This window comes from Cavia porcellus, unplaced genomic scaffold (assembly GCF_034190915.1).
Source record: "Cavia porcellus strain 051 isolate PalLab524CR breed Dunkin Hartley unplaced genomic scaffold, mCavPor4.1 scaffold_6, whole genome shotgun sequence".
Classification (NCBI taxonomy): domain Eukaryota; kingdom Metazoa; phylum Chordata; class Mammalia; order Rodentia; family Caviidae; genus Cavia; species Cavia porcellus.
Genome location: NW_026947489.1, coordinates 37,518,597 through 37,590,685, shown reverse-complemented (window position 1 = coordinate 37,590,685; position 72,089 = coordinate 37,518,597). Strand labels below are relative to the sequence as shown.

Sequence of the window (72,089 nt, the reverse complement as noted above, 5' to 3'; positions counted from 1 at the left end):
TTCAAAGAATCAACAACTGGGATCTCATATTACTAAAAAGATTTTGCAATTCAGAAGAAATCATCAACAAAGTGAAAAGAAAACTAACAGAATGGGAAAGAATATTAGCCAAAAGTTCCTCAAACAAAAGTCTTATATCCAGAACATATGAAGAATTGAAAAACATCAAGCCCCAAAATTCAAAGACTTTCTCCAAAAATGGGCATCTGAGATGAGCACACAGTTCTCAGATGAAGATATACAAATGGCAAATAAATACTTGAAAAAATGTTCATTGTCACTGCTCATTCAAGAAATTCAAATTAAAACAGACTTGAGATTTCATCTCACTCCAGAAGAAATGGCTGCCATCAAGAAATCAACTGATAACAAATGTTGGGAGGCTGCGGGAGAAAGGAACACTGCTCCACTGTTGGTGGGGGTGTAAGCTCATGCGCCACTATGGAAACAGTATGGAGAATTCTCAGAAGAATAGGATTGAAAGTTCCATTCAACCCAACTATTCCCCTCCTGAGTATTTTCCCAGAAATACTGGAAAGGACATATCACAGTGATATATGCGTACCCATGTTCCTAGCAGCACAAAAATTTGTAATAGCTAAGTCTTGGAAACAACCAAGATGCCCATCAACCACAGAGTGGATGGAAAAGATGTGGTATTTTTATACGATAGAATACTCAGCTATAAAAAGGATGGTCTTGAGGCCTTTATAGGCAAATGGAAACAAATTGCGGCTATCCTCCTTAGTGAAATAAATGAATAATATTTCTAAATATCACATTGTGTCTCTAGTGTAAAAAGTAATAAGAAATATAGGAATAATAAAACCCAAAATGTGTGTCTGCTATTATAAAAAAAGAGAGGAAAAGAAAGTGCTCTAAAGCATATAACTGCATGTTTATTTAAGTGTATAGGATTGATAACCAGATTACTAAGTTTTTGATGGAAAGTTGAACAGAACTGTTTGCAGTCTCACTATCTGAATATCCACTATATATCTTCACTTTTATAACTTGAACAACTATTTATAAGAGGATAATATGTAATTATCAACTAGTGATTTCTTACTGTTTATTTGTTTTTTAAATTATGTATTACTTCTACTCTTTTCTGGTTTTTTTTTTCTTTAAATAAAAAAAGAAAATAAACAATTTCATGCCTTTCTCATTCTTGATCAAAAGATACGATTTTTATTTGAGGCATGTTTTAGAGTTTTTTTTATTCCATTGTTGTCATACTATTTTTCTTCCACATCTTTCATTGTATTTTCTTTCTTTTTTTTTTTTTTTTTTGGTACCAGGGATTGAACTCACAACCTCATGCTTGCAAGGTGATCTCTTGTGCTACCGAGCTAAACCCCCAGCCCTAAGCATATCTTCCATTTTGTCACACTGCCATAATATTTATTGTTAAATTTCCGTACTTGAATTTGTTAGAAAATAAACACCCAAGATTTATTTTCTTTCTTTTGCAGTAACAAAATAATTTTGAGCTCTTTAAAACTATTAATATAAATGTAATTTTCATAAAGTACATTTCATTTTATATTGTAAATTTTTGCATAACTGCTGTCTTATGATATATAATAAAAAATTCTGAAAATCATTTGACATGTTATCTAGTGTTTATAGCTATGTCAGTCAGGGTTTGCTAGAGAAACAGATATAATGTAAGATACACAAATGTATGAGAAGTTACACATTGGTTTACAGTGGCCACCCATAGTCAGAGTTAGAAGAATGGAAAAAACCCTGTCTGCACACTGGAGAGCTGAAGGATCCAGATGAAGACATAGATCTCTGTGTAGTGTCTGGTGCAAATCAGTATCAGGAGGTCAAAGAATGTGCATGGGAATGCTGAAGAGTCTGTGCAAGAATCCTGAATGGTTTCTACCTGAAGGCTGGAATCTGCCCTGGAAGTAAAGGATGACACCCAAGGTGAATGCAAAGACTGGAGCGCCTCCAAAGAAACAGAAGCAGTCCTTCCTTCCTCATTCCTCTTTTGTACCATTCTGGTGATAATCCTCCCAAGGGTAGGTCTTCCACACACACAACTACACTGAGCCAATTTAGCTATTATGTACTCAAACTGATAAAATCCATCATTATAATAACAGAGAAGTATAAATGTACTAGATCACCATTCCATTTTTTTCAAGACAGTATTTTACAATCGAGAGCACTGTTTACTACTTCTTGGCATTGATAAATTTATATTTGCATTGAGTTTTTGTTGGTCTTTACTGTAGGTAGATATGCAGACCTATTAACCATCTTTACAGGAAAGACTAACATTTCTGAATTTATTAGTCCCTAAATTGAGATATACACATACATGTTTGCCACTGATCCTTGATGAAAATATTATCAATATGAACAAATATTCCTACATAGTCTTCCAATTTTCTTTAGTATACTTAATTTTTATGTAATCAGAAAAGTGCAATAAAAATAAAATTCTTCAAAAATAGGCAAACTCCCTCTGAAAAACATTTATAAAGTATGATTGTTGAAATAGGTGAGACTCCATCAGATTCTGTTATCAACCAATATATATTTTACAACTTAGTGTGAAACAAAGCATGACAGACTGATGAGTAAGTTCACTAGGATAGTCCTTACACAGTACAAACAGGCCTTAAATTTAATCCCTGGTACACACACATACACACACACACACACACACACACACACACACACACACACATATGGAGAGAGAGGGAGAGAGAGAGAGAGAGAACCAGGTTTCTTTGTTTAATTGAGGGGCTGCCAAGGGGAACATAAGAAACCAGTTTTCTAAAAGGAAGATAACAGGTTTCTTTTTCTTTTTCTTGTTTTAAAGAGCCTAAAACAGAATAAAACAATCAAAACAAACCAATATAGAGATACAGGACTTTAAAACATTACAAAATCAACAATAGTTAGCATAATACTTCTTGATGTCTTCCAAACAGCTGTAGACAACTTCAGACACAGTAAAAATCAAACAGAAGAGAAACAATAAAAAATGCAATAAAGGATTTCAAAACAAGCCAATAGTAAATCCAAAATTGCTGCCATAATATATCTTGCTATCATTGAAATAGCTACTCTTGGCATCAGATTTGACATAATCAAACAAAACAGAAGACAATAAAACCCAACCCAGAAAAACAATGGAGATGATATAGGGTTTCAAAACAAGACCATAGGGAATCAACAATGGCTGCAACCCTCAGAAGGAGATAAACCCCTAGGTGTCACACTATACCAACTATCCTCTGAAACTGTGATCAGACCACTGGCCATAGACCTGCAATGTTAGTGAAACAACAAAGTACCACAGGCATCCAATTGCATTTTTCATCTCCATCGCTATCATCACAGCCTGTGTTTCACCAGATAAGCCAGTTGTTTTACGATGGGATGTGGAGCTTGATACTTCTTATTTGCCAGCCTGCATGCCAGAAGTGGCTAGGATCTGGCTGCTCCAGTCCAGTGGCAGCCCGAGTATGATGCCGACTGACAGACTGAGCTTGCTTGCTGGTGTGGCCTTGTTCCAAGATCACAGATTTAATGGAAGTTGTACATGGAATATCTTCTGTATATAATATTATTATGGATAACCTTGAGATGAGATTTTTAACACACAACTGCAACGACTACACAGAAGTGCCAAACTGTCTATCTTCAAGTTCAAAAGGGTCTAATCTAATATTTTAGCAGAGTAAAAATTTTGTGCAAGGAATAGGATAGAGTTTTCTAAAAACGTGAATTTCAGCTTCCAAAGTTGTTCTCTCAGTCTCACGGGAGTCCTTTGCTACTATCAGACTGATGGGCTATAGATCATCCTGGAGTCCATGGAGGTCAGATCAGTTACCTAAACACTATAATTCACACTTGAGTAATAGTGTATTTAAATGACACTTCCTCTTCTACTATCTGTTAACCCAGTTAAAACAGTGAATGCTCTACTTGAAATTAGTTTTTACTAATTATGAATAATATAATTCTTGAAGCAGAAGGTGGTGGGATGCTCCCATAATCCTCAAACCTTGAAAATTTGCAGCAGAAAGAGAACAAATACAAGTTCACCCTGGACAGTGTAATAACACAGCAAGACACTGACTCAAAATGATTTTTAATTTAAGAATAGAAAAATATCCAGGGATGAAGCTCAGTATGAAGACCTTGTGTTTAATCGTCACTGCCAAATACTAAACTACTACTACTACTACCACTAGTAATAATATTAATAATAGTAATAGTTGATATATTTTATCACAGGAAAAGTAATGTACATTTTAAAATGTTTCTCTCTATCTTTTCATTAGCAAATTTGAAATGCATTATTTTTTTAATTTCCACACATTCGTTTAGCTAGAATAATAGTTCACATAAAGCATAATTTTTTATTTTTATTCATAATCAGTTATCTCCAGGTGTATATACACTGAAATGCTCAGGAAGCATAAACAAATTTACATACATGTATTAGTGGAAGTAGGCTATTCAAAATTAGTATCAGAAGGGAAGGTATCCAAAAAGGATATTAATGGAAGATGTGTCTGGTATATGATATTTCAGAAGTCAGTATCACTGAAGTCTTGTAGAACAGACATGACTCCAAGAATCAGTGCAAGGCTCCACAGCTGAGATAGCTTTCACTCAATATTTTCAGAATTCTTAAAGCTAGAGATCCTTAGGAAATTTTAATTAGATCAAAATAGTCCTTGCAGAGAGACTTCACAATAGACTTTTTAAATTGAATTAAAAATAAAAAGATTTGGAAAATATTTAAAGAGATTAATTTCCCAAAATAGTCAACTTTAGCCTGAATTTCTTGGACTGTGCATTTAAGGACTCTTTCTGAAATGTAAAACCTTAACAAAGAGTCTCTGCATTGCCACCTTCATCTCCTTATTTCTAAATGTATAGATGACAGGATTCATAAAAGGTGTGATAATGACATCAAAGATAGCTAAAAATTTGTCTATGGGTAATGTAGGGAATGGCCACATGTAAACAATAATGCAGGGGCCAAAGAAGAAAACTACCACAGTGATGTGAGCTGAGAGAGTGGAGAGTGCCTTGGCCAAACCACCTGAGGAGTGTTTCCTAACTGTGACCAAAATGAAGATGTAGGACACAACTAAGATGAAAAAGGTACCCATGGAGATGAAACCACTGTTGGCCATGACCAGGAATTCCAGTTGGTAAGTGTTTATACATGCAAGTTTGATAAACCGAGGAAAATCACAATAGAAGCTGTCCATCTTGTTGGTTCCACAGAAGGGTAAGTTCACAACAAAAGCCAACTGGACTACAGAGTGGATGAGTCCAGTGGTCCAAGAAACAGCCAGGAGACAAAGGCACATCCTCCGGCTCATGATGGTCAGGTAGTGGAGGGGCTTGCAGATGGCAGTGTATCTGTCATAGGCCATGACTATCAGCAGCACCATCTCTGTACCTCCGACAGTATGGATAAAGAACATCTGAGTGACGCACCCCTTCAAGGAGATGACTTTCTGTTTTCTGAAGAGGTCATAAATCATCTTTGGAGTTGCAATGCTGGACACACCTGTATCGATAAAGGAGAGGTTTGCCAGCAAGAAGTACATTGGGGAATGTAAGTGATGATCAGAGATGATTGTGAGCACAATGAGAAGGTTTCCCAGCAAACAGGCTACATAAAATATTGTGAAAAACAGGAAAAGGAGAATCTGAATTTCCCAAGAACTCGTCAGTCCCAGCAAGCAAAATTCAGACACCACAGAGTGATTTCCTTCATCCATCAACTTCCTGTGAAAAGCTCATCCAAAAGCTACAGTTCCTTCAAAGATACAGGAGGCAGAAAAATGTAATTTTTATGTTGAAAGAGACACCATGTTTATAGAGTAATGGCACAAATATCAAAAACTAAAGATCAACATGCCATTTTTAGCGGAGTTTACAGTTGAAGAGTCACCACAATTCCTATCTCTTTAAGATCGTTTACTCATGGAATTTCAAAATTAGTTTGAGCTCTCATATGTAACCAAGAAGGAAAAAATATAAATTAAGGCACCTAAGAATTTAACGAAACACATATCAGGAAGTGACTTACACTTCTGAATTTTACATGAAAAAGTGCCAGAGAATAACATGCTACGATGGAAGAAATTATACACTTCTGTCTTTTATGTATAGCCACTTTCCTACTTTGTGGAGTTTGGTTTTCTGTTTGTTTATTTGTTTTTACTGGCATATCTTAAATTCTTTAAATTTACAGTTATGTCACCTATAAAAAGATAATATTCATTTTACATTTTTTCTGGTTGCAGGTATTATTCATTTTTTATCCTATAATTACTATATAAGCCTTACTATAATATTTTTTGTGCTTACTATCCTTTTTCCAGTTACACCTTTCTCTACTCTTTTTTGAAGTAAGATAGCAACTATTTCTCTGACCAGTGTGTTGTATTCCCTTTCTTACAATTTTGCAGCAGTGATTAAGAGGACCTTTTTTGAATGCTTTTCTCCAATTTTTGCTCTTTCATAGTTTCTAGTTCCTTTTTATCTTTCCATAAATACTATTTGTTTTATATAATGTCTCCTAAATCTAATTTTGTTTTCTTTCATGATCTCTGTCTCATTATAGCTATTTATTCATATTAAGATAATACAATGAATCTAACCTTCTAACTCACATTAATTTGAAAAATGATCATCATCTCTTCAAATCCAGCTCCTGAGTTGTTCAGGTCCTGACAACTGGCCCTCTGTGTTATTTACTTACTTGAGCTGTTAATACACTTTTTCTCTCACGTGGCTGCAACTAAGACAATTCATTCAAGTTTTATGCTACCATAAATGGTATTCTTGATTTCTTTTTTCTTAATATTTTCCTTTAGGATAAAAATACTGAAATTGATAACATGACTTTGACTTTCTGCTAAAAATGATTTCAGCTTCTAAATATTTTTGTTTCTTTTGTTGCAAAATGGTCAGTGAAAAATAATCTATAGTTTACAGATTAGAAAATAAAGACTCAAAGGATTTGTTGTTTCTTGACTACTCTAGATTGCTACACCTCCGCAATTCTCATTCTGCACCTTGTCCACTAGAGAAAATGACATCAAAATTTAGTAATTTTTTCATACCCAAATCTTGTAACCTGAACATCTACTTCTAAAATAACAATATGCAGTATATTAACTAGTTTTAATTTCCTACTATACTTTTTTGAAATTCTGTGCCATTTGTCTTGTTTTGTTTTGTTTTCAAAAAAATTTTAAAAGACATACTTCAAAACTTAGCACTCAACTTCTGCAGTATTGCCAACTTGTAACCTTCACTCTCTATGACACACTTTCTCATGAGAATTTAAGTATTCTCTGTCTCGAAGTCCACTTCATCCTGGTTCCATTTTAAAAAAAAAAAAGAATAAGAGAAAAACAGATGAATCTTCCTTGAGCCCTAGAAATGATTCATATTCAAAACTGAAACCTTCAATCCTGTTTGCAAAGAAACGCACTGAAAATCAGAACTCTCCCTTACCTGAATTGGAATCTATTCTCCTTAGATGGTAGAGCACTTTCCTCCAATTTTTGGAAAACATAAAGTGCTTCAATTTGCAATCCCAGCTTCTTCGGAGGCTAAGGCAGGATGATCTCAAATTCAAGACCATCCTGGGCAACATAGGAAGACACTGTCTCAACTTAAAATTCAAAACTTTAAGCTTTAATAATATGAGAGCTACAATTCTCAAAGAGAAAAGCAGGCATTTGTTTGAGTGATGCTAAGATCAAAATGACACATTAGAATTTGTAAAAACACAAGAACTGAATATATAACTTAGGAATTTACTATGAAAAATTAAACAGAAATATAGAATAGAGATATAGAAAGAAAGAAATAGGAAGGATGAAAATATCATGCCATTTTTTCCTTCTGGAATACCTTCCTGATGAAATTTCAACCCTTCAGTCAAGATCCATCTTTAGTGTCTTCTCCAAAAGAATCATCCTAGATTCCATTAGCAAAACTCATATTTGATTGTTTAATACTCTTTATATTTGCCCCACACATATATATGATACATATCTCAAGTAAGAATTAAACTGTGGGTGAAATTAAAAGGGAAAATACTGAATGACGTTAGAGACAGATCCACTTACAAAATTTAGGCTGGATTAATGACTATCATAAAACACTTGTATGAGTAAAATGAGAATATTTGAGGTGAAAACTTTTCTGGATTCAGAGGAAGGTATGTTCTGGCTGGGGCTATAACCTTCTGCAAAACAAAGAACCTTATGTTATTTTTTTAAAGTAAAAGATTCTAATTAGCAATCGTAAATATTGGCGACCAAATGATAACTCTGACCCTGGGGAAAAGTTAGTCCTTCTTTGATTAAGTTTTCCTGGGAATTATACCTTAGAGTCTACACTGATTTTCATCCAGGGAATAAAAAGGACAAAAAAGAAAGAAAAATGAATTTTTGTTTAACAAATTTAATGGCATCTTACATCAATGCATAGAAATGTTTTCTTCAAAAGGAGTCGATAGAAGTACATAATGAAAAATCCAACATTCCAGAAGACTTGGTAAACAGAGCTAAAAGGAGAGTGACTCTTCTTCTGGAATCAACTAAATATCTCTTAGTCAAACAGGTTCTAAGATAAGGACATTGGAAATGAGTAACCACAAAAGATAAAACTATCTTTCACTCTGACGATTTCTGCAACTTTCTAAATGGTTTGCAATTCCACTAGTTTCCAAATTCAGGATCTCAGACTACAAAAGTTTCCTATCAAAGAGACTGTCAAATTATAGAGTTTATTACTGAAGTAGAAAGAAATTACTGTATCATAAAGTTGTCATAAATGTACCATTTCCAGAAAACTCTTCTTTGACAATATTTAACCTTCTAACACTTTTCTTACACAGTTCTCTGATCTTTTCCTCTGTTTCTATATTGGCCATCATTCTTCAGATGCTAGCGCCTCTTTTTAATTCTTACAAAGAACTAAAATGGATCCCAACCCCAATGTCACTACACACACTCCTATAACCTGATCAGTAAAGGTAAGAAAGCAGTAACAGAACATATGAAGAACACATAGTCAGTACTAAATAAATAGTTGTTTTAGAAAGATGTCTGGAAGTTGGGCATGGTGGCTCATGCCTGTAATCCCAGCACTCAGAGGCTGAGGTAGGAGGATCGTTGTGAGTTCGAGACCAGTGTAGGCTACAAAGTGAGCTCAAGGCCAGCCTGAAGTGCATAAAGAGTCTTTGTCTCAAAAAGACAAAAAAAGAGAAAGGTTTCTGGTTTAATTAGAGTGGTTATTATCAAAAAGACAAAAAGTTTAAAAGCTCACGAGAATATGGAGAAAAGAAAAGCTGACAGAGACATAATTTAGTAGCCATCATAAAACATAGCATAGCAGTTCCTCCAAAAGCTAAAGTAGATCCACTACATAATCTCATTGTCCAACATCTGGATATATAGCCAGAGGTAATTAAGTCAGCATATTAAAGAAAGAGTAGCCATATACCCATGTTTTCTTCTAAACTATTCACAATAGGTAACATTTGGAATCAATGTCCAAATGTTCATCAATAGATGAAATGATACAGAAAATGTGTTACATAAATGTGGTACAGTGGAAAATTACTCAAATATAAAGAAAGAATCTGCTCCCCTATCCCACTGACACCAGAGCCTTGGGCACCTGTGGGAGAGAAGACAGGGCCTGCTCTAGGTCCATCACTGACATTGGCCCCTTGCAAGTGTCACATCACACTATGGCACAGGTGGCAACCAAAATATTGGCCTAATTCAGGATGAGACCAACACCTAGGAGGAGAATTTTTGTCCTGGACTAAATTGTTACTTACCACAGAGATTGGTGAGAGGTAGGCTTGGGAGACAGGCTTGGAGAGGGTGAAATCTAGATAGAAATCTCCTGAAATCACCTGCTAAACTCAAAGTATAACTGGGAAGATCATGAGGTCTGTACTCTGTGATCAGAAACCAGGATTGGTGAGTATAATGTTCAGAGGGAGTGAACCTGAAGGAGATAGAATTTAGTCCAGTGTTGAACATGAAATTTTTCACCATGGCCTACATCCAGCAGAAAATATGAATCTGATTTACTATAGGTCACTATAAGTGTTGCCTAAATCTACACTAGAATTATACTCGTCTTTTCTCATGCTAAGGGTGGTTCATGAGTGATTTTCAGCACTATTGGGGTACAGCTCATACTCGACGCCATTGTTTACACTGACTTTGCTACCATTCCAAAGTGCCGTAGTTGGCCTGTTAGTTAATTTTCTCTGCATGCTGATATCTGAATCATCTGGGGGTAATAAACAATATTGACAGTCATTCCAAAAGAAGCGGGCCATAAACCAAAGATACTGCAAACTCTACCACAGAAAACAAACAAAAAATGAAAAAGAAAGTAACAAAAACAAACTCCCAACTTCCCCAAAGCTGACATAGAAGTCATCAAAGGGGAGGAATTCAAAAGTCACTCAGCAGAAATATCTGAGAGGGTGTCAACGAAGATAAATAGTTCAGTAAGGTGCTTGTGAATTCAAAGAAGACATAACTAGTGGTATGTGTTACAGATGGTCCACGAGCTCCAGTGAGGGCAGAGGCAGCAGCTGCAGAAGGGGCAGTTGTGACCATAGCGACTGAGTCAGATGCAGACAGCAATGGAGGAGTCAGAGCAGTGGACCAAGAGAAGTACCTAACCACCAAAACGGCAGAGGCCCAAAAATGGGCATCTGAGATGAATACACAATTCTCAGATGAAGAAATACAAATGGCAAATACATACATGAAAAAATGTTCATCATCATTACTCATTAGAGAAATGCAAATTAAAATTACACTGAGATTTCATCTCACTCCTGAAAGAATGGCCAGGATCAAGAAAACCACCAACAACAAATTCTGGGGAGTCTGTAGGGAAAAGGAACTCTCCTGCATTGCTGGTGGGAGTATAGACTGGTGCAACCATTGTGGAGGTCAGCCTACAGATTTCTCAAAAAGCTGGGATTGGAAGTCCCATTTATTCCAGGTATTCCACTTCTAGGCATATTCCCAGAAGAACTGAAAGCATCAGACCACAGTGATATATGTGCACCCATGTTTATTGCAGCACAATTTGTAATAGCCAGATCTTGGAAACAGCCTAAGTGTCCATGAACTGAGGAATGGATAAAAAAGTTGTGGTATTTTTATACAATGGAGTACTACTCAGCTATATAGAAGGATATCATTGAGATATTTATAAATAAATGGGTGCAGCTTGAGACCATAGTCATAAGTGAAATAAATCAAACTCACATGTATGAATACCAAATAGTTTCCCTAGTGTAAGAAATTATAGCAATACATAAAAGTATGTGGTAATCATGATTCCCCATTATGTTGCTTTGAAGCCTTATAATGTTTCCATTCATTAATTGGAATGTTTTTATTCTGGGCTGTCTGATTTTGTTGTCTGTAAAAACAGTTATTTTGAAGAAAACAAGACATCATAATAGCTAGTGCTGATTTAATATCATCTTGTTTTGAAATTCCATCAAATTATTGTTCTTCTGTCTACATTGCATTTATCATGTTATATCTTATTGGATTTTATTATATATGATAGTATAAACAAAAATTTTATAGGCAAAGAGATAACATAGAAACCATTGTTCTATTTCTTTCAGCTGGTTTTAAATACCCTGTAATGCTTTCATCCTCTTGAATGGTTTCACACTGTCTTGATATGTTTGATGCTATAGTATACGAAGTTATACTGAAATATTTCAAGGAAAGAGACACTATAGTAACTACTATTAGGTCAGGTTATCTTTTGGTGAAAAACTATGTTGCTTAAACTGTTCTGTTCTGATGTGTGTTATTATGTTGTTATGTCCTCTTTTATCTCAATTTCCCCCTTTTTTAACTTATTTATTTTTTATTATTTTTTAATTAAAGGAAAAAATAAAAAATTAGCAGGATATATTATAGTAACTTTTTTGATTTCCTATTATTTTGATTTGAAGCCCTGTATTGCTCTCACCATCTTGTTTTGACTGATTTTACTCTATTCTGTTCTGTTTGATAGTATCAAGTTTGAGCGTATAGGCCACTACTTTGAAGGCAATAAGGTTCACTATGGTGCCCATTCTGGTGTGACTATTATCTTCTTTTGAAGTCCTATACTGTCTCCAATGTTTTGGTTTTATTGGTTTTGTTCTGTATTGTTTTCTTCAATTTTATTATACCTGATGATATAGGCAATTCTTTTTAAGGTAGCAAGAGTCATTATGGTAACCATTGTTGATTACCTTGTATTCAGTTTTTATATCATGTACTGTGTCCAATGTTTGTTTTGACTGACTCTGCTTTGTTTTGTCACATTTCATTTTATTCTCTTCCAATAAAAAGAAATAAGAACTGTGGGAACAATAAAATGTGCAAATGTTATTGTAAAAAAGAGAGGAAAAGAAAGTGCTCTAAAGGACACAACTGCAAGTGTGTTTAGGTTTATAAGACAGGTGATCATATTACTAAGTTTTTGTTGGATCATTGAACACAACTGTTTGCAGTCTCACTGTTTGAATGTCCACTTTGTATGCTTTAATTTTGTAACTTGAACAACTATTTCTAAGATGACAATATGTAATCTATTAACTAGTGATTTCTTACTGTTTATTTTTTTTAATTCTGTATTACTTGTGCCCTTTTTCTGTTTTTTTTCTCTTTAAATAAAGTTTTTAAAAAATTTAAAGTTTATGTCACTACATTAAGCTCTGCTTGTGAGTTCTTTGAGTGAACTCCACTCATCTGTTTTTAAAATTGGTATTTTAAGGTGGTATGGTCTAATTCTATAATTGTTTGTTCCTGTGAACTGAGGGATATCTCAGTGCTAATGTTGAAATCCCCAGAGTAGAAGTAAGGAGTCCATGCTTGTATAGGTAAGGTCATTGGAAGTCTCTATTTTCTTAGGATTCTCTAAAACAGTGAAAGCACAAAGCATTACTGTACATATCCTGTGGATTCTCCCAAATGGCAGGTAACATGAATCATGTGTGAGAAAGTGTTAATGCTAACATGTATATATTGAAGATTACCAAAGTTGAGAATATGTTTCATGTCCATCTACCAAAAAGAATTAGCACTGAGTCCCCCAAGGATTACCTCTCTCTCCTGGAACCGGAGGAGGAATCCACTGACAGGTAAAAGACAGAACAATTTTTTAAGTTTGGGGTCTGGACAACTGAAATTCACAAGTGAGATCTCACAAATTTTGATGGAACTAAAAGTGGGATTCTAAGGCATATTGGAATTTAGATACAAAATTTATAACGTGATCTGCAGTTTCTTTACCCTCAGTCATAGGGCCTGGGAAGCTGAAATGGGAGTGAACATAAATAATGAAAAGGTTTATGAAATAACATCAAATACCCTTTTGTAGGCAGAGGAAGAGGTTAAGCAATGGGGGGTCTGGGGTGAATTTTATATTTGCATTTTCCATTGGTTGATTCACAGGGGCCACATAAGCCAAACTACAAACATTGTTTACAGTTTATCCCAAGTATGCTCAGCAACACTACCAATTCTGAGCACTGGGCAGACAAACCAGAACTGGAGATTCACTCCTTCTCTTGAGCACTCCAAACAGTTTCCTGTCCTTTTGAAGAGCCATCAATGACTGTAACATGTTTGGCACTGGTATAATGAAAATATAATTAGGAAGGATGCAAGGATGGTGAGCACAGAAGTGTAATATTTTGTCAGAAAGTTTAATAATTATCAAGAACTCCCAAATAACCTGCAAAGGCAATTTGCCAATTGGCTTGTTGTATTGACTGGTGGTGCTGCTCAAGATCAAAAGGAAGAATAAAATTATCAACATCATAGATAAGTAGCTGCAGGCAGTGCGACTGGCTTTGAGAAATAAGCTTAGCAATTATATCCATGTAGGTTTGTAGGTAGTAGATTGACTTGGAAGACAGAGTCACTCTAGGAGTTGTAAGGAATTCTGCACATGTTGACCAATAAGGCCTTTGGGAGAATGAGGATTGGGTAATATTGGAAACAAGACAGAAATATTGAGGCTGACCTGAAACACTTGATGTTCTGCCAGTGCTTGTTGTACCAGATGTATTTCCATCAGAGCTACAGGGGAGAATGTTCAAGGGGAAGACAAATCTGGAAATCCTTGCAAGGTGGAATATAATGCTTTGAGCTGAAAGCAGTGATTCCTAATTTAGAGTGAATCCAATTAACATCTCCTAATAATTTTATAGAACATTTAAGGTTTATAATTTATCTTTTCAAATAGTAAATTTTTGTGGTCTAATTGTCATGTCTGACACTATGCTACCTAAATACTTTGTCTGGAGTGAAATAAAGGCCACTAGATTTAAAGTACTTTTTGCTGTCTCTGAGTAATAACATTAATTCCCTTTATCCAAGGTGGAGAGAAGTATAATATCAACATAATGAATGATATAAGCTTGAGGATATTGGTCTATTGTGCAGCTCCTCTGTACCCATAGTGCTGCGATGAAGCTTTGCCTGTGTTGGCTTCCTGGTGCTGGCTGGTTGTGAGCTGAGTCTTTCTAGTAGAGCCAGAGCTGCCTGGCTCAGCGTGGCACTCACTCTGGAGCTCACTGTGCTGGCTGAAGACCTCTGTCCTCCAAGAGCTGCCTATGACCATTGGGACACACTCATCATGTGTCCTGCCCAGCACTGGTGCTACATGACTGTGGGGTGAGTGCCCACATGACCCAGGACTCTGGGCCTACTCAGGCAGTGTGGGTGACCCAAGTCTTTGAGGTCCACCTTACAGGTCAGATATCTGGGGAGCCAGGAGGTCAAGGCCCAGACATCTGGGCCACGCCTCTGTCATCCCTGCTACAGGGACTCAACAGGCTGCTTGCCCACTCCCCTGGGCCCAGCTCCTCATCCTTACGATGTTAGCAAGGATAATCTGTTGTGCCACCTTTCTGCTTGAACCTGCCAACCCCAGATTTCAGCCTCTGCACCTTGGTAACTATTCTTTGGCAGAGATGCTTCTGCTTTCTGGTTTTGATACATTCTTTCTCTTGCTTCTGAATTTCCTAAAGATGAGTGGTCTCTGCCTTTAGTGCCACTGACTCTTTATGTCTTGCTTTCCATTTGTTAATGCTACCCAGTGTAGAGATCACCACTCTACTGAAACTCCTGATTTTCAATTTCAACTTTTTATTCTAGTCTGCTTGATAAACTCTCTTCGGCCTTCCACATGTTTAACACACCCTTCTTTGGCTTTGGTGACATTATATATTTAAGGTTCTCACAAATCACAGTGCTTCTTCTCTTTGTACTTCTTGCACGAGTGTAATTATTTTCTTTACACCAATTTTAGTCCCTGTCTTTGTTCCACTTAACTTTCATGCCTAACTTCAAAAGCATTGTGCAAAAGCAGACCTGTCAAGTACTCTATGTCTTTGTGTGAGGAGTCAGATAGAACAAAGTGACTCTAGGATAAATTAAATGAACCATGTTCTCTAAATAAATATTTTAAAATTTAAAAAATTTTAAGAAACATGAGAGTATTTCTTTCTGGCTGGGACTAGAGCTTGCCCAGCAAAATACTAACACAAAGTAGGACTATGTATCATTACTTGGGATACCACAGTCCATTGATACCTGATCATGGGTACCAGAAAAATTAATGCTAGGAACAGAAAAGGCAGAATGAGCCTTATCAGCTAACCACAGTGGGATGGTGAGAAAACAATCTTTTAGATCAAGAACTATTAAGGTTATTCATGAGGCACAGCAGTAGGAAAAGGCAGGCCAGTTTGGAGAGTCCCCATAGGCATTAAGCAAATATTTATTGCATGCAAATCATATAATAGTCTCTATTTTCCAAATTTATTAGGAATTACAAAAATAGGGGCTTTCCAGGGTCTAGTTGAGGGCTCAGTTTGTTGTAAGTGGAGTTGCTCCTGAACTAACTCATGTAAGTGTTGGAGCTTCTCCCTAAATGGGGCCACTGATCCACCCATATAGGGGATGTCTGTACACCACTGCAAGGGAAGAGCACTGCTCATGTGGAATGAGCATTAATGGTGCCAACTAAAACTGGTTCTGATGGGCAATTCCAGTCCTAATTCTGGGGTATTCATCTAGGGCTTGGGAATCCCCTGGTGATTTTTTAGGCCAGCTCCTAGTCTGTAGCCCACCTGTTTCATAATGTGCTCTGCAAGTAGAAAAGGCTCATTGAGAGGGCTAATACTCCAATTTTTCAGCAGATCCCTTCCCTATACACTACATGCAACATTAGGATAGATAGATAGATAGATAGATAGATAGATAGATAGATAGATAGATAGATAGATAATAGATGCAACATAAGATTGGAACATCCCAGCCTTTACTTCTGGTCCTACACAAGAACATGGGAAGCACTCTGTAACAACTGTGATCCCTTAAGTAAAATAAATATCTCGATGTGAAGTGTTCCAAATCCTTGCTCCCCTCATTCTTCCTGATTACTTATAACATGTGTCAGGTATGTGGTCAGCAGTAACAAGAGTTGGGCTACATAATCTTCTAGTTCAAACACCCAAATATCTATGGATTTTTTGTAACATCCATAGATGTGCCACACTTTGAATTTCATAGTATAATCTGAATCAATTACTCTGGGGACCATTGTAAACCGAGCCTGCTCTTTCTAGCATTAATCCCATTCTCCCTTCAGGAAGAGGCCTCCATATCTCTGTAGGAATTTTCATAGGTTTGTCCTCTTCAATAAGGAAGACTTTCTGAGAAACAGGAAGACATACCCCTATGCTTCCAGGGGTTCTGAAGGTAAGGGATGTAATGTTCTGGTGGCACCCAATAAGGATTGATGCTGAGTGCCTGAATCATAAATGCCTCTGTTGTTTGATGGGTCTAGAGCTGAGCCTGATTTCCATTTCCTGTCAGATGAGCTGCATCCTTGGAAAATAAAATACACAGAAAAAATTCTACAACTCCTAGATGTTGTATGGGCACCAAAAAAAGTTTCTGTTATACACCACAGGGAACACTAATGGGCTGAAACAACCAAAGTCAGAGAAAATTAAAAAGCAGAGAAAGAAACAAAATGAGCCTCTGTGACAGTCCCATAACCCAAAAGAGAGGTCCTGGCAACACCCCTCATCCCAGAGCCTCCTCTTCCAGAAACTGCAAATTACTCCCCAAATGAGAAGATATGGTTTGTTCAAGAATAAGAAGATTATATTAAGGGAGGATAGCGGAAAGACTCTACTACGAGGCTAGCCATGCCTGAAATGATGGCCCCCAGATTTATAAGACAGTTCCATCAAGGGTCTCCACATGCAAAACACACCGGAGATGTTACTGGACCATCATTTCTGTGTGCTTAGTACCATTTTTGCAGCAATACTGAGTCCAGGAAAGGAACGACATCCATGGAATTCAAGAGGCAGTCAACAGCTTTGTTTACATCAATGGTCTTAGCCAGGATAACTCCAACAAAGCCATGCACTGCTTACTTGTGGAGTAGCACTTTTATATCATGCATAAGCAGGAGGTGTAATGGAGGTACAAAGACAGAACAGCCTGGCATCCCACTAGCCATGCAGGTCCTGGAGGTTCTGAACTCCACATAGCCAGGCATAAGACCCCAGCACTACACTCTGGAGGTGCATCCCCGCTAGCTTCATGGATCCTAGGGATTCTGAGCTCCACATAGCCAGGTACAAAGCCCAAAGCCGCACTTGGCAGTGGGGAGGGTGCTACAGCTACCCTCATGGGTTCTAGACATTCTGAACTCCACACAGCCAGGCACAAGGTCTTGGTGCCACACTCTGGGGTGCATTCCTGCCAGCTGCATGAATCCTTGAGGATCTGAGCTCTGCCCAGCCCAGTATCTCAGTGCAACCCATCAAGAGAATGCCAGGCCAGCCACACAGGTACAGAACCCTTCCCAGTCCAGAGCCCTGGAGTCATCTATCAGGGAGTAACCAGCCTAGCTAATGAGTCCTGGAGATTTCAAGCTCTGCCCATCACAGGGCAAGGCCCCAGCATCATAGTTCAGGATGCACCCCAGCTAGCCATGTTGGTTTCAGAAGACCAGAGCTCTGCTCAGTCCAGCATCCCAATGCAATCCATCCAGAGAGTGGCTGGCCAGTCACACAGGTTCCAGGGGAAAATGACAAAACAAAAGAGCAAGATGCAATCTCAGACCGTTAGCACACCAAGAATAATCCTAGAAAACACTGAAATGGAAAACATCAAAAATCACACAACTGGATTTTTTGAAATGATAGCAACTGAAGTAAAGGAACAACTCCATGAAGCTATAGATGAAATCAGGTCAGAAATAATGTCTTAGGTAAAAAAAGAAATGTCAAAAATTATAAAAGAAATGTCAAGTACATATAAAGAAGATATAGATTTTTTTAAAAGAGGCACATAACAAAATGGTAAAAACCTTGAATGAACAATGTAAAACAGAATTAGAGTGCATGAAACAGATTCAAAGTGATATTCAGCAAATTGAAAATTCCATTGAAAGCTGTCAAAATCACTTGAATGAAGCTGAAGATATACTCTCACATCTTGAAGACAGGATGGAAACTAATGATCATGAAAGAAAAGATCTCTCAAAAGTAACAAGGAACCAGGAAACAATTCAATAGCTGCAAGATGATACAAAAAGAAACAAATAATACTGATAACAATGATAAAGCAGGGTCAACAAAAGTGACATAAGAAGGCTATTTACAGAAGTAATAGCTGTGAGTGGTACAGTGAGTGGTGATTTAAAAGCAGACATGAAAAAATGATTGCTTGTATGGGATAGATGCTAATGTCACTGATGCAAAGCCTTGGCACTCAAAGCTTACTCTTCATATCTGCTGGCAAAAGTGTTCAAAACAAAATCAGAGACTTACATTAAGTGTCAATATCATGCTGAGGAGTACTATTCAGCAATAAAGAAGGATAAACTTGAGACATTTCTATCCTTCACACCAGGACTCTGATTGCTCTAGGTACTTACAGGCCCTAAGTCACCTCAAGAAATCTGTTTTCTGCGTGGCCTCATGAGAATACAGCAGGAAATAAACAAGAACAAGGAGAAAATATTGCCTCCTAAAGGAAAATGGCAAAATGTTGAAAATATTATGTAACTCTGGGGAATCAGCACCATGTGCAGGCTGTTGGGGGAACAGCCAGACCCCAGCCTCCTCCCATGAGTCAGCACCATTTTCAGACTGCAGGAGAAGAGAACAGGAAGTCACCAAGAAGTAAGCACTTCCTGCAAATTTGTGCCACGCATGGGCCACAGCAGGAGTGCCAAATGCCAGCCCCTTCTGGAGCAATGGGCTGTTAAATAAGAAGAGCTAACACCCTCAATCTTAGGCAACTGGTTGAAACATAGGCTGAATGATAACTATTGAGGTAAAATACAATTTAATGCTTGCAGTTTTTAGTGTTTCACTGACTTTGTAGGTCTAAAGCTGGTAGTCTAATCATCTATTCAGAGGATAATATATACAATGTAGCATCTATGGGGATCTCCTTCTGAGCATGCTAGCCACTGTTCATTCCCTATTATCTTGTTTTGAAGTCCTTTATCATGTTCATTGTTTTGTTGGGTGGGATTTTATTCTGTTTTCTTTTGTTTGGTTTTATTATTTCTGATGACTTGGGTAGCTATTTCAAAGATAATGAGATATATTATGGTAGGCATTTTGGATTTACTGTTATCTTGTTTGAAGTCTTTTATTGCATTCATTATTTCGTTTTTATTGGTTCTAATCTGTTCTGTTTTGTTTAATTTTTACTGTGTCTTAAGGAATGGGCAGCCACTTTGAAGGCAACAAGAATTATTATGATAATCATTGTTGATTTTGTATTGTTTTGAAATCCTATGACACCCTGATTTGTTTTGATTGATTTTATTCTGTTTTATTTTGCTTGGTTTTATTCTCTTTAAAATAAAAAAAAAATTTAAGAAATAATAGATAATTTTTGAAGCATGGGAAAAGAATTGGACATACAGATAATTGAATCATATAGAATCCCAATTAGTCAGAACCAAAATGAATCTTTACCCAGTAATTCAGCATAAGGACACAATACTAAAAGGTGTCAGAGAAAAGAAACAGATTACCTATGAAGGAAAACCTGTCAGAATCATGGCAGACTTTCCAACACAAACCTTAAAATTATGAAGAGTTTAGAGTAAAATATTTCAAGTCCTGAAAGAAAACAACTACCAGCCCAGATTGATATACCCTGTAAAACTATCTTTCAAAATTGATGGAAAAATAAGATACTTCTATAGCAAAGAACAACTGAAGAAATTCATTACCACCAAACCAATCCTACAAAGTATAGTGAAAGATAATCTAGAAAGAGATGGAGATGACTAGAATTCCAAGAACAACAGCAGAAGGAAACTTCCAAGCAGGGCAAACACTTAAACAGACAGAAAAAGTAGAGAACAAACAACAGAAAGATAACATGACAAAGATAAGTTAGTACATATCACTTGTAGCTATCAATATAATTAGCCGCAAATCACCAATAAAGAGAAACAGCCTGGCAGAGTGGGTTAAGAAACAAAATCCAACAATATGCTGTGTACAAGAAACACATTTAACTCAACAGTAAATTGATTGACTAAAAAAAATCAAAGGATGGAAAAGAATATTCTATGTAACAGAAACCCAGAAAAAATGTGAGGGTAGCTATTCTCTTTGCAAACAACAAGAACTTCAAACCAAGAATGATCAAAAGAGATAAGGAAGGTCACTATATATTTGTTAGGGGAAAACTATAAGAGGAAGAGATAACAATCATAAATATATATATATATACCAAATATTGGAACACCCAACTATGTACAACAAATCTTAATAGACATGAAAAATCAAATAAGCAAAAATGCAATTATAACAGGGGGCCTTAAAACCCCACTGTCGCAAAGAGCCACACAAAGAAAAAATCAGAACTAAACAGAAATAACAGAACTGAATCAAACTTGTGAACAAATGGACTTAATAGATATGTACAGACTGTTCCACTCAACAACATCAGAATACACATTCTTCTCAGCTGCACATGGGTCATTCTCTAAAATAAACCATATACTAACCTACAGAACATACTTCAGTAAATGCAATGGAACTGAAATAATCACATGTATATTATCTGACCATAGCACAATAAAGTTGGAAATTAATGACAAAAAAACCACAAGAACCCCCATAAACACATGAAAATTAAATAGCACTCTCCTAAATAACCAATAGGTCACAGAAGAAATTAAAGAAATTAAACATTATCTACAATTGAACAAAATACAAATACAACTTTTTAGAACCTGTGGGACACAATGAAAGCAGTCCTCAGATAAAATATATAGCAGTAAATTCCTGCATGCAGAAAATGGAACAAATACAAATAAACAACCTAATGCTGTATCTCAAACTTCTAGAAAAACAGCAAGTCAAGCCTAAAGCCCAAAAAAGGGAGGAAATCATAAAGGTCAGAGCAGAAATCAATGCGATTAAAACTAAGAAAACAATACAAAGAATAATAAATTGAGGGGTTGTTTCTTTGAAAGAATAAATAAAATTAATAAACCCTAGCCAATCTTATAAAAAAAATGGGGAAAATACTCAAATTCATGCAATAAGTAATGAAAAGGATGAAATCACTACAGACCCTGTGTAAATACAGAAGATCATCAACACTTCAAAAACCATTACTCTCATAGGTTCAATAATACAGAAGAAATGGACAGTGAGCCATGGGCATGCCAGGAAGAAAAAGTCAGCACCTCCCAAGAACCAGCTCTGCTGGAACTTGGGGAATCAACAAGAAAGCAATGAGCCAGCCTTCCTGATAAGTGGCTCAAGCCGCGGGCTTGCCAAGGAGAAAAAGTCAGCATTTCCCGAGAATCAGCCATGTTAAGACTTGGGGGACAAGAAAGTAATGAGACAGCCTTTCTAGTAAGCAGCATGCGCTACGGTTACTCCAGGGAGAGAAAAGTCAGCGTTTCCTGTGAGCCTACTGGCATGCAGGCTGAGAATCAAACATCACATCCCATCCCATCCCATCCCATCCCATCCCATTAGAAACCAGATGGTTCTAAGGTCAGCCTAAGTTGATAGCAACTAAGGTACATAAAGTAACTAAATGCTTGTATTGTTTGGTTGATTTTGCAGGCCTGGGGCCAGTGGTCTGAGCATGTCTTGGGAGGATGACCCATGAAATACAGCAAATATGGGGGATTTTCTTCTATCTTGTCTTTGAAATCCAATATTGTTCTCACTGTCCTGGTTTGCTCTCATTGTTTTGTATTATTCAGTATTCTGTTTTGCTTGGTTTTATCCTGCTTTGTTCTTGGTTTGATTTTGCTGTACCTGATGGAATGGACAACTATTGTGAAGATAATAAGATATACTATTATTATTTTCTTAATATCCTGCTTTGAAGTTCTGTACCAATTTTGCTATTTTGTTTTGATTGACTGTTCTGTTTTGTTTTATTGGATTTTACTATCTGTAAAATTAAAAAACAAAACAAAAACACTAAATTTGCTAATAGACAAAGTAGGCAGAAATCTTGAAGACATAGAGGTAGGCAGAGAGTTCATGAACAAAAATCAAAGTGCACGGAAAATACTTCCCAGAATCAACAACTAGGGTCTTGTCTTATTAAAAAGTTTTTGCATGTCAAAAGAAATCTCCAACAGAGTGAAAAGAAACCCCACAAACTGGGAAAAAAATCTTAGTCATCTGTCCCTCAGACAAAGGACTTCTATCTAGAACTTATAAAGACTTTTTAAAAATCAGGCCCCCAAAATTCAAGGACCCAATCCAAAAATGGGCATCTGAAATGAATATCTACTTCTCAGATGAAGAAATACAAATGGCAAATAAATATGAAAAAATGTTCAGCATCATTGGTCATTAGAGAAATGCAAATTAAAATGACACTGAGATTTCATCTCATTCCAGAAAAAATGGTCAAGATCAATAAATCAACCATAGCAAATGCTGGAGGGACTTTATGTGAAAAGGAGCTCTTCACTGCTGGTGGGAGTATAGACCAGTGAAACCACTGTGGAAACCAGTGTGGGGCTGAGAATCAAACATCACATCACATCCTATCCCATCCCATCCCACCCCATATAGCTTCAAAAAGCTAGAATTAGAGGTTCCATTTGACTCAGCTATTCCACTTTTAGGCACTTCCAGAATTATAAACATCATACTACAGTAATATATGTGCACCCATATTTATAACAGCACAGTTTGTAATAACTAAATCTTGGGAGCAACCCAAATACCCACCAACTGAAGAATGGATAAAAAAAGATGTATTTTTATACAATGGAGTACCACTCAGCTATAAAGAAGAATTATATCAAGGCTTTTATAGGTAAATGGACGTGAATTGAGACTATACTCATAAATGAAATAAATCAAACTCATACCTGTAAATACCATATTGAGTCCCTAGTGTAAGAAACTGAAAGAGCAAGCAAGATTCAAAACCTACAATAACTATTGTGTAAGAGTAAGAATGGAGAAAAGTAACTGGATAGGGGAAAGGAAGAAAGAAAAGGACAAAAATGTGTGTGTGTGTGTGTGTGTGTGTGTGTGTGTGTGTGTGTGTGCATGTGTGCATGTATGTGCATATGCATAAGATCGCTAAGAGGACTATATACTAATTCAATTGGTTCTTGGAAAAGAACAGTTAATACTCATACGATCAGATTAGTTTTTCATGTCTAAATCTGGTACTCTAACCAACTCTTTTGAAGATAACAATATGCAGTCTAACAACCATTGTTAAATTCTTATCATCTTGTTTTGAAAGCCTATATTGTTTGGGGTTTTACATTGTTGTTGTTTATCTCTTTTGCTTTTGTTTTTGTTTCCTTTTTTTCTCTTTTAAATAAAAAAAAGACATAACAAAAAAAAAAAAACCAGCCTGGCAATTCTTCAGTGAAAAAGAAAGAGGAGGCAGGCAGCACTTTCTCTTTGAGATCAAACTCTGCATAAGATGGGCTTTATGAACCTGCAAATGCACAGTGACTGCTGCTGACCAGAGAGACCTCCACAGAGAAGTATCCCAGTGGAGGGATCAGTGGGCTGCAACAGACTTCAGTGGCTTGTGAGTTGTTCCCATTGGGACTTCCCACAAAAGAAGGCAATTGGCCAGGAACCATCTTAGCGAGAGGTCAACTGAGTTCAGGAATTGTAACACCTACTGGCTCCATCTAACGGCTCCCAGTTGAGTTCCAGACTGCAGAGGTCCTGGGACTGCTGTGGGCTATGTGGGACTTCTTCAGCCTCACAGCCAGAGGCCAGCCTCAACTTTGAAGTACAAATGCAGGCTTACATGGATTATCCAGTTCCCCGCCTTGGAACTACTGCTGACTTGCTAGGACTCTTTTTGCAGATACTGTCTACCAGTGAGAGCAGAAAATATATTGAACAAGACATTATTTTTTTTCTTTTTTTCATTATTCTTTTCTCACTTGTTTGGTTTGGTTTGGTTTCTGGGTTTGTTATTGTTTCTATGATTGTGAACATGGTTTCTAGCTTTTTGTTGTTCTGTTCTGTTCTTGTTTTTATTTCTTCCCTCTCTCTTTCCTTCTTGTCTTCTGCAGCAGTTTCCGAAAGTTTGCATGATCCTCCTTGGACCTACAGACTTGCTTCTAATCTCCTTTTTGAGAAAACATTCCTAAAATTCATTTGGAAACAGAAGAGAGCTCAAAGAGCAAAGATAATTCTGGGCAACAAAGACAAAGCAGGAGGCATCACAATCCTTGACTTGCAATTACACTACAAAACTACTGTGATAAAGTCAGCATAGTACTGGTAATAAAATAGACCTGAGGATCAGTGGAACAGATTAGAAGATACAAAGACACTCAGCCACCTTCTCTTTGACAAAGAGGCTAAGCATGTTTACTGGAAGAAAGATAGCCTCTTTAATAAATGGTGCTGGAAAAATTGGCTTTCCATATGCTGAAGACTAAAAGTAGAACCATGTCTATTACCATTCACTAAACTAAAGTCAAAATAGATAAAAGATCTAAATATTAAAATAGAAACACTAAATCTACTGGAAGTCATAGACGTAGGAAAGGAATTCATGAACAAAATACAAACCACAAAGGAAGTACTTATTTCTCTATTTTTCTCTCAGCCACTTTTAAATTTCTTCCTGAGACTATAATTGCCATATTGAGGACTTCTTTATTGTGTACAGTTTTCTGATTCATTTTAGATTTTGTTAGATAACTACAAATCTAGTTCATATGGTTAATGGTAGCAAATTCACTGTTACCTCAGTTTGTCATTTTCTAAACTGTGCTGATGCTATTATTATTGCTGATTATACTTGTTTAGTCAAAGTGGCATAATTGTTCTAACTAACTGTTCTTCCTGGTATACCAAGATGGAAACTGCCTAAGAAAATACTGTAAGCCAGTGTCATGGAACCGGGGGCTGGGCCAAGTGAGCAGCAACTTCTCATCCCCAACAAATTACAGAGGTAAGATCTTGCAACAGGGGGCTGGGGATTTAGCTCAGCAGCATAAGTGCCTGCCTTGAAAGCAGGCAGTCATGAGTTCGATCTCTGGTACCAATAAAAACGAAAAAGCCAAAAAAAAAAAAAAAAAAAAAAAAAACATCTTGCAACAGACTCAAACCCCAAAAGCCAGCTACACCTGGAGGGTGCCTCTGAGAAGTAGTCATTTCCTAATGGTTTTACATACTAGAAATAAAGCTACTCATCATAGGCAATTTACAAGCATCAATCCAGGAATTAAACTAACAAACAAAATAGAAAAAGAGAGGACCCTTAAACAAGATGCTACCCCTGATATCCAGCTCACCAAATGAGTATGATCTCAAGGTCCATCCATTTAACATTAAATATCTCAAATTTATCCTTCTTTATGGCAGGGTAGTACTCTGTTACATTTTTAAAAACAACTTTTTATTTAGTCATTGGTTGATAGGCATTTGGATTGCTTCCAAGATTTAACTGTTATGAACTGTACCACTATAAACATGGATGTGCATGTATCACTGCAATATGATATTTTTAATTCTAGGGGGAAATACCAAGAAGAATAGCTAGGTCAAATGGGAATTCTAGTCCTAATTTTTTGAGGAATCTCCACTCTGATTTCTGCAGTGGTTGTACCAGTCTACATTCCTAATGGAGAAGCCTCCACCCAACTAGCCATCTTGAATAGCTGCTTCATTGACAATGGCAATGGCTATGTTAGGATAGACTCCACTGGAGGGCTCTAGTTAGCTCATGCTACATCTCAAGTAATAGTGATGCAGAAAGTCAGATTATAGTCTAAAGATTAGATAATAAAACTTTATATGAACTGTGGAAATGCCATAGACAGCTGTGGACACTGTACAGAGTTAGCATAATGCATGAACGCTAATGGTGTTCTTCCTGCTGGGTTAAACTCAAGAACTGCAGTAGGTTGGACTAATTGTAGAAATGACACGAGAATATGATCAGATTGGCGTTTGTTAAGAACATTTTGGTGACAATATAAGAGACTAATTTGATGGCCTCACTAATTTCTTAATAGAATTGCATGGGACAATTATTGCTATTTCTCTCATTTAAAAAGTGACAAAGGAGTGAAAAGAATATCCAAAGAGATAAGATGGCTTTGTCTTGACTTTCAGTTTCCATGTTATGGAAATTACCTCCTTTTAGGTGTTGCGAAGAATAAACAATGAGAGAATCATGATTATCCTTGTGCTGAGCTCAGTGTGATGGAGTATGGGAGCTCGTCCAGAGAGGCTGACACCTGGGATCTGTGGTGATGTCACATGCCAGGAATCAAAGACTTTTAATTTTTGGACATTCAAAACAACTTTGACTGATAAATAAAACCATAAAAATTGTACTTGTATATGTGGTACCATGCAATGCTTCAATACAAGTAAGGAAACATCATGTAATGTCTACTGTATCTCCTCAAACACACTTTTTATTAATGATAAAAACATTCAGAGTCAGCCTTGTAGCCTTTTGAACTATGCCATGCATACATGTTATCCATATTTCTCTACTGTGCAAGGGACACCAGAACATATAACCTGGGAGCTAGCTACTGATGAGCCCGTCTGCAAATCCTTACTGTTTTTCATTTCTTAGCATGGAGTTTCTAGTAATGCATGATTTCTTAGGGCCGAAACCTGAAAACTGCTGGCCTAAAGTTAAACTGCTGGTCTAAACTGATCCTAGATATTCAGAGAAATTGCTCAATAGCTGTGAAGAGTGTGTGCAGAACTCTTGATTCTGAATATGACATTCTTTTCCAACTCCAGTGCTCTGACCATGAGTATATAATTTAAGGAAAGTGTCGTAAATTAAAGAAACAGAATGTAGGACACTTTAATAGAATATCTAGTAAGTTTCTTGGTGAACTTTCATTTTATAACTCTTACAGTTTGTGGTGGGGAAAGAAACAGAGGTCAGGGTGATTGACAGAGACAAAGAAAAACATGTTAATTTAGAAGACTTTGATGGAAACACAAAAGTCATCTTGTATTTTGTCTCCCCTTTTGTTATGCTCATGTTCTCTCGGATTTCTAGTTTACTGAAACTTCAATCTGCAATAAATGCTACAATTTTGTTTGTGGAATTTCTTTATTCTTTAAAAAAAAGTTGATTTTAATGTTCATCATGATCTTAGTAAATACATACATAAGTGATTTTCTCAGGAATTTTTCTTTTTGCTATTTTATCAAAATTTTTATTTTTAATTGATAAATAATTACATATCTTTATGGAGTATAATGTCCTTTTGACAATGTTCACATTGTGGAATGATTAAATCAGTCTAATCAGCATATCTATCTATCTATTTTGGGATGAGAACATTTATAATGTAATCATTAAGCTCTTTGGAAACATATCATGCATTGTTATTAATTATAGTCACCATTCAGTGCAATGGATTGGTAAAACTTATTGTTCCTTCCTAGCTGAAAATCTGTACCTTTCGATCAACATTTCTCTTCACCTGCTGCCAAACCTATTTTCAGGTAAACACTGTTCTCCTTTCTACTTCTGTGCGCTTCGCTATCTGTCTTTAATGCTGGTTTTGTTCAGTAACAGTCAGCTGACATCTTCTCCAGTCAGATGGCACTGCTGCTGCGATTGCAATTGGGTAAGCTGCGTAAGATTCACACACCTGATGCTGGGATGCACTTGAGAATATGGTTAGCAGGTTTACCAGCAGTTCAAGCAGATATTCCTCGATGGTCCCTGCTTCGATCGGACTGGCTATTCTCAGGATCTTGGTTTCTGGGTTTATACTAGGATGGGATTTTGCTTCAGATTTGTTTTTTGCTTGTTTATTTGTTTTTGAGACACAGTCTCACCATGTAATTTGAGATGAATTTGAGCTCACTATATAGCCCAGGCTGGCCTCTAAAGCAATCCTGTCCTGCCTTGGCCTCCAAAGCACTGGGATTAAAGGCATGTATCACCATGCACAGCTTGCTTCTGGTTTTTATGCCAAGGCATATTATTTTAATTTGCATAGCTTTATAACATGTTAAAATCAGAGTGTGATGCATCCAGCTTTATTTTTCAAGATTTTTTTTGTCTAGTCAATGTTTTATGTGGTTACATACAAGTTTTAGAACTGTTTTATTTGGTTTTTTTAATTTTCATTAGGATGTTTAATATCAATATTTGTTTTATTTTCCTATGAGCACAGATGTAAACTTTTCAAGTACCTGTGAGTTCTAGTTTGACGGCTAGGATATGTTAGCTATTAGCTAAAATGGACATGCTCTGTTCAGGGCAGCCACTTGGTATCTTAAGAGCAGAGACGAACAGAAACAGATGAGCCTTAGGGTAGCTCTTTCCCATCCGTCTGTGACTTTTAAGGGAACAGCTGCACTACAGTATTACTAATGATGCAGGAGGAATGCTAACACCAAGCACCTCCTGTCCCCAGCACAGCACTGCACCTGTGTTGTCCTGTTTGATCCTTCCAGCTGTCTGTGAGAGAGACACTGTTGTTTCTCTCCATCTGTGGACAAGAATGTTGTAGTTTCAAAGGAGTTAACTGGACAGTGATTTACATTGATTAACAGCTGAGGGTCTGTGACACGAATCTGGATATTCTTTCCCCAAGGACTGCACCACTAAACCCTGAACTGTACTCCTTCCAGTTGTATTTTTTTAAAGACAATGAAACCCAACAAAACAAAACAGAGTGAAGCCAACCAAAACAAGGCAGTGAAAGTGGTATAGAACTTCCAAGCAGAATAATAAGAAATCAAATGGCTACCATAATATATCTTGTTATCTTCACAACAGTTGCCCACTTCACCAGATACATTAAGATTGAACAAAACAAAAGTCAGCACAACTAATTAAAACAGAACGTTGAGTAAAACAAAACAATAAATCAGAACAAAGCAAAACAGTGAGATTGATATTGGAGTTTGCTTGGAGTACGATATACATTTATTAAATGTGTGAACTTGAAATGAGAAATATAATCAGAAAATGAGATTTTCCTGAAACTCTGGTGGTTTCCTATGGTCACACTTAATCACACTTGACATATATAACAAACAAACACTGATCAAACATATCTGTTGTAAAAGGCATGTGTAGGTAAAATATATAAAATGTAAATGAATAAATATTAGTGTGCTTTCTTAATAGCATTTATATGAATGATAGTTATGTTTTCAGCTATAAATTGATGGTCTTGAAATAAAAGCTTCCAGATATTGATTCATTCATTTTATAAATCCAGGCTTAAATATATTTTGGTTGCAAAGAGGTAGAGTAGTATTTGAAATAATATGTTTGTCTACCTTTTAACATTTTTTAAATATAGAATGATTTTATTTGACTACAAATTGTGTCAACAATATCGTATCTTTTAGGAATACCTTTTAACATTTTAATAAATTTTAGCACATAGTTCTCAATAATATTACATAGAAATGAAATTAAAAAATTAATATAATAAACAGATTTCCAAACTGCAATGTGGATGAAAAAGATGTGGTATTTTTATACAATAGAATATTACTCAGCTATAAAAAAGTAGAATCTTGAGGCCTTCATAGGTAAATGGAGACAACTTGAGACATCCTCAAGTTGAGAATAAGAATAAGAATAAGAATAATATTTAATATATCACATTGTGTCTCTATTGTAAAATGTAATAAGAACTGTAGCAATAATAAAACCCAAAATGTGTCATTGCTATTATAAAAAAGAGAGGTAAAGAAAGTACTCTAAAGGATATAACTGTGTGTATGTTTAAGTGTGTAGGATTGATAACCATATCACTAAGGTTTTGTTGGACTGTTGAACAGAACTGTTTGCAGTCTTACTGTTTGAATGTCACTTTGTATGCTTTAATTTTATTACTTAAATGACTATTTCTAAGAGGACAATATGTAATTTATCAACTAGTGAATTCTTACTGTTAATTTTTTTAAATTCTGTATTATTTCTACACTTTTTTCTGTTTTGCTTTTTTCCTCTTTAAATAAAATTTTTTAAAAGAAAGTATATATTTTCATTCTTGTGGAGTTTTTTCCCCCATAAATAAGAAAACAAACAGATTAAGAGATTAACTATGTGTAATTTCCATGCACACAAAATCCTTACTCTCTCTTCTTTCCTCTCAAGTGACCCATTACTTTTCCCCTTTGATAACTGTGGCCAAATTTCTATGAACAATTCCCTTAGCCCATGTGGTCAGGATGGCAATCCCAGGTTTCTACAGCAGCATTTAGATAATTCGGCAGAGCTGTTAATTACCTACCTTTCCCTCTCTGGAGATATTACAAATGACTTTTTATGCCAAGTATTGATACCATTTTAAAGGTGTAAGAATTCCACATTTTGTGGTTTAGAATTTCATGATGATTTCAACATTGGTATAGGTAGGTCAGATAAACAGAAACTGTGGTGAAGATCACTACTTCATGTGGAAATGTACAAAGCAACCACAGAGAGAATTTAATCAACTAGAAGAGATAAATCAACTCTGCTATTCAATAGTAGAATTTTGCAAGATTAAATAACGTCAAAATGTACACTTGATCACTCTCAAAGGCCAAGAATATAGAAGATAGAAAGATAAGTAGAGTCAGGTTGTGATTTCATGATCGGTATTGTCATGACTTCATGTCCAGTATTTTACAGGTTATTACGGTGATATTTGCACATGGATCTCGAGGCAGAGAATTAAGTGAGCACAGAGTATTGTACATTTGGAGAAAGATCTGAAGAATTTTCTACAATGCCAAACAAATTAGAATTTGTATGTGTACAAATGTTTTCTTTTGAAGTTTAAATGTATCTCTAATAATTACAACAATTTATGGGTTACCTTGTGTGCATGGGTTACCTTCAGTGCATGTGCAGTCCTCCACTGTATGATGATCAAATCATAATAAGTGTATCCTTTCCTTCAAACATTTATCATTTTTCATGATGAAATTTTCAAGGCCTCTCTTCTTGCTCGCTTTTTAGCTTGGATATGTTACAGTTTCCTGGGCCACAGATAGTATGTAAAGTTTGACCAATACAAAACAAAATAGTGTAGTAGAAATAACCTGGACTGATGTGGCCAAGAATCAATCATATTTGTATCATTACCAATTTGTTCCCTGGCTTCAGCAGGGTTATTTACTCTGTCTGCACCTTGGCATACTTAATTCTAAAATAAAGGAATTTGGCATTCACTGGCAAACTTTCAATCAGGTGTTCACAGTCTTGAACAATCACTTTAGAAGCCTGCAGCTCAGCACCAGTAGTTCCTTAGCACATTCCATATTCTAAATAGTGCCCAGAGCAACTCCTCTCTATCTCAAGAAGAATAAAGTAGTGGTGAAACTTCTATGATGATTAGGTTGAAGTGTTTCCTTGCAAATTTTAGTATTTTCCAGTAATTCTGATTTTACCTGAACCTGGTTAGTAAACTGAGACTGAAGTTTAAAAAGTGGAAGATGACAAGTCTGTCTAAGTGACTACAAACATCCATCTACTTAAAAAAGGAGCACTAGAGTTCAATTGGTAGTCACCTCTGATGACTGATATTCCTTTCCTATTTATGTTGGCCTGAACATGGATGAGCAGACCTGGGCAAAGAGAGTCAATCGTTTAGAAGATAGTTTTGTGGTCTCTCTACATTCTGTGCTTAGTGGTGGGAGTGTGGGGAGAGGCTATTGCTCTATGTGAAACACAATTGTGGAATTCAGAACAGTGAATAGGCCCATTGGAGTAGTTCCTGAGCATTACAATAGCCTATTTTCCTTGCATGTTATTGTGTTGAGTGACCATTCTGCCTTTCTTCGCTGAAAAATGAAATTCATGTTATTTATTATTCTGTCCTTAAAGGGAAGTGATTTAGTGAGGAGAACTAATTGTATTTAGAGAGCTCAAGTTTGAAATTTAGATAGAACAAGACTGACTAGAAAGCAGTACCACCAATAATGTTTGTTTTCCCATTTTTACCCATTATCTAGTTTTTTAAATCTTTGCTAAACTGATTTATAAAACAAAAACTATTTAAAAAACAAGGTTTTGAATAAAAATTTAAAAGTTTAGAGTTTAATCAGAATTGATAGAATGGTTTACACCTTATATAGGAGCAATTTAGAATTCAATCATGTTTGGATAAATTGCATCAATAGGAAACTGCTGACGATAATCATTATGAAAAGAATTTTAACCTGAGTTTCTCTTTATGAATGTGATTGTCATTTATAACATTATCATGAATATGTCTAAAAAGGAAATTTTGAAGACATATTGGGGAAACATTTACCATAACAGGGAATTCAAGGACTATTTTGTTAAATCACTAGTAGGACAATACTATTACTGTTGTTTTTGGTTCAGTAACCAAAACACAAGACAAAATTTAACTTCATTTAGTGTGTCAACAAGGACTTCGTGGATAAAGAATTTTGCAGGATGAGGTTTTAGAGAAAATGGAAAGCAACAGAGAATGCCAAGTGAGCAAATGGAATGCAGGTTAAGTGGGCATTTTAGAGTAAAGGCCTGAGCTGAAATATGCATGTGTGTAGGAGGCAAAAGTAAACACCATTTAGGAACATGCCTAGGAAAGAGGAAGTAATAGAGCACGAGAGATAGGGCAGAATGGAGTAAAAAGCTAGCGACTATTTTGGGAAAAATTGCAATGCTTATTTTCAGAGATAGATTGTATCTTCAGATGTTCTCTTTAAGTGTCTATTAATTTTGCAAAGTATTGAGTTTCAATATACATATTTTGCTCCTCATCGGATGTTCTGCAGATACAAATTCTGCATTTTCCCAAACCATGTGTATATATCTTATTGTAAGAGACAAATCAATATATACTCTCTGAAATAGTTAAGTGAGAAGTGCACAAATTGTAATATAAATTTTCTCTTTTCCTTCATTAATTTTTTAACATCAGCTGTTAATTGTTGTTAACAGCTTTTCATGGATTAACCTAGATGTTTTCTATTATGTAATTTATTTCATTTTATTTTAAATAAAGATGGGATAATGCAATGGCAGACATTGCCAACCTCTATCTACCCTAAGTACACTTAATTATACCTTGGTATTATAAATGGTACATAGTATTTCATGGAAGTGTCTAATGTATGTTATGTAATACCAGTCTTCTATATAAATCTAATATAAATTATTTACCTAGACTCCTGGACTACATGTTCTTTTTTTTTATTTAAAGAAATAAAGAACAAAACAGTAAAAGGGTACAAGTAATACAGAATTTCAAAAAAAATACGCAGTAAGAAATCACTAGTTAGACTTCCGGGAGAACATGGCAGACAGATAACAGCAACTACCGGAGGCTCTCTAAAAACTAGGCTCAGAAGCCAGGTATAGTGCGGACTAAAGAGACATAAGCAGGTGGAGTTATGCTCTGCTGACTCAGGAACGAACTCGGCTGAGAGTAACCAACTTGGAATGCAGTCCTGGTGCTAAAACAGGAACAGAAAAGCCTCGCTGCTGAGGCTGGACCCCACGCCATTTGGGTTTCCCGCTGCGCGGTGGCTGGCTGCCTCTACATCGGCTCGGCAAGGAGAGAGACGCACGGAAACTCTGAGAACGGGAGTCTGCGAACGGAGTCGAAAACAGGACGGGCAGGGAGGCATGTTCTGACTTGTGGCGAGGTGAGTGAGAGAAACTGACACTCCACCACAGTTTGACTCCAGCGGACTTTCTGGGCCTGAGCAGTCCTGTGGGAGCAGGGCGCGGTGGGGACTCCAGCCACACATCCCCCTCTCGGGCGGGATTGGTGAAAAGTGCCTGGCCTGCGTGACGCTGCCGGCGGACCCCGTAGGCTGGCCTAACCCAGATCCCAGAGCCCGACGGAGGCCGGGAGGGGCGGGCCCCGCGTAGGCTGCCTGGTGCGCAGCGGTGAATGGGAACACCTAACCGGCGCAATTCGATCAGGCTGTGGCTGACAGGGAGAGAAGCTGGGCCTCTCATATAAGCTTGCATATATAAGGAACAGAGAATATGGGAAGAGGCAGCAACAAGAAAGGCTCCTCAGCCCCCAATTCTGAGAAACAGGCAATAGCAGACACCGCACCATTACACATAAGGCGCCACATAAAGAGCCTCATAGACCAATTCAGGAATGAAGTTATCAACGACCTGAAGCTAGAAGTATGCAAAATAGTTAGAGAAATGCTAAGCACCACCCAAGAAAAAACAGATGGTGGAATGGAAGAACAGAAAAAGAGGGGAGAATTGTTTGATGGAGAAAACAGAGAAAGCATAGAATACGTGAAGCAGGTTCAAAGGGACTACCAAGAAACTAAGAAGTCTATCGAAGACTGGCATAACAGCTTGAAAGAAACTAAGGACAGACTATCTGAACTGGAGGGCAGAATTGTAATATGGGAGAATGAAATGAAAAACTTCTTAAAAATAACAAAGAAACAAACAGCAATAATACAAAGACAAGAAGATGATAAGAGGATCCATAACTTAAGGATTAAGAACATAAAAGAAGAAGTAGGGACACAAACAAATGAACTACAAAAGCTACTCACAGAAATAATCCAGGAGAATTTTCCTAATTTAGCAAAAGGTAAAGATACTCAGATGTATGAGGCATACAGGACCCCAGCTACCTACAACCCAAACAGAGCAACACCCAGGCATATAATAATAAAAATTCCAGAAATTCAATACAAGAACAGAATATTAAAAGCTGTCAGAGACAAGAAACAGACCACTTACAAGGGAGCACCCATCAGAATTACAGCAGATTTCTCTGCACAAACCATCAAATCACGAAGAGCGAGGGGGGAAATAATTCAAGCTTTGAAAGATAATAATCTCCAGCCAAGATTGAGATATCCTGCACAACTGTCCCTGGAAATTGATGGAAAAACAAGGTGCTTCCAGGATAAAGAGGAACTGGGGGAATTTGCAACCACCAATTCAACTCTACAGAGAGTATTGCAGGATATTCTAAAAAAAGAAAAATACAAAGAGTCCTGAAATAATGGAGGACACAACGAATGGAGCAGAGAACAAAGTGAAGAAGACAAACTGACAGCTACTGACAGAATAAGAGCTCAACAGAAATGAGGCAGAGAAGATTGGATGATAGGAACAGCTATTTTGGAGAAAATGACATCTTAATAGGTAATACTGATTTAGTATCATCTTGTTTTGAAGTCTCATCTAGCTTTTGTCCTTCTGTCTCCAATGGTCCAAATAGGTTGTATCTTACTGGATTTTATTATGTACGATAGTATAAGCAAAAACCTTTTAAAGACAAGGAGATTATACAGAAACCATTGTTCATTTTCTGTTAGTCGATTCTAAATACTCTGTAATGCTGTCATTCTCTTAAATGGTTTTACATTGTTTTGATATACTTAATCCTGCAGTATACGAAGTTGTACTCAAGGATTTCAAGGAAAGAGATAATATGGTAACTACTTTTAGGTCAGGATTATCTGGTGGTGAAACACTATTCTGCTTAAATGGTTATGTTTTGATCTGTGCTGTTTCGTTGTTATGCCCTCTTTTATCTCAATCTCCACTCCATTATTTACTTTTTTATTTTTATCCTTTTAATTAAAGGAAAAAAATAGCAGGATATATTATAGTAACCCACTTTGACTTTCTATTATCTCGATTTGAAGCCCTGTATTACTCTCACCATCTTGTTTTTGACTGAGGTTCCCCTATTCTGTTTTGCTGGATAGTATCAGGTTCGAAAATTTAGGCGTCAGCTGTGAAGATAATGAGATTCATTATAACGCCCATTCTCATTGACTTTTATCTATTTTTGAAGACCTACAATGTCTCCAGTGTTTTGGTTTTGTTGGTTTTATTCTTTACTGTTTTGTTCAATTGTATTATAACTAATGGTATAGGCAATTCTATTAGAGATATCGGGAGGCATTATGGTAACGATTGTTGATCACCTTGTATTATGTTTTCACATTATCTATTATGTCCACCCTTTTGACTTGACCGATTCTGTTCTGTTATGTCACATTTGGTTTTACTCTCTTCCAAAAAAGTAATAAGAACCATGGGAGCAATGAAACCCAAAATGTGTAATTGTTATTGTACAAAAGAGAGGAAAAGAAAGTGCTCTATACTATATAACTGCATGTATGTTTAAGTGTATAGGATGGAAAATGATATCACAGAGTTTTATTGGATCATTGAACAGAACTGTTTGCAGTATCATTGATGGAATGTCCACTTTACAAGCTTTAATTTTGTGACTTGAACAATTATTTCTAAGATGACAATATGTAATCCATTAACTAGTGATTTCCTACTGTTCATTTTTTTTTCTGCAAATCTGTATAACTTGTACCCTTTCTTTGCTTTTTTTTTTCTTTTCTCCTTAAATAAAATTTAAAAAAAAAAAAGAAATCACTAGTTAATAGATTACATATTGTCATCTTAGAAATAAGTTGATCGTTACAAAATTAAAGCATACAAAGTGGACATTCAAACAGTGAGACTGCAAACAGTTGTGTTCAATGATTCAACAAAAACTTAGTTATATGGTCATCTATCTTACACACCTAAACACACTTGCAGTTGTGTCCTTTAGAGCATTTTCTTTTTTTATTTAAAAAGAAAAAAGAGGGGGAAAAATCAGTAAAAGGGTACAAGTAGTACAGAATTTCAAGAAAAAATATACAGTAAGAAATCACTAGTTAACAGATTACATATTGTCATCTTAGAAACAGTTGTACAAATTACAAACTTAAAGCATACAACATGGACATTCATACAGTGAGATTGCAGACAGTTCTGTTCAACGATCCAACAAAAACTCAGTAATATGGTTTTCTATTCTACACACTTAAATAAACATGCAGTTATATCCTTTAGAGCACTTTCTTTTCCTCTCTTTTATACAATAACAATTAAACATTTTGGGTTTTATTACTCCCATAGTTATTATTACTTTTTTTTGAAAGAGAATAAAACCAAATGTGACAAAACAAAACAGAGTCAGTCAAAACAAAAGATGGACATAGTACATGATGTAAAAACAGAATACAAGGTGATCAACAATGGTTACCATAATGCCCCTTGCTACCTTAAAAAGAATTGCCTATATCATCAGGTATAATAAAATTGAACAAAACAGTGCAGAACAAAACAAATAAAACCTAAACTTTGGAGACATTACAGGACTTCAAAATAAGGTAATAGTCAAACCCGAATGGGCATCATAGTGAATCGTATTGTCTTCAAAGTAGTTGCCTATACCCTCAAACTTGATACCATCGAACAAAACAGAATAGAGTAAAATCAGTCAAAACAAGATGGTGAGAGCAATACAGGGCTTCAAATCAAGTTAACAGGAAATCAAAAAAGTTACTGTAATATATCCTGCTAATTTTTAAAAAATTTTTCCCTTAATTAAAAAATAATAATAAAAAAAATAAATTTTAAAAAGGAGGGAGATTGAAATGAAAGAGAACATAACATAACAATACAGTCAGAACAGAATAATTTAAGCAACATAGTGTTTCACCACAAGATAACTCAACTTAATAGTAGTTACCATAGTGTCTCTTTCCTTGAAATATTTGAGCATAACTTCACAAACTATAGGATCAAATATATCCAGACAGTGTGAAACCATTCAAGAGGTAAAAGTATTACAACATATTTAGAACCAGCTAACAGAAAATGAACAATTGTTTGTATATTATCTCTTTGCCTATAAAAATGTTGTTTATACTATCACATATAATAAAATCCAATAAGATACAACATAATAAAAGTAATGTAGACAGAACAACAACAACTTGATGGGACTTCAAAGCAAGATGATATTAAATCATCACTAGCTAATATGATGTCTTGTTTTCTTCAAAATAGCTATTCATATCATCACAGACAATAATATCAAACAGCCCAGAGTAAATCCATTCCAATTAATGAGTGAAAACTTTATAAGGCTTCAAAATTATATAATGGGGAATCATATCATTTCTTACACTAGGGAAACTATTTGGTATTCATACATGTGAGCTTGATTTATTTCACTTATGAGTATGGTCTCAAGCTGCACCCATTTATTTATAAATATCTCAATGTGATCCTTCTTTATAGCTGAGTAGTACTCCATTGTATAAAAATACCACAACTTTTTTATCCATTCCTCAGTTCATGGACACTTAGGTTGTTTCCAAGATCTGGCTATTACAAATTGTGCTGCTATAAACATGGGTTCACATATATCACTCTGGTATGATGTTTTCAGTTCTGGGAAGATGCCTACAAGTGGAATAGCTGGAACAAATGGGACTTCCAATCCCAGCTTTTTGAGAACTCCCCAGACTGACCTCCACAATGGTTGCACCAGTCTACACTCATACCAACAGTGCAGGAGAGTTCCTTTTTCCTCACAGCCTCTCCAGCATTTGTTATTGGCGGTTTTCTTGATCCTGGCCATTCTTTCAGGAGTGAGGTGGAATCTCAGAGTAGTTTTAATTTGCATTTCTCTAATGAGTAATGATGCTAAACATTTTTTCATGTATTTATTTGCCATTTGTATTTCTTCATCTGAGAAGTATGTATTCATCTCAGATGCCCATTTTTGGATTGGATCTTTGAATTTTAGGGTTTTGATTTTTTTAATTATTTAAATGTTTTAGACAGAAGTCCTTTGTCTGAGGGGCAGTTCACTAAGATTTCTTCCCAGTTTGTGAGTTTTCTTTTCAAAAAAACAATACTTTAGCAAGAATAACAAAGGAGTGTTTTTCCTTTGTTCACTTTCTTTGATGGAATGGGGGAATGTGTAGCTTCACAAAGATCTATATCCCCAGTTCTTTTTATATATTTTGGGAATTTTTTCATTGGTTTTTGTTTTGGTTTTGGTGGGGTTTTTTTGTTTTGTTTTGTTTTGTTTTGTTTTGTCTTGTCTTGTCTTTTTGAGACAGGGTCTCACTATGCAGTTCGGGCTGACACTGAACTCATTTTGTAGCTCATGCTGGTCTCAAACTTGCAACAATCCTCCTGCCTCTTCCTCCAAAGTGCTGGGATTACAGAGATGTGCCACCACACCCAGCTATATTCTTTTGTTTCAAACCGGATCTAAATTACTAAATTGTCCAGACTGAGCTCAAAATTGCAGTCCTCTGGCCTCAGCCCCTCAGAGTGAAGGAGTTCCGGTGTGTGCCACCATGCCTGGCTTTTTACTCAATTTGTTCACATACATACATACATATATTCAGGAATTTTTCTTCCTTGAAGAGCTGAATCAAAGTATACGATCGCATAAAATTTTAGAATGTATTTTCAAATTGGCAGATGTTTATCAGTATGCTTTCTCACTGTCAGTCTCAGCATGAGACTACTTGTTTCCTGATTTTCCTGAATAACACTGAATTTTCCTGAAATGTGTAGATACCTGCCCAAATGATAAGAAAAAAAATCAGAATCTTGCTATTTTAATATGCATCTGCTCAATTATCAATGAAATTAACTATCCTTGTATGCAAGTAGACAGGACCATTTATAAATCTTCAGATACATCTTTCTTGTTATCTTTTGCTTGGGATTTATGACTCCTCCGTCTCATTTATTTGACTCTTTGAAGTCCTTTCAGAGTACACATCACTGTGTCACTTTCTCTAGCATTTATGGTGACGGTCAGGATCTGGAGTCCGCTATTCTTGCATTTCTTGGCTTCTTTTGAAATAATGCATCTTGTCTTTCCAGTTTACAGATAAGAGAATCTTACGTCTCTGGACCTTAAAAACGCATGTGAGGCTTCTTAAAACTTAAGGTAAGTTCACACATGTAGCATTAATACCCTCAAGGATATTTAAGTTATGAAATCCATTATTAAGTATTTCATATAGTAGTAACCTTGTGGCTAAGAGTGGTGGTGGGTATCTGTAATCTCAGCTACTGAGGGTGGGGTAGGAGGATTGTAAATTTGGTCAAGCCTAGCCAATGTAATGAAATTCTGACTCCAAATAAAATAAATGTCTTGGGATATGGCTCTATGATAGAATGCTTGCCTCACATATGTGAAATCCTGGCTTCAATCACTACTAATACAAGGAAAACAAAGTCTTAGTTCACAACCATGTAAGAGATAAGTCTATAAAATAATACTTAAAATAATATTAAAATTCAACTGAGATATTCATATAAAAATGAAAGTTACTAATCTTGCAGTATATCTTGGCTAATCAAATATGCAACAGAGGAATATAAATTGCTTCATGTCCAAAATCCTCTCCAAAGTCATAAATTTGCCTTTGTTAATTTTCTGACACATTTGCAACTGAGCATGATTTTGCCCAGATAAGGCCATTTGTCCCAAATCAGAATTTCTCCATATTCTTATCTTTCAGGTAGCACAAGGCTGCTGGATGGAGCCAACCCAACCACTCTCTGTTGTCTGAGTTTGTGTTATTGGATTCCCCAATTTGTGGGCATCACGGCTCTTCCTCTTTTCCTGTGTGCTATATGTGGCAAGTCTGACAGGAAACCTCCTCGTTGTGCTAACTGTGACACTGGACCCCCATTTAAAGTTCCCCATGTACTTCCTGCTAGCCAACTTTCCATCACTGAGTTGCTGTTTTGCTCCTCCACGGCCCCCAAGATGATTTATGACCTTTTCAGAAAGCACATGACCATCTCTTTCGGGGCCTGTGTACTTCAGATCTTTTTCATTCATACACCCAGGGGAACCAAGATGGTGCTGCTCATAGCCATGGCCTTTGACCGGTATATGACCATATGTAAACCTCTGCACTACCTGACCATTATGAGTCCACTAAGGTGCATTTTGTTTTTAATCACTGCCTGGATTATTGGTCTTGTTCATTCAGTGATTCAGTTGGCTTTTGTTGTAGACTTGCCCTTATGTGGCCCTAATGAATTAGACAGCTTTTTTTTGTGATCTTCCTCAGTTTTTAACACTTGCTTGCACAGAGACCTATATATTGGAATTCATGGTTGCCACCAATAGTGGATTTATTTCTGTGGCTTCCTTTTTAATTCTGATTGTCTCATATTTTTATTTTGCTAACTGTTAAGAAAAAAATCTGTAGGTGGTTTATCCAAGGCTTTGTCTACTCTGTCTGCTCATGTCACCAGGGTAGTTTTGTTCTTTGGGCCATTCATCTTTTTCTATATATGGCCATTTCCCACATCACATCTGGATAAATTTCTTGCCATCTTTGATGCATTTATTACTCCTTTTCTAAATTCAGTCATCTATACTTTTAGAAATAAAGAGATGAAGGTGGCAATGAGATGACTACACATGCAATTTGTAAATTACAGAATAATGTCTCAAATACATTGAAGATACATGAAAAAGCAAAAAGTACTAAATTTCAGAAGAACATGTTGCACAATATAAAGCTGTGTTAAATTTAACCAGAGGTTCTCTATCTATTTATGTGTGTTATGCACCATCTGCTGTTTTGTCTCCAAACTGGATCATAAGAATCTGTTAACTACACAATAATAGATTTGAAGACTAAAAGTCATAACTACCACAATTCACCTATAGTCTAACATTCATATAAAAGAAAATAGAATAATTATAAATGTTACAGAATCTTTTGTATACTGGGGACTGGACCTAGAGTCTTTTTCTAGGCAACTGTTTTACCAGTGAGCTATATCTCTAGGTTTATCCTTCCTTTAATTTTATTTTGAGAAGAGGTCTTACTAACCCAAGCGGGCTTCAGACATGCAAGTCTCCTGCCTCAGATTCATGAATAGCTGGAATTGCAGGCACGTGTCAATATGCTGGGCCAAGAGGAATCCATTTTAAAAGTTAGTGTGTGGCTTATGATCCATTTTCAATTTTTCCTATTTTAAGCAGGCTATCTAACTTTAAAGATAAATAGGCTAGATATTCAGTTCAGTGGCATAAGGACCTGCCTGGCAAGCATGAGGTCATATGTTTGATCCCCGGTACCAAAATAAATAAATAAATATTAACCTTTTGTTTCTTTTGTTTTGTCTCGTCAACTTGTTTTTTAAATCTCTGCAGTTAATTATTTGTTAGTTATTCATTTGTAAATCTAGCTTGTTCAAGTCTAGTAAGAAACTTAAAATGACACTTTTTAAACAGAAAATGTGATACGAAAGTTGTTAACTAATTATAAGAGTATATTCATTTTTAGGGAAAACCATTGTTTTGGGCTAAACATCCACACTATACCCCAGCAGACCAGACTAAGCTAGAATAGACTCGTGGTTCTAAGTGTCTTGTAATCAAGTAAAATTTGAAATGAACCACTCTCAAAAAGTACAACACAGCACAACACAGCAGCACAACACAGCATGACACAGCTCAACATTGTTTGAAATAACCCAAGTCAGTGTAATAAGTAAGGAGAGATTCTTCTCTTTTAATTCTCTAAGGGACCACTTTGAAGAAACTAGTCCCTTTTTTGCTTCTGATTTTGTGGGATTTTTTCACCAGCACTTTCCTGCCTATAAAGCCAACAGCTCCTCAGCACATTCCTTCTATAGAATAAGAAGCTGTCCAGTTCTAGAACCATACAGTACTACTCAGCTATAAAGAAGGATAAACTCAGATAGGACACAGCACAATACAGCATAACACTCCTGTAATCCCAGCACTTGGTAGGCTGAGAGAGGAGGATCATAGAAAGTTTGAAACCACACTGGGCTAAAAAGTGAGCCCAAGGCCAGTGTAAACTGTATAATGAAATTATCTCAAAAAGACAAAAAGAAGGATAAACTCAAGGTTTTCATAGGTAAATGGATGCAACTTGTGACTATACTCATAAGTGACATGTATAAACATCATATTGTCTCACTTGTGTAAAAAACTGAAAGAATAAATAAAATCCAATGTACAGTAGATATTGTGAAAGTGAAAGGGCAAGAAACTGCTTAAAAGGAAAGAACAATTGAGATGGGGAAAAGGAGAAAATAAGAAGGGAAAAGAATATATATATATATATATATATATATATATATATGTGATCAATAATTATACTACTACTCTCAATTAGTTCATTAAAAAAGGTTTGTGCTTTCCTTGTTTGATAAACTTTTCATACCAGTATCTTGTAATCTGAATGACTACTTTAAAATAACAATACCAGATATATTAACCATTGTTAATCTCCTATTATTTTGTTTTGAAATTCTGTATCATCGTTTTTATTTTTTTCTTTTCAAAATAAAGAAAAACTAATTTTGTCATTCAACAAAATTTGTTGTAAGTTTGTCTTTGATAAGTCCTGTATTCAACAAGTTGTTAAGTAGTTATTTGAAAAAAGATAAACTCCAGGATCACAGATGTAGCAGCATTCACCTTAGGGATAAATAAAGAGGGTTAAATTATTAAAACTTAAAACATATCCTGCACAGTGCCAAATGCTTGGAGAAGGACTTGAAATGAAATGCAAATATTTGAGGAGTAGGTGCTGCCTGTTCAAAAGAGAGGTGCCAGGGGCTAGTTGAGGTCTCCAGGATGAGGGTATGGTGTGTGTTCCTCTAGCAGTGAAAAAACTGTAAGTAGATTCAGCTCTTGCTTTACAAATGAACCAAGCCTGCTGAGGCCAAGATTGTGGTTAACTATATTTCAGAGAATGAGCAGACAGAGAGGAGGTCCCAAGAAGCATGAGAGGAAGAAAGACAATTCTTCTTCCTCCAGCCTCACAGCCTCTTCTAGTGTTTCTAATGGTAGAGTCTAAAAGAACATCTGGGAGATAGTCAACTTAGAATCCAACATAATACAGAGTGGGGAGCCCCAAACAGAGGGAGATGAATTTTCTCATCCCAAGAAGGTGACTTGCCAGCCATCCGAGGTCCTGATGCATTCCCACCGTGGATTGCCAAAGTCCCACCGTGGCTTGCCAAGGTCCCGCTGTAACTTGCTGAGCTGTCAGAGGTCCCACTGCTTCGACATTGAATTTGGGGGCCGGCAAGCCAAAGGAAGAGCTGAATTGGCAGGGTGCCTACATCAACCTGTGGTGAGTGACAGGAGTGGAGCCATTCCATAAATAGGGGGGCTCTGGCAGACGACATTCTGGGACTGGGCAGGACTGGCAAGCACAAGGGGCAGCAGTGACTTCAATTGCTCCCTTTCCAAACAGGATTGGTGGAGTGAGTTAGGCCTGGGTCATGTGACCTGGCTGAGACCCAATAGATTATCAAAATCAAGTCCCTACAGTGGTGCCACACACTAACCACACTAATCCAGTGAGATCTCAGAAGTCTGACTAACAGTGCCGGCCAGAGCAGCTTGACTGACCCAGAAGTGAGGGGTACAAAGAAATGCAGTGCATGTCACAGCAACTTGACTGATCCCGTGCCACTGCACTCCAGCCACCACCTGCGCCACCTCCAGGCCACTGGTGAGACCTGTCGCCATGGGCTTGGAAGTGACTGGGTGCCCACCAGCTGCCCCCATGCCTGACCCTGCCACAGCCACTGACCCAGAGGGGAGGTGGTGCAAAGAACATCACCACCGCCACTGCCAACGCCAATGCCACCGTGCTCCAGCTGCCATCACCCAGAGAGGAGGTGACGCAAAGTAATACAGTGCAGGCCACAGAGCTTGACTGATCTGGAGGAGAGGGGCCAGCATATGCTGTCCCTGTCTACACTCACTAGCACACTGCAGTGGGAAGGGTCATCTAGCAAGCATGCTTCAGACAAATTGTAACTAAAAAAGAAAGAAACTGGGGCCTCCTGGAAGAAGCAAAAAAGATGGGAAGAAAAAGCAACAAGAAGAAGTCCCGAGGTCCCAACCCTGAGAACATTGACCCAGGACAGGTAAATACAAAGGAGGACGAGAACAGCAAACATGCAATATCAAACAAAGCACCAGTGAACATAAAAAGATATATTTGGAACTGAAATAGTTAGCCAAATAAAGCACGATATAAGAAGATTAATAAAAGAGATACTAAGCACCCCTCAAGCAGACACAGAAGGAAGAAGGGAGGAACTCGAACAAAGGAGAGAACCATTTGATGAAGAATATAAAAAAATAGAATACATGAAGCAGATTCAAATAAATCACAAGGAAATGGCAAATCAGCTTGAAAGAAACTAAGGCTAGATTATACACACTGGAGGACAATTTTGCAATGTGGGAATATGAAAGGGAAAATTTTTAAAAAATAAGAAGGAAACAAGCAGTAACAAAGGCTAGAAGATGACAAAAGGATCTATAAATTGAGAATAAAGAATGTGAATGAAGAAGCTGGGGTACAAACAAAGGAATTACAAAGGTTATTTACAGAAATAATTAAGGAAAACTTCCCAAACATAGGAAAAGGAAATGATATTCTGAGTTATGAGGCATACAGAACTCCAGCCACCTACAACCAAAACAGAGCTACACCCAGGCATATAATAACCAAGATCTCAGAAATTCAATATAAGAACAAAATATTAAAAACTGTTAGAGACAAGAAACAGATAACCTATAGAGGAATGCCCATCAGAATAACAGCAGACTTCTTGACACAACCCATCAAGTCAAGAAGAGCCTGGAATGAAATATTCCAAGCCCTGAAAGAAAATAACCTCCAACCCAGATTGATATACCCTTTTAAACTGTCTCTAGAAATTAATGGAGAAGCAAGTTGCTTCCAAGACAAAGAAGAACTTGGGAAATTCACAACCACCAGTCCAACTCTACAGAGAATACTGCAGGGCATTCTAGAGAGAGAGAAAAGTACTAGGATTCCAGGAACAGTGGCAGAGAGGCCTCAATGAATGGAGCAGAAAACAAAATGAAGAAGATAAGCAGACAACTGATGGCAAAAAAAGAGCATAGAGTAAGAGAAGGTTGGTTATAATCTCTAATATAGACAGCCTTGTGTCATGGTTTATGTTTGTGTCCCCCAGGCCTCATGAGTTTGCATTGTTCATATGTGATGGTTCATTGTATAGTGCTTGGATTGATGGTGTCAGTGCTCCACCCGCATAGGGGTGGAGCCAGGATGTGATGTAATGGCAGGAGGAAGGTGTGTCTTGCTCTTTGCTGGTTCGAGCTTGCCGTTTGCAGCTGCCATGAACAGCAGTCCAGCCATGCCCACCTGTCTTGGAGCCAACTGAGTGTGGACTAAAACCTTCAAAAACTGTAAGAAATAAACCTTTCTTTCCCAACTTGGGCATCAGGTATTTTGTCTCACCGACGATCATAAAGTAACTAAGACAGAAATTTGGTACCGAGGAGTGGGGTCGTTTGCTGTGACTATACCTGGCCATGTTTTTCAAGAGGCTTTGGAAATGGCTTGTGGGTGGAGTTTGGAAAAGTTTGGACATGTCACCTGGATGCATAGAGCTGGAGCAGCTTAGGCTGCTCTGTAGAGGAGATTCTGGTCAGAGCTCTGGAAACCAGAAGGCTGATAAAAAGCCTCATAGTAAAGACCAGGTTTGGGAGGTTTCTGCTGGGAAGGACTGCATTGGTTGTTGGGCTCCACATGATGTGTGTTATGGCTTGGCAGAAAGTTTGTCTGCATTTTGCTCCTGCCCAGAGACTTTGCCTGAGACTGAGACAAAGGGCAATGCACTGATTAATCTTGAAAAAGAAATTAAAAAGCAATCGAATGTTGAGGCTGTGGCATGGCTATTGTTGGCAGCTTTTAGTGAGCTTTATGTTTTGAATCAAGAGCAAAGAGCCCAGCAGGATAATGTACAATGCTGTGAGTTTGGCCTGAAGGAAGATTCCAGGAAGGGTGTGGATTGTAAAGACAGAGTTGAGATTTTGATACCTGAGGAGAAACAGAGAGATAAGAAAGATGGCGCCAGGGCATCCCAGGAAGCAGGTCCCCAGCCTGTGCAGCCTCACAGCAAAGATGAAAAATTTTGCTCAGAGGAAAAAGCTACAGAGTGCCATGCTCCAGAATGGCGAGAGAGGCCAAGTGAGGTTCCAGAATGGCAACAGAAGCCACGTGAGGTTCCAGAATGGCGGCAACACAGAGAAGCTTTTTCTCACAATCAGGTAAACAGAGCCCTGTGATCCAGGCAACTGACCCCTACAGCAAAGAGAGAGAAAAGCCTGGCTACCATTTCAGCTAGCAGCAAACCTTGGCAGCATCCACAACATGCTGATTTTAGGTGCAAGGAAAATGCACAAATTCTGAGGGTAAGAAAGCTTCCACCTCGATTGCAAAGGGCCCAGTTGGCCAAGCAGTGTGCCCCTGAGATGGCAATTTGTGAAGATGTAAAGGTGAAGCCGAAGGTGCAGTGGAGACCCCAGAAGTTCAGAAAAGCCAGGAATGTGGATGATCCAAAGGAAGCTGCAAAAAGCGAGCAGAGAGGATTTAAGAGAAAAGCTGCGGGAGTTGAAATCGCTGGAAGTGTCCTGGGGGTGGAACTACCCAAGGCTTTTGGAACTTACAACCAGATTGCTTCAGATGCTGAGTGTAGAACTCTAGGACTTAATGTTTGCCCTGCTGGATGTTGGAATTGCTTTGTTTCAAATGCTTTCTATTCTCCTGTTTGTAACTTTTGGAATGGTAATGTTTACCTTGTGCCTTTGCATTTCAGCAATGTTTAACCTTGTTTCTTTTGTACAGGGGCTTACAATTAAGAATTTGCCATAGATCTTGGAGGAGACTTGGGACTTGGACTTTTCAGCAATGTTGAAACTGTTAGGACTTTGGCAACTCTTGGAGGTGGACTAAATGTCTTTTGTATAAAGGATGTACATGAGTCCTGGGGGCCAGGGGTGGAATGTCATGGTTTATGTTTGTGGCCCCCAGGCCTCATGAGTTTGCATTGTTCATATGTGATGGTTCATTGTATAGTGCTTGGATTGATGGTGTCAGTGCTACACCCGCATAGGGGTGGAGCCAGGATGTGATGTAATGGCAGGAGGAAGGTGTGTCTTGCTCTTTGCTGGTTCGAGCTTGCCGTTTGCAGCTGCCATGAACAGCAGTCCAGCCATGCCCACCTGTCTTGGAGCCAACTGAGTGTGGACTGAAACCTCCAAAAACTGTAAAAAATAAACCTTTCCTTTCCCAACTTGGGCATCAGGTATTTTGTCTCACCGACAATCATAAAGTAATTAAGACACCTCGATACACTAAATTTTAAAAAAAAGAACCACATGTGGAGTAGATAAGGACATAGGGTCCACCAATATGCTATTTATAGGAAATTAATTAACATGGAAGAGACTACGTGGACTGAAAATCAAATGTGAGAAAACAGTGCTCTATGTGACAGAGAACCAGAGAGTAATAGGAGCAACTAGACCAGTATTTGTGGATAGGTTAGAAGGACAGGCTTTAATAGGTAACGGAATACAATTAGAGATCAAGTCCAGGAGAAAGAATGTTTGTAACCATTTAGGTAAATAGCAGGTCTCTCCCCCCCAATTTAAAACCAAGCGTCTTGGTCAAACCCAAAAATGCAGTGTACCCTGAGGAAGTGAAAGAGAAGGGAGAGTCTTAAAAAAGATGGCAGAAGATATTGTTAATAGTGTATCAGGATTTAAAACCCACATTACTCACACAACTCTGCTTAGATAGATTTTATTCTGTCCCAGTTTGTCTACTTGCATTAGATTTGAGGGCACAGACAGCTATCCCCAAAACATCAGGATATAGCACAGTAATCATCTTTAATTTACTATTATCTTAATCTGGAGCCCTATATGACATATACTGTTTTATCATGACTGATATTAGTTAAATCTGGTTTGTTTGATTGCTGTTTAGTATTGACAGATTTTATTCAAAACTGATATGATTGATAGTATCAAGTCTGAGAGTATAGGCAACTACACTGAAGATTACAAGACTCTACAATACGCATTCTGGTTTGATAGCTGCCTATTTTTGAAGTTTTATACTATATACAAAATTCTGTTTTTATTAATACTATTATGTACTGATATATTCAATTATACTATGCCTGATGATATAGACAATTCTATTGAAGATAGCAAGAGACAACACAGGAACTATGGTAGAACTCCTTGTACAACAGTCGTATATGTTTTTTCCATGTGTTTATAGGAATATGTTTTGTTTTGTTTTGCTTTGCTTTGTTTTGTTTCTTCCTCTAATATAGACAGTATAGAAATACATCTTAAGACTCATGCATGTGTACAATCTGTAAACAGTTTATGGAACTGATCTTATGACACATGATGAAATGAACAGATACTTTGAAGAAAAAGAGACACTAAAGTGCCTGGTGCTGATCCTGCAGTGTCATAATGTGAAACCCAGCAACAGTACTATTCTTTGTTCAGAGTGATATTAGCCTGCTTGGAGTTGTTCGATCTCAACATAATTGAAGAGATGGATAACTGCATGTATGTTTAAGTGTATATGTCTAAGTTTTTGTTGGATAGTTGAACAAAACTGGTTGCTGTCTCACTGTTTGAATCCCCACTTTATATGCTCCACTTCAGTATCTTGAATAACTATTTGTAAGAAGACAAAGCTCATAATGCATTACAAATGTGGAAATGTTATTACCTCAATATAAATCACAGTGCAGTGCAGTGATAAATGCTGGAATGATGGATAAATTAAATACCTTTTGTTCATCATTACAAAGTGTTTAAATATAAGATAACTTTACATTTCACACCATAAGGATCTAAAATAATTATGTCAAAAACAATCCAAAAGACAGAAACAAATCCTGTTATTTTCTCTTGATATTTTAAAGTCAATAATTATTTATAGTATCCCTATCTCCAAATGACAGGCAAATAAGGGACAACAGAGTTATGCCAATGGCTGAATCTCTTTGTTACACTCCACAAATATAACTTAGGTCCCCTTGATTGTAGAGAACTATACAAACTTTGGGAGAAACAAATACAAGTTAAACAAAGCTTGTATTTTCACCGGAGTGGAGGCACATGCCTTTAATCCCAGCACTTGGGAGGCCAAGGCAAGAGGATTGCCATGAGTTAAAGGCCAGTCTGGGCTACATAGTGATTTCAAAACCAGCCTGAACTACACATAGCAAGATCATGTCTCAAAAAAAAAAGGCTTATATTTTCAAAATGCTGATTATAAGGTGTCATATTTCTAATTTATATGAAGTATATTAAAAGATAGTTTTAAATTAGTTTTTTATATTTTATTGCGTTTGTCTAATTCATGTGTATAAAAGGTTGATATTTATGCCTCATAATTCCTATGACTCTTTTAAAAAATGACTCTTACCAAATTACCTATAGACACTTTTATTCATTAAGCTAGGATTTCGACTGGCAAAGAGACTGGTTTTTCCTAAAGATTCCAGTGTCATTTGCCTTCCTGTATCCCTGTTTCCTCTTGTTGCTTTGATCATAGTGAATATGTTTTTAAGACAATGTCCCTTGTTAATTGATTTTAATTTTATAGTACCTGATCATTATAGCTTTACATAGTCACTATCCTCCAGTACAGTTAATTAGCTAATTTTTCTATTTATAGAAACATTTTCTATACCTCTGTGTGCTTGAGAGTAGCTTGTCAATAGCTATGAAGGGAGGATGGCATTAAGTTCATGACTGGAAGAAGATTTTAAACTAGATAAACTTCAGTAACAAGGAAGACTCAGGTACCAATTTACTTTTTGCACATCTTAATTAATCTTAGGCCTGGTAGCATGAAAAACAGGCAGTGGTAGTGAAAGGAACACTGATCATAGCAGAAAAGGAAATAGGACTTGTACATAGAGAGAAAAGGCTCATAATTTTTAACTAAGATTTAGAAATGACTTAGAAACACAAAGATGCAGCTGAGGGTATACTGCAGAGTCTTGGCTCTGCACCTTGATTCAAGACAGGGCTAAGGTGCAGGTTAAATTGCTTCTTGACTTTTCTGTTTCTCTTTAAAATAAAATTTAAAAAACTAAAATATAAATCATGAATTATTCTGAAATCTTGTCCAGTTACAAAGAAATGAAGACATGACTGGAGAATTTAAACTGGAACATTCCCAGGTGACAACAATCTTGGAAGAGGACATTTTCCAGGAGAGTGTGGGATACCTCAAAGTGACTGAGTCTCCCCTGGAAGCTGTTCAGGGACTGCCTCTCAGGGATGGATACTCAGTACTCAAAAAATCTGAAGTGCTGAAACCAAGAGCTGGGTAAGTTTCCAGATATGCTGATATTTGTAGCATTTGCTCTTCTTTGCTCTTTAAGGGTTTATAATGTCAGGAAATTTGTTTCTACTCCTATTTCTCCTTTTCTCAGTTTGTCATTCTTGTGGATTGTCTGTCTCCTACTCAGTCCTTCTGCTCTTACGCTGTCTCCTGCAGCAACCTTCCAAGCTAATCCTCCCTGGGTAATGATTCAGATTTAAAAGGGATTACATTTGTCATCGTGTCTTGCATGTATAAGATCTCAGTTAAAGAACATCTTCTAGTAACTCATTTGTGCTTCTGACTAAGGAAGGCTAAGGAAGTACCCTTCCCATAGTATTATATGGGAGACTGAAGACTGGGGATGCAATATACTATGATGCTAGCGCTGATGCTAGTGGGAAATATTTGGGGGCACCAGAGCCTCCAATAGTGCACATTTAAACAAACTTCTGTCTTTCTCTTTATCATAAGTCTCACCATTTGGGGCTTCTGTTGCATTCAGTAATCCAGCTCCCCTCTGTATTTCTTTTTCTCTTCTTTCAACATATTTCTTTTATGATTTAAATATGTATTTAACTTCTTTTTTTTTAAAGTGCACTTAGCCATCTTTTTAGGCTCTGTCTTTTGCAAACTTCACACAGAATCTGTTGTTTTTTTTCCTAAATGACCCAATATAACCTCTTCTAGATTTGCTATTCTACTTATAAGTTCAATAATAATCAAGTTCACCATCATTTTTTCTTTGTTGTTCTTATCTCATTTTTTTGGCATCAAAATCTCAATTTGGAAGAAGCATCATGTATATTCCTACCTTAGTATCTTCTTGTGCCAACTGCATGGGAGCCTTAATAAAAAACTGGCTACAAGTACACAGTATAATCAAAAGGAATTCTTTTTTGATCTATTTATTTATATTGCTCTTGAACAGAGATAGTGAAAGATTCATGTTTCTTCTCTAGAAACATGGAGAATATACTTGGAGAAGGGAAAGAAACAGAGAGTGACAAAGGACTTGAGAATAAATCACGTGCTTCCTGCATGTGCTCTCTCAGGTCTGAATATCATATTCCTAATCTAACAAGAGACATCCAACAGTAATCTAAACAATCAGTTTGTGTAAAACATGATGTTGAGGCTGAGCAGGACCCTGTTGAAGATGAGAGGGTTTCCCTGAGCCAGTGGTCTGTAAGGGAGGAGAGAACGAGATTTCCACAGATAGGACCAGCGGCCACAATTCAGTGAAAGACATGATGGCCAAGACCAGAGCACTGAAGGCTCCACAAAGGCCTCTTGGATTGGTGAGATGATTTTTTTGCCAAGAAATAAGACGTTTATACCTCACAAATAATGTCGTTGTTCTGTTTGTTCTGCTAATTTTAGAGAAGTTACAATGAAAAGTGCATACCTTGAGTTCCTACAGGCCCACTTCTAAGTCTAACTTCCCTGCTCATAACCACATAGGCTGATCTCAACTTGGCAGGGATGCAGTCAGTTTTAATGTATAAAAACCCCTAAAGAAGAGTGCTATGGCAACCTGCTCAGGTTCTCTTCCCGGTTTAGTTGCTTGGGGATTGTTTGTTTTTGCTTTACAATAAATGTTGCTTTCTGATTTGCTCTCCAGTAAATACGTATGCTCAGTCCTCTTTTTGACTCTCTACTTTATACTTCCTTCTGGAGAACAACCAGCCAGCTGGATGACAACTGCTCATTTTTAGAAGTTTCAATTAGATTATAATCCATGATATGGGGTTTGAACATAAGTCATAAAGAGGTTCATTATAATTCTTACTTAAAATTGTTCTGATAACCTCAGAGTCTTATTTTATATATATTCAATTTCTTATTCCATTAATTTATTCCACATAACCAATATACCAATATTCAATTTTTTCACATTTGTACTATTTCCAAGGATTAGCACATTGCTAAGTACTTTTTAAATGCTGAATAAACATTTTTAAGTAAATAAATAAGCCATGAAACATTCTTAGCATTTTTTTTTTTTGAGGACTTTTTTGTGTTTGGCTTTATTTTGAGTTTTGTTTTCTGTGATTTTTAAAGCAGATTTCGGGGGGTTTTTTGAGACAGAGTTTCATTATGCAGTTCAGGCTGGGCTTGAACTCACTTTGTAGTCCAGGCCAGCCTCAAAATCACAGAGATTCTCCTGTCTCAGCCACTGAAGTGCTAGAATTACAGACATGCACTGCACCCAGATCCTAGCATTGTTTATGAGGTGCTTTTAACTTAGTCAGTATAAAGAATTATAGAACACGAAACCTGTTCCTGAGTGTTTTATAAATACATATGGTGAGATAAAACCAATGCATATTTATTAGGTAAAGTCACAAGAAGTTAAATAGTTTGGTAGAAATTATAGGTGTAAGGTTTCAGATAAATCAGTCTACCAAGATAAGACTTCTCAAAACTGAAAACTGAACAAAGGGTCTCAACATTTAAGACTACCCTGGGCCTACTGAATATAATCACAAGGATAATTATAAGAGAAAGTTAAAAGAGTCAAGGAAGAGATGTGATGACAGCATTAGAAGTGGGATAGTGTATCTTGAAGAGGGAAGAAGAGTCTGTTTCCCAAGATTGCAGGCAGGGAAACAAATTACTTCCTAAAACCTTCAGAAGGAATACAGCTCTGCTAACACCTTCATTTTACACATGATCTCTGTGGCCAACAAACTGAATTTTAACTAGAGAGATGGACATTTAAATAACCATGATAGGAAAACTGAAATGAATACTAACAGTGCGATGTGTGTATAATCAGACAGGTTGGGAAGATTTTGAAAAATGAGCAAGTCTTTAGCTAGGACTTTGAGAATTGGATTTTGTCAGCTGAAGAATAGAATAAGAGAAATTTCTAATTGATAAAACACTTGAAGACATAGCCACAAGCAAAGACTTCCTGTATACAACCCCAACTGCACAAGAAATAATTCCAAGAATCAACAAATGGGATTCTATCAAATTAAAAATCTACTGCAAACCTTTCCTCATGAGTCAGCACCATTCGCGGAATGTGGGGTGAGAGAACAGAGCCTCACCAAGATGTAAGCCGTCCCTACGAACCAACACCATACATGGGCTGCCACAGGAGTCGGGACGCCAGTCCCAAGCCTCTTCTGGTGCATGACCTGGTAAACAAGAAGAGCCAATCTTATCCCCCTCACCCTCACCCCACTCCCCTGTAAGTGACTGGCTGATCCAGAGAAACACAGGCTGTGATGATAGCTATTGCGGTGAAATGCAGTTGGATGCCTGTGGTGCTCTGGTGTTTCACTGACATTGCAGGTCTCTGATCATCTATGCAGAGGATGGCATCTAAGGGGATCTCCTTCTGAGGGTGATAGCAATTTTTAATTCCCTGTTGTCTTGTTTTGAAGTCCTGTATCATTTTCATTGTTTTGTTGAGTTGGGTTTTATTCTATTTTGTTTGATTTTGTTACATTCGATGTCAAGAGCAACTGTTTCAAAAACAGCAGGATGTATTGTGGTAGCCAATTTGGATTTACTACCCTCTTGTTTTGAAGTCCTTTATTGCATTCATTGTTTTGTTTTTGTTGGCTCTATTCTGTTCTGTTTGATTTTTACTACTTCTGAGGGTATCTGCAGCTATTTGGGGACAGCAAGAGGCGTTAGGGTAACTATTATTGATTTCATATTGTTTTGAAGTCCTATGTCATTTACCCTGGCTTGCTTTGATTGGTTTTATTCTGTTCTATTTTCCTAGGTTTTATCCTCTTTAAAATTAAAAAAAAACCTTCTGCACAGCAAAAGAAACAATCAAAAGAGTAAAGATACAACTTACAAAGTGAGAATTGTTGCCAGCTACCCCTCTGACAGAGGGTTAATATCCAGAATAGGCTCCAAAATAAATGGACAATTGAAATGAATAGACACTTCCAAAAGAGGATGTAAAAATGGCCAGTAAATCCATGAAAAGGATGTTGAGCATCTTCAACACTTATGGAAATGCAGATCAAAAGAACACCGAAATTTCATCTTAAGACTATTAAGAATGTTCATCATCAAGGACTTGCAAAACATGCTGGTTAGTCTGTTGAGGGGAGAAGAATCCGTCTACACTGTTGGTGGGAATGTAAACTAGTACAACACTGGGAAAATCAGTATGGATATTCCAAAAAAATTAAAAATTCTTATTGATCCAGCTATACTTCTTAAGGGGATCTCCCTGAAAGAGCAAAAATCATCATACTATGGGGATATGTGAATTTTTTTAGCACAATTCACAGGAGCTAAATTACAGAACAGCCTAGATACTCATCCACACATAAATAAAGAAAGAAAATATGGAATATGTACACAATTGAGTATTACTGAGCCATAATGAAAGACAATTTTGAGTGAGTTACTTATAGGAAAACGGATGGATCCTTATATTGTAATGTTAAATGAAACAAATCAGACATAGATGAATTAAAATATAAATAATTTAAAGAGAAAATTAAAGGAGAGAGGAGAGGAAAAGAGAAGGTAGACATTTTAGAGATGGAAAGTGGACCTGGGAAAAGGGGGATCCAAGGAAAGTGAATAAAACAATCAATATGAAATAGATAAGTATTAATTCCCCAAAGTAAATACAATTATTATGTATCAAAAGTACATACTAATAAAAATTTGAAAGTCAAATAAAAGATAATTTTTAAAGTCCAATCAAACAATATAAATAACAGATTTTGAAATCTATGCTATGCATGAATAATTGTTAGGAGGCTCATATGACTGGCTGAAATTATACGGATTCAAAAAAATCAAATAGGAAAGAATTTACTTTATTATTTTTGGTTTTGAGACAGGATCTTGCTCTATACTTCAGGATGGACTTGAACTTATGATGTAGTCCAAGCTGACCTCGAACTTATGGCCGTCCTCCTGCCTCAGCTTCCTGCAGGCCAGAATTGCAGACATGCACCATCATGCCTGGATCAAAGTCAGAAGATAGCGTTATATGTCACCCATGTTAAACTATGCTAAGCAGAAAGAAATTGGAAATAGGTATGTAACACTGAATCAAACCAAGGGAGAACTATAATCCACAAATGGAACTAATTCACTAGTAGCTGTGAAAACCATAATGCATATTGTAAACAGCTGCCCTTCTAAGAAGACACCCAGTATACACATGATGAAGGAAATTTTACTGAGCTATTAATATGAAAATTATTTTCACAGCTCTTTTTCTTAAACAATAACACTCCTTAAGTAATTTTCTCTTATTATCATTTTCTTTCTACCCTTACGAAACATTAAAACTGATCCTGGTGCCTGAGGCAAGGGATGAAATGAATCACTCTGCAGTATCAGAGTTTGTGTTCCTGGGACTTACTAATTCATGGGCAGTGCAGCTTCTTCTTTTTATTTTCTCCTTGTTGTTTTACTTTTCAAGCATGATGGGCAACCTTGTCATTGTGTTCACTGTAACTTTTGATGCTCATCTGCAATCTCCCATGTACTTCCTCCTGGCTAACCTCTCAGTTATTGATATGGCATTTTGCTCCATCACAGCCCCTAAGATGATTTGTGATATTTTCAAGAAGCACAAAACTATCTCCTTTTGGGGTTGTATTACCCAGATCTTCTTTAGTCATGCTGTTGGGGGCACTGAGATGGTGCTGCTCATAGCCATGGCATTTGACAGATACATGGCCATATGTAAACCTCTGCACTACCTGACCATCATGAGTCCAAGAATGTGCATATACCTTTTAGTCACTTCTTGTATCATTGGCATGCTCCATTCACTGGTCCAACTAGTTTTTGTGGTAGATTTACCTTTCTGTGGTCCTAATATATTTGACAGTTTTTACTGTGATCTTCCTCGGCTCCTCAGACTTGCATGCACAAATACTCAAGAACTCGAGTTCATGGTCACTGTGAATAGTGGGCTCATTTCTGTGGGCTCTTTTGTCCTGCTGATTATTTCCTATATCTTCATTCTGGTCACTGTTGGGCAACACTCTTCTGGTGCTTTATCCAAAGCCCTCTCTACTCTGTCAGCTCATGTCACTGTAGTCATCTTGTTCTTTGGGCCACTGATGTTTTTCTACACATGGCCTTCCCCTACATCACACCTGGATAAATATCTTGCTATTTTTGATGCATTTATCACTCCTTTTTTGAACCCAGTCATATATACATTCAGAAACAAAGACATGAAAGTCGCAATGAAGAGATTGTATACTCATCTTGTACATTATGGGAAGATTTCATAAATGGATTGGTTATGAAAAACTTTAGATTTTTCTCTCACATGGTTGCAGAAAAGGCCCTAAGAAACTTAAGAGAAACACTCGAGGCTTGAACCATGTTATATACCCAGAAACCAACTATCTACTAAATAGTTATATACATTTTACCACTGAAACTGATATTACTGTGTGATATTGTGTCATTTTTTCTAATTGCAGCAACAAAATAAGAAAGATAAGGTTAATTTAGCTCACAGTTTGTAGAAGTTTCAGTCCACAATCAGCTGGCTCCACAGCAGGATAGCATGGCACAGGGGCAATGCTTCAGGGTGGCAGAAAATAACAAAAGCAACAAGGGCAAAAGGGAGAGCGAGCAAGCTTCTTTTCCTCCCTTATATTATACGTAGGCACTCCACCCTAGGGTAGATCTTTGCACCCATACCATGTCTATGTCCTCCTCTTGCCCAGGCTCAAGATGTTTACAAAGTGAGGACCCTGGCTTCTGCTCAGTTGCTTAAATGGCTAAACTCTCAAGTTAACACAATGCATCAACCATAACACCCTGTTTAACAAAGTGTTCAAAAGCATGTCATATGTCTTTTGAAATCTGCCATGTAGAAAAATCCATGTTTTAGAAGAGTGTCACATAATTGAATAGATAACGCATTATCTTTTCTATATAGAGCAGAATTAGTCTATTGATAGACAAGGTACACACTCACATGACCTTTAAACTGTATATTTATTAGCTACCCTGATTGGAATGATTGTCTTCCTAATCTGTTTGCTTCCTTTGCTCCAGTCTCTACACTTTTTGCCTCCTCTGTCTCACAGTCTGGGAAATGATTCATTCTCTATGTAGAATATCATAATTTGAAGTTAGAATGAATTATCAACACCTCAAATTAAATACACTGAATCTAAGGTTTGTGGAATGTTTGCAGTGTGTCCAGTGATGCAGTTAGAAATCATCAGGGTGAGTCAAGCACTAGAAGCCATGCTCTAGTTACTAGGTCAGTATCCTTCACTTTCAAATAAATTTTGTATGTGAGTTTATTTAGCTACCTAAATAAATTTCACTTTTTCCTTTAGGTCTCATTTTGAATGAGAGCTTTACAATCCTCATTTCTATTTCTTCCCCCATCTAAGTTGTCAATAACAATTAGCATTTCTTATTTATTTCCAAATCTTTCTTAATTTAAATTGCTGAATGTTGTGATTGCTTTAATTATGAAAATAATTAAGCCTTATTATTAATATTTTTTTCTGGTGACACTCAAAGGCTTTGGATAAATTTGCTATGTATGCTCTAAATTTCTCTGAAAACTTACAATTAATGGTAGATCTTTTCTTTCCCTTAAATTATCAATATTTATTCTACATTGAATTTTCATATGATTTAGGGTAAGAATTCAACCTAGTTTTTCTGGATGATTAGACATTAGTATCATTTTCTCCTTTGAACTGAAACAACATATCAAATAATGTAATCATATATTAAATTACTATTTCTAGAATCTACTTTGTTAAATGCTATTTATCTGTTGCTTTATTCATACCATAGTCTTTTGATGATGGTGGATTAATGCTGTTTTAGCATATGAAAAGGTCAGCTTCCCAGGTTCCTATTTATGTATTTTTCCCATTTTTAATTAACCTCTATTAATGGTACATATTAATGAGATTCACTGTGATATTTCCATAAATGTATACAGTGTGCTTTAATGATGCTTCTTTATTTTGGGGAAATGTGATAGGTGAATTGTGTACTCTGCTTAAATAAGTCACATTAAAATCATATCTCTTTCTCATAAAGATACATTTTAAAGAGTATGGCAGATGGAAAATGAAATATTAGCAAAATAAATGTTACATTTCTCCTTGCATAAAAATCATGCAGTTACCTATTATAGCTATTAAAGATTAAAAAGGAACCTATAAATTGAATGCGCTATCATAAAGTGATGGAATTATGACTGTTTCTCATCATTTGCATCCTAGGGAAGGTAACAGTTGATGTGACTTCTATGACACCTACAGTATGGGTATTATTCTAAATGTTTAACCTTGGGGCTGAAAAATTTGCTCTCTATATGCCAAAGACTAAAAGTAGATCTATGTCTATCATAATGAACTAAACTAGAGTCAAAATGGATCAAGGATCTGAGTATTAAGACAGAAACACTAAGTATACTGGAAGAAAAAGTAGGTAGAAATCTTGAAGACACAGGTATAGGCAGAGAGTTCATGAACGAAACCCAATTGCATGAGTACTTCAAAGAATTATGAACAGAGACCTCATTTTACTAAAGGATTTTTGCATATCAAAAGAAATCAATGACAGAGCAAAAAAATAATCCAAAGATTGGGAAGGAACTTTAGCCAATTGTTTCCCAGACAAAGGACTTCTATCTAGCAAATGAAGAATTAAAAAATTTCAGACCCCCCAAATTCGAAGACCCAACCCAAAAATGAGCATCTGAGATAAATATACACTTCTCACATGAATAAATGCAAACAGCAAGTGAATATATGAAAAGATGTTCACCATCACTAGATCAAGAGATGCAAGTTAAAACAACACTGAGATTTCATCTTATTCCAGAAAGAATGGCTTTCATTAAGAAATTAACCAATCACTCTGGAGACTGGGTGGCCTGGGGTGAGGGTCCCTGCACTACCCTGAGCCCTGGGAGGGAGTTAAGATCCTAGCTCACACCAGCAAGGGAACTTTACAGCTTCCTTTCAGCTCAGCAGGGCCTGGGCCTTCCTGCAATAACTTTCTAGTTTCCTGCTGTGCTCAGCCAGCTCCAAGGAATTGGGCTTGCCTTTCTATGCCCTGAGCTCTGGAGACTGGGAGGCCTGGAATGAGTGTCCATGCAACATCCTGAGCCCCAGGAGGGAGTTAAGATCCTAGCTCACACCAGCAAGGGAACATTACAGCTTCCTGCTGTACTGAAGCAGCTCAGCAGGGTTTGGCCCTGCCTACACCAACTTTCTGGTTTCCTGCCATGCTAAGCCAGCTCCAGGGATTGGGCCTGCCTGCCTGTGCCCTGAACTCTGGAGACAGTGCAGCCTGGGGGAACTGGGAGGCCAGAGTTTGAGAGGCTAAGAGTGTATAAGAGGATTTCCAACAGGCCCAGGGGAAGCCTTGGAATAACACTTGAAACACAGAAATGTAGGAAAATGAAAAACTGAAAGACAAAAATATAATCTCAAGCCAACAGCCCATCCCAAGAAACCTTAGGAGCTATGTACATAGAAAAAAAAACATATGCCATAAACCTGAAATGCCTGAAAAAATAGCAACTGAAATAAAGAAGCAACTATGGGAAACCTTAAAGGTATTCAAATGAGAAATAATCTCCCAGGTAAAAGAAAAAATGATAAAAGTCATGAAAGAGATGCCAAACATATCAAAAGAAGAGACAGTCAAAAAATTGGAGGAACTAAACAAAAAGTGAATCCCTGGATGAACAATATAAAAAACAAATAGAATACATAAAGCAGATGCAAAGAGATATACAAGAAATCAAAAATTCAATTGAAAGTTTTAAAAACCACCTCAATGAAAATGAAGATAGAATTTCAGACCTCAAAGACAAGATTGCAGCCAGTGAACAGGAAAGATCTTTTAAAAATAACAAGGAATCAGGAAATAACAATTCAACCGCTGCAAGATGATGTAAAGAAGAACAACATAAGATAGATAGGGATCACTGAAAAAAAAAGGAGACAACATAAAGGATGTCAAGAGGATATATACAGAAATACTAGCTGAAGATTTCCAAAAAATGAGAGTGGAAACTGACATCAGGATCAGTGAACCATGTAGAATTCCAAATAGCCATAACCAAAATAAAACTAAACCCACAGGCATATAATAATCACCATCCCAGAAATCCAACATGGGAATAGAATATAAAAAGTTGTCAGAGAGAAAAGACAGATCACCTATAAAGGAAAACCTGTCAGAATCACAGCAGACTTCTCAACACAAACAATGAAGTCAAGAAGAGCACGGAGTGCAGTATTGCAGATCCTAAAAGAAAATGATTTCCAAAATAGACTGATGTACCTTGAAAAACTGTCCTTCAAAATCAATGGAGAAATAAGTTACTTCCATGACAAAGAACAGCAGAAGAACTTCATGATCATCAAGCCAATCCAGCAATGAATACTGAAAGACAGTTTAGATACAATTAGATAAAAGACCACTAAGCAAATCAGACAATTAAAACAGAATGGAAAGATAAAGATGCAACAGCAGAAAGATAGCATGTCAACAATAAACCAACATATAACAGTTATAACCATTAATGTAAATGGCCTCAATACACCAATTAAAAGAAACAGACTGGCAGAATGGATCAAAAAACAACATACAACCATATGTTGTCTACAAGAAACCCATCTAACCCAAAAAGTTAATCACAGATTGAAAGTCAAAAGATGGGAAAAAATACTTGATGCAATAGGAACCCAAAAAAAATGAGGATAGCTATTTTGTTTGCAGACAATGTGAACTTCAAACCAAGAATGATCAGAAGAGATAAAGGTCATTACACACTGGTTAGAGGAAAACTTAAGAGGAAGAGATAACAATCTTAAATATATATGCACCAAACTCCAGAGCACTCAGTTATATAAACTAAGTATTAATACAAAAGAAAAACCAAATGAGCAATAACATGATTATAACAGGAGACCTTAACACACCATTGACACCAAGGGGCAGATCAAACAGACAGAAAATCAGCAAAGAAATAACAGAACTGAATCACACCTGTAAACAAAGGGACTTGATAGACATATACAGAGTGTTCCATCCAACAAGATCAGAATACACACTCTTCTCAGCACTACATAGGGTATTCTCTAAAATATGCCATATACTAGCACACAGAACATATTTAAATAAATGCAAAACAATTGAAATTATCCCTTGAATATTATTGGATCATAGCATCCAATAGAAATAAACTAGAAATAAATGATAAATGATACTACAAAACTCCCACGTATACATGGAAAATGAATAACACACTCGAGTAAACAGGGGGTCACAGAGGAAATTAAAGAACAAATTAAATGCCTACAAGCAAATGAACATGCAAATACAATTTACCAGAATCTGTGCAATGCAATGAAAGTGGTCCTCAGAGGAAAATTTATTGCACTGAGTTCCCACATCAGGAAAAGAGAACAATACAAATAAATAACCTGACGTTACACCTCAAACATGTAGCAAAAGAAGAGGAAGTCAAGCCCAAAGCCAAAAGAAGGCACAAAATTATAAAATTTAGAACAGAAATTAATGCAATAGAGACTAAGAAAACAATCCAAAAAAATCAATGAATCAAAGACTTGTTTCTTTGAAAGAATAAATAAAAGTGGTAAGCCCATAGCCAACCTTATTTTAAAAAGGGAAGAAAAAGTTCAAATTCATGCAATAAGGAATGAACAAGGTGAAATCACTACACACTCTGTAGAAATAAAGAAGATTATCAACACCTATTTGAAAAACTTCCACTCTCATAGGCTTGATAATACAGAAGAGATTGACACATTCCTAGAAACATATGAAGTACCAAAGCTAGGTCAAGAAGATGTAAAACTGCTGAATAACCCAATTTCTATTAATGAAATTGACAATTCAATTAAGTCCTTACCTAAAAAAGAAGAGCCCAGGCCCAGACGGATTCACTGTGAAATTTTACAAGAAATGCAAAGAAGAATTAATGCCCACACTCTTCAAACTCTTCAGTGAAATTGAAAGGGAATCACTCCTTCCTAAGTCATTCCTGAAAGTAAATATTACTCTAGTACCAAAACCTGAGAAACAGTCAACTAAAAAAGAGAACTACAGGAAAATCTCCCTAATGAGCACAGATGCAAAAATTCTCAATAAAATATTGGCAAATAGGATAATCACACACCATGACCAAGTGGGATTCATCCCAGGCATGTAGAGATGGTTCAACATACATAGATCAATAAATGTAATCCACCATATCAATAAAGCCAAAAGTAAGAATCACACAATCATTTCTATAGATGTAGAAAAGGCTTTCGATAAGGTCCAATATTCATTCATGATAAGAACCTTACAGAAAATTGGAATAGATGGTCTTAACCTCAATATAATAAAGTCCATCTATGACAAATCAACAGCCAGTATCATGCTAAAAGGCCAAAAATTGAAGGCCTTTACCTTGAAATCAGGTACAAGACAAGGATGTCCCTTATCACTGCTCCTATTTAATATAGTACTGGAAATACTAGCCAGAGCAATTAGAGAAGAGATAGAAATAAAAAGGGTAAAGATAGGAAAACAAGAAGTTACATTATCATTATTTGTGGATGACATGATACTCTACATAGAAGATCCCCAAAACTCTATCGAAAGACTCCTAGATATAATAAATAAAGTAGCTGGATACAAAATCAATATTCAAAAATCAATAGCAGTCCTATACACTAACAACAAGATTATAGAGACAAATAAGAGAAACTACACCCTTCACACTAGCAACCAAAAAAATGAAATATTTAAGAATTATTCTCATGAAACTAATGAAAGATCTATATTAGGAAAATTATAATACACTGAAAAAAGAAATTGAAGAGGATCTCAGAAAATGGAGAGACATCCCTTGCTCATGAATAGGAAGAATAAATATTGTGAAAATGACCATTCTCCCAAAACTGTTATAAAGATTCAAAGCAACCCCAATAAAATTACCATCAATATACCTCATAGATCTAGAGAAATCTCTCCTAAAATTCATCTGGAACCAGAAGAGACCTACAATAGCAAAGTCAGTTCCTAGCCACAAAGGCAAGGCAGGAGGCATCACAATCCCTGACTTGAAGTTATACTACAAAGCAACTGTACTAAAATTAACATGGCACTGGAATCAAAACAGAGCGGAAGATCAATGGAATAGATTAGAAGATACAACCACAACTACAAACACACTCAACCACCTTATCTTTGGTAAAGGGGCCAAACAGGTTCACTGGAAGAATAACAGTCTCTTTAATAAATGGTGTTGGAAAAACTGGCTCTCCATATGCTGAAAACTAAGACTAGACCCATGCCTATCACCATGGAGTAAATCTAAATGGATCAAAGATCTGAATATTAAAACAGAAACACTAAATCTTTTGAAAGACAAGTTGGGCAAAAACCTTGAAGACATAGGGGTAGGTAGAGATTACATGAACAAGAATCAAAGTGCATGGAAAGGGGGCTGGGGATTTAGCTCAGTGGCATAAATGCCTGCCTTACAAGCAGGCAGTCGTGAGTTCGATCCCTGGTACCGATAAAAATGAAAAAGACAAAAAAAAAAGTGCATGGAAAATACTTTCTGGAATCAACAACTGGGATCATGTCTTTTTAAAAAGTTTCTGCATGTCAAAAGAAATCTCTAGCACAGTGAAAAGAAAATCTACAAACTGGGAAACAATCTTAGTGAACTGTCCCTCAGACAAAGGACTTCTGTCTAAAACATATAAAGAATTAAAAACAATCAGACCCCCAAAATTCAAGGATCCAATCCAAGAATGGGTATCTGAGATGAATACACAATTCTCAGATGAAGAAATACAAATGGCAAGAAAATATATGAAAAAATGTTCATCATCATTACTCATTAGAGAAATGCAAATTAAAACCACACTGAGATTTCATCTCACTCCTGAAAGAATGGCCAGCATCAAGAAAACCACCAATAACAAATGCTGGAGAGGCTGTGGGGAAAAGGGAACTCTCCTGCACTGTTGGTTGGAGTATAGACTGGTGCAATCATTGTGGAGTCAGTCTGGAGATTTCTCAGAAAGCTGGGATTAGAGGTCCCATTAGTTCCACCTATTCTACTTCTAGGCATATTCCCAGAAGAACTAAAGACTTCATACCACAGTGATATATGTGTACCCATGTTTATAGCAGCACAATTTGTAATTGCCAGATCTTGGAAACAACCTAAGTGTCCATCAACTGAGGAATGGATAAAAAAGTTGTGGTATTTTTATACAATGGAGTACTATTCAGTTATAAAGAATGATCACATTGAGATATTTATGAATAAATGGACGCAACTTGAGACCGTACTCATTAGTGAAATAAATCAAACTCACATGCATAAATACCAAATAGTCTCCCTAGTGTAAGAAATGGTATATTACATCAGAGTTTATAGTAATCATGATTCCCCATTACATTGCTATGAAGACTTATAATGTCTGCATTCATTAGTTGGAATGGTTTTATCCTCGTTTGTTTGATTTTATTATCTGTGATAGTATAAACAGCTATTTTAAAGAAAAGACATTAGAATAGCCAGAGCTGATTTAGTATCATCTTACTCTGAAATCCTACTACGCTTTTTCTGTTGCCTTTGGTTCTATCCTGTTATATCTTATTGGATATTATTATGTGTGATAATATAAACAAATTTTCTATGAAAAATGAGATAATATAATAGCCATTGTCCATTCACTGCTATTTGGTTCTGAAAGCCCTGTGCTTTCATTCTTATGCATGGTTTTATACAGTTTTGTTATGCTTGATACTATCACATATGAAGCTATGCTCAACTATTTGAAATAAAGAGACACTATGATAGTTACTGTTAATTATGGGTTGTCTTGTGGTAAAATGCTGTGTTATTTGCATTGTTCTGATCTGATCTGCTTTGTTTTGTTCTCTTTTGTCTTAATCTCTTTAAAATAAAAAAAAGTTAATGATCATTCTGAGACATTTTTTTCAAATAAAAAAGAATATTAGATCTTGCACTTCCTATCGTTAATAAGAAAATACTTTTCCTGGTAAATTTTCCTGGTAGATTTCTTCTGTTTCTGTGAGAAACATGTCCTATAACCAGAGCTATTGCTTCAATCTATGTACAGGAAGAAGTGAAAAGCTCTCAGGTTTCAGTGACATGCAGAATTTAAAAAGACTTTTATCATGGTAAGCATGAAGTCATGAGTTCAATGCCCAGTACACCCACCCCATCAAAAAAGAACAAAGAAAAGACTTTTTTGCATCAGGTTAAGACTTCGTAGAAACAATATGGATGCTTGTGTCATACAACCTGTCATATTCTGTGGCACTGGAAAAATTGATGGTAAGCACAGACAAGATATGAACTTACAATAAGCACCATCTGGAGACATACAGCATGAGCTTTGTGTGTTCACAATGTGTTTCCTAGGGATTACAAAGTATTTAATAGAGATACTCAGGATCCCATAACATATCATGTCTTATCAAGGATCACCATTAAAGAAATAGAGGAATGAGAGTTGTTATGTGACCATAAGATATACACTCTCCATACCATAGAATGTCTTGGTATAATCAAGCAGTATTGGCTTATTGGAGGTACTCGTGAAGCAACTGCTTCAACATGAGATTTTGATAATAAAGTGCCATTCTCTAGGTTACTGTGTACATCCTAACACTAACTGTTATCTTGCTCTGTGTTCCCATTATACAGCAACACATGTCTAGGAAAGAAGATACAATTCTGAATTTGAGCTTTGCATAACTTGTGACTTTGGGCACTACGTGTTTAGAAGTTGGTTTTCATAAGATGAAGATTTTTACAGGAGAGACCCACTAAGTTTTGATCAGTGGCAAATGACCAGGAAAGGCAAGCTTCTTTCTTTCAAGAACAAACAGACAAGGAAAGCAATCACTTTCTTAGCAGAGGCAATAGGGAATTAGGAAGAAGTAAGGTTGCTGTATAATAAAAAGAGGGATGACAGATCTTGACACCAACAGATGCACATAGTTGACTTTTAGTCAACCACTTGAGGGTCAATGAGCAAGTACAACACCTGGGGCCTGGGTAGTGCCTACTAAACTGTGGCCTGGAGTACCCATGGATGAGAGCTAACTAGATTTGTTAGCTGAGAAATCTAGACAGTAGGTTTTAGAAGCACGTGAGTGTAGGGTGTTGTTTCAAGAATCACTTCAGGAGCAAATTTCATGATCTAGCTCCTAAATTTCCTTCTTAGAAGATTTCTTAAGTTAAAAGATGCACCAAAATCCTGACAGAGCTTTACTCAGTACCCAAGTGAAATGAAACATGAGCAAAATGGAGACATTATATTTTTGCCAGAGCATAACACGAATGGACTCTAGTCCAACTATCAGTGGAGTTCTTGTTCCCACTGAAACCTCCTGAACCTGGTCTTTATTATCTCTATCCCTATCAACATTCTGGTTTGCTAGATACTAACCAGAGCCATCCATCAGACTCTGCTTTTACTATTCCAGGACTTCTTCAGCCCACATCTCCATAACATCCCAAACTCTTCTCACAAACTAGTTCCAATTGCTTCTATAAACCACGGTCAGGGATAGTCAGACCAGTGACCTTATTTTTCTGGTACCAATCTTCTGTATCAGTTAGCTTTTCAATGATGAAATACTGACAATGTAAAGGAACAGAGGTTTCATTTGCTCATGGTTGCATTCTGTGGTCAGCTGGCTCGAAGGCAGAGATATTATGGTGGAAGATCATGATGGAGAAAAACTGCTTAGTTCATGGAATCTAGGAAACAGAGCAGGGAAAGAATACCAGAGCTGAAAGAGAAAGTGACCATATATAAACCCTAAGGCCACGCCTCCATGACCCACTGTATACACCTAGTGGTGTGTTCTACCTGTCCCCAGGATAAACCTCCAAACTAGTCAGCTTGAAACTCCACCTAGCAACTACAGTATGGATAACCAGTCTCCCCAGGACCGTTTGTTAAAGAGAGTATCTTTACTCCAGTGTATGTCTTTGGCTCCTTAATCAAAAATCAGATGCTGAAGGTGCATGAGATTGTTGCCACATCCTCAGTTCTATTCCCTTAGCCAACATGTGTGCTTTTGTGCCTGAACCATACTTTTTTTCTTATAATTTTGTAGTCTAACATGAGAGTGGAAATTGTAATATTTCCTGCTCTGCTTTTTTTTGTCCAGGATTGCATGGGCTATTCTGAGTTTTCTTCTGGTTTCATATACATTTTAGAATTTTTTTCTAGTTCTGTGAACAATACTATTGGTACTTTGGATGGAATTGTGTTTAAATCTTCAAAGAAAGAGACATTGTGTTAATTACAGGTTGTCTTCTAGTGAAATTCTGTGTTGCTTACATTGTTCTGTTCTGATCTGCTTTGTTATGTCCTGTTTTGGCTTAATCTCTTTAAAATAAAAAGAAGAATTGTATTAAATCTATATATATTTTTTGGTAACAGGCCATTTTGACATAGTTCTGCATATTCAGGAACAGGGAACGCTTTTCCATTTCTAATGTTCTAATGAATCTTTTTTTCCTAGAGTACTATAGTTTTCATCATAAAATGCTTTCACATCGTTAGTTAGGGTAATTCCTAGATATTTAAATTTTTCAAGTTATTGTGAATAAAATTATTTTCATGATTATTTTGGTGGAAGTACTGTTGGTGTATAACTACTGATTTTTGTATGTTTTTTATATCCTGTCACTTATAAAATTGGTTTTAAGAGTATTCTGGTGGAGTTTTTTTTTTGGGGGGGGGGATGTTCTATGCAAGGACTCATGATATCTGTGTGTAATGGTAGTTTGACTTCTTCCTTTCCAATACCTATCCCTTTTATCTGTTGCTCTTGCCTGAGTGCTCTTGTTAAAGTTTTTGTGCTATACACAACAGCAGTGCTGAAAGTTGATGATACTGCCTTCTTGATTTTAGAGGGAATTCTTTCCCTCTAAATTTTTATAATTCTTTCAGTTTTTCCCCAATTAGTATGAAGTTGGTAATGGGTTAATAATAAATGACTTTTATCTGTTTATGATAATGTTGTTTTTTTCTAAATCTGTAAAAACCACATTTACTTATTTATTTAATAGACATACCTGCAGTATATAATAATTATATTCCTTGTGAAGAGTCTGTATACTTACATATCACATTTTAATTCTATTTTATTCCCTTTCTGTCCCCTCCCTCACCACTACCTTCATTCTTGATCCCCTTCCCATGAAAGAAGGATATGTCTCCTTACTTATTATCTATCTCTTATTTTGCTTTAGTAATAGTTTGGGCTTCTCATGCAAGAGAAACCATGTGATAGGTATGCCCCTGGGTCTTGATTTACTTAACATTATGACCTTAAGGCTCATTCATTTTCCTACAAAAGGCTCAAATTTATCTTTTGTACACCACAGCTGCCCCACCTGGAGGAGGGAGCTGATCCACAGGGAACCTGCTCCAGCCTTGCTGACCACCTACTCTCTGCCCAGAGGGCACACTGCAACTGCCCCACCTGGAGGAGGGAGCTGGGCCTAGCTATGGTAACCTGCTCTGGCCTTGCTGACCACCTTCCCTCACCCAGAGGGCACACTGCAGCTGCTCCACCTGGAGGAGGGAGCTGGGTCGAGCTGCAGGAACCTGCTCCAGCCTTGCTGACTGCCTTCTCTCACCTGGAGGACACACCACACCTGCCCCATCTGGAGGAGGGAGCTGGCCTGAGCCACAGAAACCTACTCTGGCCTTGCCTGCAACCTTCTTTTTCAGCCTGGAGGGCACCAGCACTACTGCCACTGCCTGGAGGAGGGAGCAGCCCTGCTGAGGAGATTTGAGGCCTACCTAGGTCATAGGGGTGACCTTCTATCAGTCCAGGGTTCTATCAGTCTAGGAAGCTTTGCCATCCAAGGAAGTAGATGGTTACAGAACATCCAATCCCCTGGAGAGAATGCGATCCTTGCTGTAGGGGTTGGGGGCCCCTGGGCTTGTGGCCACACTAGATTCGGCTTAGCAGGATTTGGGCATGCCTGGACCACTCTGGGTGGCCTTCTTTCCATCAAGGGAGCTTTGTGGCCAGAGGGGGGAGCTGTGCAGCTTGAGGAGGCTTTAGACATACCTGAGAGGAGCCTAGCAACCTTCTTTTAAACCAGGGGCCTCACTGCCCAAGGAGGTAGCTACAATATGAGAGGAGCCCCAGGAGCCTAGGACATACGAGACAATTTCCAATGCACCCAAGGGGAAACTTTGGAACAACACTTGAAACGCGGAAATATAGGAAAATAGCAAAATGAAAGACCGAGATACAATCTCAAACATCCAGCCCATTCCAAGAAAATCTAGGAGCCATGTACAAAGAAGAAAATACATGCCATATGCATGAAATACCTGAAATAATAGTAACCAAAATAAAGAAACAACTCCAGGAAGCTTTAAAAGAATACAAAATAGAAATAATCTCGCAGCTAAAAGAAGAAATGATAAAAGAAATGAAGGAGATGTTGAACATATCTAAAGAAGAAACAGTTAGAAAATTGGAGGAATAAAACAAAAGGATAGAATCCCTGGATGAACAATATAAGAAACAAACAGAATACATAAAGCATATGCAAAGGGATACACAGGAAATCAAAAATTCCACTGAAAGTTGTAAAAACTACCTCAGTGAAAGTGAAGATAGAATTTCAGACCTCGAAGACAAGATTGCAGCCAGTGAACAGGAAAGATCTTTGAAAAATAACAAGAAATCAGGAAATAACAATTCAACAACTGCAAGACGGTGCAAAGAAAAACACCATAAGACTGATAGGGATAAATGAAAAAGAATGGGACAGCATAAAGGATGTCAAGAGCATATTTAGAGAAGTAATAGCTGAAGATTTCCCAAACATGAGACTGGAAACTGATACCAGGATCAGTGAAGCACAGAGAACTCCAACAGCCATAACCAAAATAAAATTACACCCAGACTTATAATAATCACCATCACAGAAATTCAACAAAAGAAAAGAATATTAAAAGCTTTCAAAGAGAAAAGACAGATTACCTATAAAGGAAAACCTATCAGAATCACAGCAGACTTTTTAGCACAAACAATGAAGTCAGGAAGAGCATGGATCTGGATGGAGTATTTCAGATCCTAAAGGAAAATGATTTCCAACCTAGGCTGATGTACCCTGAAAAACTGTCTTTCAAAATTGATGGAGAAATAAGTTATTTCCATGACAAAGAACAGCTGAAGAACCTCATGATCACCAAGCCAACACTACAAAGAATATTGGAAGACAGGTTAGATACACTTGGGAAAATACCATTAAACAAAGTAGACAATTAAACAGAACAGAAAGATAAAGATGCAACAGCAGAAAGATAACATATCAACAATAAACCAACATACAAGAGTTACAACTATTAATGTAAATGGTCTCAATACATCACTT

General features: G+C 36.8%; 2 protein-coding genes and 1 pseudogene across 2 annotated transcripts; 2 read left to right on the top strand and 1 right to left on the bottom strand.

The window, feature by feature from the left end:
• Positions 1 to 4,835: 4,835 nt before the first annotated feature.
• LOC100726866 (olfactory receptor 4F6-like) lies at positions 4,836 to 5,774 on the bottom strand. The gene has a single exon (XM_003475647.1). It carries the CDS (start codon positions 5,772 to 5,774, stop codon positions 4,836 to 4,838), a length of 939 nt encoding a protein of 312 aa, XP_003475695.1.
• A 16,241-nt stretch (positions 5,775 to 22,015) lies between these two features.
• Positions 22,016 to 41,850, top strand: LOC100722921 (olfactory receptor 4F6-like; annotated as a pseudogene).
• Positions 41,851 to 56,937: 15,087 nt separating this feature from the next.
• LOC100723201 (olfactory receptor 4F15) lies at positions 56,938 to 57,891 on the top strand. The gene has a single exon (XM_013158574.2). It carries the CDS (start codon positions 56,962 to 56,964, stop codon positions 57,889 to 57,891), a length of 930 nt encoding a protein of 309 aa, XP_013014028.1. The 5' UTR covers positions 56,938 to 56,961.
• Positions 57,892 to 72,089: the final 14,198 nt, after the last annotated feature.

What these genes read in the sequence shown, in the direction of transcription:
- LOC100723201 (XM_013158574.2), top strand. Translation starts at nt 56,962, where the DNA reads ATGAATCACTCTGCAGTATCAGAGTTTGTGTTCCTGGGACTTACTAAT.
- LOC100726866 (XM_003475647.1), bottom strand. Translation starts at nt 5,774, where the DNA reads ATGGATGAAGGAAATCACTCTGTGGTGTCTGAATTTTGCTTGCTGGGA.